General features: G+C 33.8%; 9 protein-coding genes across 13 annotated transcripts in view; 1 reads left to right on the top strand and 8 right to left on the bottom strand.

Moving 5' to 3' along the window:
- LOC146941917 (alcohol dehydrogenase-like 2) overlaps nucleotides 1-259 on the bottom strand; it is a 10815-nt gene extending 10556 nt beyond the window's left edge. The window contains exon 1 of the mRNA XM_085755780.1: nucleotides 19-259. Coding sequence (XP_085611906.1) covers nucleotides 19-76 — 58 coding nt within the window. The 5' untranslated portion in view covers nucleotides 77-259. The remainder of the gene's footprint in view (nucleotides 1-18) is intronic.
- Nucleotides 260-7716: 7457 nt separating this feature from the next.
- On the bottom strand, nucleotides 7717-9115 carry LOC146941916 (serine/threonine-protein phosphatase 7 long form homolog). Its single transcript, XM_085749998.1, has 3 exons — nucleotides 8714-9115; nucleotides 8041-8487; nucleotides 7717-8007 (listed from the first exon to the last, which is right to left on the bottom strand). The coding sequence occupies exons 1-3, from the start codon at nucleotides 9113-9115 to the stop codon at nucleotides 7717-7719; spliced, it is 1140 nt and encodes a 379-aa protein (XP_085606124.1).
- Nucleotides 9116-9124: 9 nt separating this feature from the next.
- Nucleotides 9125-10094, bottom strand: LOC146941915 (uncharacterized). Its single transcript, XM_085749997.1, has 2 exons — nucleotides 9750-10094; nucleotides 9125-9445 (listed from the first exon to the last, which is right to left on the bottom strand). The coding sequence occupies exons 1-2, from the start codon at nucleotides 10092-10094 to the stop codon at nucleotides 9125-9127; spliced, it is 666 nt and encodes a 221-aa protein (XP_085606123.1).
- A 7937-nt stretch (nucleotides 10095-18031) lies between these two features.
- On the top strand, nucleotides 18032-19598 carry LOC146941914 (VQ motif-containing protein). The gene has a single exon (XM_085755776.1). It carries the CDS (start codon nucleotides 18255-18257, stop codon nucleotides 19203-19205), a length of 951 nt encoding a protein of 316 aa, XP_085611902.1. The 5' UTR covers nucleotides 18032-18254; the 3' UTR covers nucleotides 19206-19598.
- Nucleotides 19599-26267: 6669 nt separating this feature from the next.
- LOC146941913 (14-3-3-like protein) lies at nucleotides 26268-28601 on the bottom strand. 2 transcript variants are annotated; one of them, XM_085755779.1, is made up of 5 exons: nucleotides 28011-28601; nucleotides 27566-27688; nucleotides 26659-26775; nucleotides 26511-26563; nucleotides 26268-26443 (listed from the first exon to the last, which is right to left on the bottom strand). In XM_085755779.1, exons 1-5 carry the CDS (start codon nucleotides 28494-28496, stop codon nucleotides 26311-26313), a joined length of 912 nt encoding a protein of 303 aa, XP_085611905.1. In that variant the 5' UTR covers nucleotides 28497-28601; the 3' UTR covers nucleotides 26268-26310. The 2 variants fall into 2 exon arrangements, with proteins under 2 accessions (XP_085611905.1, XP_085611904.1); XM_085755778.1 differs by having other exon boundaries at nucleotides 26268-26563.
- A 2926-nt stretch (nucleotides 28602-31527) lies between these two features.
- Nucleotides 31528-43505, bottom strand: LOC146941912 (putative glycosyltransferase). 4 transcript variants are annotated; one of them, XM_085755772.1, is made up of 16 exons: nucleotides 43260-43505; nucleotides 42545-42665; nucleotides 42397-42455; nucleotides 42132-42274; nucleotides 41305-41502; nucleotides 40977-41176; nucleotides 39721-39820; nucleotides 39009-39584; nucleotides 38792-38914; nucleotides 37716-37796; nucleotides 37313-37644; nucleotides 36933-37190; nucleotides 36496-36580; nucleotides 36185-36395; nucleotides 34400-34568; nucleotides 31528-32556 (listed from the first exon to the last, which is right to left on the bottom strand). In XM_085755772.1, exons 4-16 carry the CDS (start codon nucleotides 42168-42170, stop codon nucleotides 32418-32420), a joined length of 2511 nt encoding a protein of 836 aa, XP_085611898.1. In that variant the 5' UTR covers nucleotides 42171-42274; nucleotides 42397-42455; nucleotides 42545-42665; nucleotides 43260-43505; the 3' UTR covers nucleotides 31528-32417. The 4 variants fall into 4 exon arrangements, with proteins under 4 accessions (XP_085611898.1, XP_085611900.1, XP_085611897.1 ...); XM_085755774.1 differs by having other exon boundaries at nucleotides 42151-42274; XM_085755771.1 differs by having other exon boundaries at nucleotides 42552-42665.
- A 2260-nt stretch (nucleotides 43506-45765) lies between these two features.
- LOC146941911 (ribonucleoside-diphosphate reductase subunit beta) lies at nucleotides 45766-50005 on the bottom strand. Its single transcript, XM_085755775.1, has 5 exons — nucleotides 49677-50005; nucleotides 49224-49472; nucleotides 47894-47972; nucleotides 46376-46463; nucleotides 45766-46279 (listed from the first exon to the last, which is right to left on the bottom strand). Exons 1-5 carry the CDS (start codon nucleotides 49911-49913, stop codon nucleotides 46216-46218), a joined length of 717 nt encoding a protein of 238 aa, XP_085611901.1. The 5' UTR covers nucleotides 49914-50005; the 3' UTR covers nucleotides 45766-46215.
- A 5372-nt stretch (nucleotides 50006-55377) lies between these two features.
- Nucleotides 55378-56733, bottom strand: LOC146941910 (protein neprosin-like). Its single transcript, XM_085749996.1, has 4 exons — nucleotides 56726-56733; nucleotides 56407-56494; nucleotides 55726-55812; nucleotides 55378-55503 (listed from the first exon to the last, which is right to left on the bottom strand). Exons 1-4 carry the CDS (start codon nucleotides 56731-56733, stop codon nucleotides 55378-55380), a joined length of 309 nt encoding a protein of 102 aa, XP_085606122.1.
- A 786-nt stretch (nucleotides 56734-57519) lies between these two features.
- On the bottom strand, nucleotides 57520-61055 carry LOC146941909 (uncharacterized). Its single transcript, XM_085755769.1, has 3 exons — nucleotides 60762-61055; nucleotides 58255-58616; nucleotides 57520-58173 (listed from the first exon to the last, which is right to left on the bottom strand). Exons 2-3 carry the CDS (start codon nucleotides 58612-58614, stop codon nucleotides 57682-57684), a joined length of 852 nt encoding a protein of 283 aa, XP_085611895.1. The 5' UTR covers nucleotides 58615-58616; nucleotides 60762-61055; the 3' UTR covers nucleotides 57520-57681.
- Nucleotides 61056-70732: the final 9677 nt, after the last annotated feature.

The raw sequence follows: 70732 nt of genomic DNA, 5'->3' as shown, positions 1-70732 counted from the left end.
TATACAAAAGATTCATACCTTTGCATCTTATTGGCTTGCTAATATATTCCCTTGTAACGCTTCTGATGATCGGCATAGCCACAAATGATGAAGATTGAAGAAGACTCTCAATTTGGTGACTCTTCTTCCTTTCTTTTGTAGAGTTAATCTTAGACTGTGGCTTGCCAAATGACCTGTTAAAACGGGTTGATAGGATTCAAAAAAATATTTCACAACTAGTCCATTAAACACAGCTGTTTTGGTAAACCATTATGGACTTGGCACATTATTGGGCTATTGGATACTAATAATATTTTATCGTTTTCAGTTAATCATCGGTGACCAACTACCACTACCAGCCTTTTTAAGCATATTTTACTTACACCTTTACATTACATTTTTCTATTAGACAATTTTTTCATCTAAAAATGACTATTAAACTACTAATTTAAAATGTCAAAAATCTAACTGTTTTAGCTTTTGAATTATGTGATTCAAGCTACCAAACTGAACGGAGTTGTTCGCATGTATAAATACTGTGTTGAATTTTTAACGAACCAATTCTTGTATTATCAAAAAGATTTAAGTTCGCCTCAACTCGCTTAAACCTACATTGCCCTCGAGTCATCAAATGAATATTGTGCTTGTCACATAAATTCCAACATTTTGAGAATTGACAACAGTGCAAGAGACAGGATAATTTTGAAGAAAAAGACTTTGTAAAAAATTCATAACTGGGAAGTCTTTAAAATTAAAATCGGGGAAGAATACCCCCTTTCGAAAAGAAAAAAAGGGTTCAATTTGATACTTTTTTTTTATTATTGTGACTTGGTAATTGCTAACTCAGTTGTTAGTTAGAATCATCAGTTTTATTAAAAGGTTGTTTGATCATCAGTTAACAACCACATAATCTTTTTTTTTTTTTTTGGAAAGATCAAGACCACATAATCTAATATCATCATCACATGGTATGTGTTTATTTCAGAGGACGTTTGTATAATGTTATTTGTAGCGTGTGGTGTGGAACCATTTGGAAACATAAAATAGATAGTGGGTCTCACTATTAAGTGGGTCCCACCATCATTAATTACTTTTTAGTTTTTCGAGATTTTTTTGTGTTTATATCTCTCCAAATGGATGAAATGGAGAGAATACTAAATGGAGATGATCTTAACTCACAAATAATGTACAAGACACAAAATTAAAACCTAAATTAATGAATGATAAGGGATGCAAATACGACTAAGCCTTTTTTTAGAGGAAAATTATGACTAAGCCTTTATTTAATACAAGAGTGCCACCTTAATGGTTTGTCTTCATTTAATTTATCGAGTTTTATATTGATTACTATAAGGATTTTTTGTGTTACATGGCTAATCAAAAGAAAAGAAAATAAGCAAAAACCAACAAAAAAAACCAAGCAACTACTCTCTTGGGAAGTAAGTTCCAGCTACATCGCATCTAACAAGATCAAGAATGTCTTTCAGAGGAGGAGCATAAATAAAGTGATTTGTAATTGAAGATGCTCCAAATTTTGTTAAGAAATTTGCACATTTGTTTCCCTTTTTAAGGATGTGATAAACTGTAACATTTTGTAAGAAAACAACTTTTTTATGTCTTGAATCATCATAACGTGTATGTGATACTTTACATTGGGACCTTTAATGAGGTTAAAACAGTGTAAATAATCAAAGTGGCAAACTTATCTTCACTTTGAAGAGGTTTGTTCCTGGATTCGTTTTGATTGTGGAGATATCGTGTGCTTGTCGTGTATAAAGCTGACCAACACTTGCAAGTCTAGTGTTTGTGGTGCTGAGGCTGTTTGGTGGTGATGGTAGTGTCGTGGCATGGTGGTGGTGCACAGTGGGGGTGGTTATGTGGTGGTGGTGATGTGTGGCGATGGCGATGTGTAGGGGTGGTCGGTGGTGGTGACGGACGTGTGGTGTGGTGGGGGTAATGTGTGGTACCGATATGTTTGATCCGTTTCCAGCGGCTCCAGGTGTGATGACACCTCTTTCATTCACGATTAATCCTCCTTCAACGAACTCCCGGATCGTTTGTCGTCGTAAGGATCCTGGCTAGGGATGGCAATGGGTACCCAATGGGCAGGGTACTATGGTGCCCATCCCCATACCCGCGTTTGTAAAAAAATACCCGTACCCGAGCCCGTACCCTCGTGGGCAACAACTTTAGTGCCCTTCCCCATACCCTATTGGTACTTAAGTGCCCATACCCGCACCCATTACCCGCACTTTAATCGTGAAAAGACAATTAAATAACCACAATTGAAATAAAATTATGATCCAAAAAATTTCAAATCAACTAATAAAATAGTATGAATCTTAGTATTTAGCCAAATAAAAAAACATCCAAAATATCCCTAGAAAGAAAGAAAAAATAGATACTTTACATCAGTTATACGTTAAAAAGTTGCAGTTGCATGTTAAAGTCATGATAAATTGTTACTAAAGTTTTTATTAAGTTGCATTAAGCTGTTTTAGGGTTAGGCTTAAATAGTTAAATAAATTAATTAATTGTACACAAAAAATAAATAAATTAATTATTTTTTCTTATGATCGTCAAATGCATTAAGTTTTTATGAACTTTCAACTTATGATCGTCACAAATTGAACTATAATCAAATTGCTTTGGGCCGTTTACCAATGTCAGTAATTGATGCGGGTTGCGGGTTGGGTAGTACAGTGCCCATACCCGTGCCCATACCCATTCAAATTTGCGGGTAATTACCCATACCCAAGCCCGGACCCATGAAAGCGGGGTTTTACCCTACCCATAGCGGGTATTTTTTGCGGGTGCCCATAGGGTATAGGTCCAATTGCCATCCCTAATCCTAGCGGTCGTGGTTGTTCGCGCAGATGGCTGTTGTGTTTCAGATTTTACTTGTTTTGGTGGCAAACCCCGTGTCACCGTGTGTTCGTTATTTTTACCATTTCGATGATGTATTATGATGGTGTAGTGGTGTTGTGGTGATGGTGGCGATGCGTGGTGATGGTGGTGTTTTGGTTGAGGTGGTGATTTTGCGTGGGGATTGTGGGGTTGTCTTGGTGAGTCGTGGATGGGTGGTCGTGGTTTTGGTGGCGGAACAGTTTGTGGACGAGAGCTTTATAAGGGGGTGCCTGGTGTTGTTTAGGTGAGGAGGCGGGTGTTTGGTGGGGGTGATTTCTTTTGGAGGCTACCTTTGTTACTCGGGTCCTTGTTCGTCGTCACTAGCTCCTGTTTGTGCTTTTGGGGTTGTTAAGGTGTTTAGGGTGTTTGGAGGACGTTGATTTGAGCCTTTTCTTCTGATCTGTTTGTTGTTTGCACCACCGCATATCATGTTGTTTTGTCATACTTTTTGTGTGCTGGTTTCCGGTGGGCCGGTTAATTTTGCTTCGAGATCCGGAGTCGGTGTCTAGCTGCTATCTTGTTTGGCATGATTTGGTGTTTCTCTGGTGTACCGGGGGTTATGGGTGCCCTTCTGATTTGGTCCTGAAGTATGGTGGGCCGATCACTTTTGATTCGAGATCGGGAGTCAGTTATTTGGCTCAAGTTTGGTTTTGGGCTTTTTATGGTTTCTTTCGGTGGATCGGAGGTCGATAGGTGGTGGAAACTGAATGATCTTTCGGATAGGAGTTTTTCAGAGGTGGCTTAGTTTTGGTGTTCAGGATTGGGAGTTTAATCTTGAGGGGTTTTTTCTTTGAGGGTGAGTAGTGACGATGGGCAGTGTTGGATTTTGTTTTTACAGTGGTTGTTTTCCTGAAGGAGTCTATTTTAGGTGGTGTCGTGGTTTTTGGTGGGTGTTGTCCTCAGGGGTGTTTTCTAGGGTGTTTATTTTCGGGTGTTCCGCCTATATACGGCGCCTTTTGTTTGTATGCTCAATTTCACCGATCTCTGTTCGTCTTGAGCAGGGTGCTGGATGTTTAATAAAATTTGCTGTTTCAAAAAAAAAAAATAGCATCAATTTTTATGTCTTTGGCCAAAATAAGACCATGATAGATAACATATAATAAGTCAACAAACATAATGCCAGATGAACTTTGAATGAAACAAGAGAAGAACCTGATAAATAATATTGATTACCATAAGTTAATAGTTGGCTACCTACATTATTTTTGTTTACATTTAACTCTTTTTTTTTATTCAACTCATTGATTAATGTTTCTAAAACTCATTATTATTATTTTATTTTATTCAACTCGTTAATTAGTGTTTCTAAAATATGATCACGGCGAACAATATAAGTAATCATAGAGGGTGTGACTAACAATACGCAGGTCCAATAATTTTCACTAGAAAAAAAATTATATCGAATTTTAAGTGAGCTCAATTGTTCGGTTTCTTTTATTCTGAAAGATTGCTCCTTCTTTTAGCTCTCATATTTACTTACAAATTCTTAAAAACAACGTTCAATGGATTTTCATCCGAAGTTTTTAAAAACACAAAAAATAACGTTTACGAACCTAACGTGTGAACAATTGGGGGCAAAAAAACAAATTTCTTTATTCTGATTTTCCTTCGATCGCTTTCTATTTGTAGTTATGTAATATGTATCAAGGGCCATTTTATAAAAGTTTAACCATGTCTATATTGGTACTGTTTGAAAGTTTTACTCTATACCCCTTTAGCTGGTCCTCCCACGTCCATTCTTTTTTGAAAATTGTTGTTCACACATTAGAGAATGTTGGGACACACATGTAAAATATGATTTTGCCCCCTCGGCAGTTAACTACCGAGGATTTCAAAATCCGGCTGCAGTTAACTACCGAGGAATTCCTCGGCAGTTAACTACCGCGGATCTTCTGCTACAAGTTTGGCAGAAGCTCACTCATCTCCATTATTCATCTCATATTCCAATTTTTTCCTCAAATCTCTCTAAAAAAACCCAACCAAATCCAACCAAATTTATTCAACAAAATCACAAGTAAGTAATTATAATGCTATTAACTTAAATTTTAGTTGTTATAAATGTTTTTATTTTTTAGTTTTTGAGTAGATTTATTTTATTTTAGTTTTTGAGTAGATTTACATAGTATAATTCATTTTTAGAGTAAATGTTAGTTGATTAATTTAGTTAAAATGTTGGTATGATGTTTATGTTTTAGTTTAAAATTTATTGGTTATATTTTAATTTGGTGTTTTAAATTAATTTTTTTATTTTAGTTTTTAATTAGATTTACATGTTATAAATCATTTTTAGATTAGATGTTAGTTGATTAATTTTGTTAAAATGTTTGCATGATGATTATGTTATAATTTAAAAAATTTAGGGTTATTTTTTAATTTGGTGTTTTATATTTTTTATTTTATTTTAGTAAGACTATATGATTTCTTTTAAGAGTAAATATAATTTGAATAATTTTGCTATATTTTACGTTAATTTTTTTTTTAGACAATTACATTTTAGGGTTATTTTTATGATTTTTAGAGTCTATGTATAATTTGCACATTAAGTGTTTGATGAAATGTTTGAATGAGTTTTTCATTGATTATTTTAAATTTCTATGTGTGTAGATTTGAAACAATGGTCGGATGGATCGACGTTAATGCTACATTCAACGGCGGAGAACCTCAGAGGTTGAAGGTTCGGTGCCTTGATGTAACGTTAAGAGATCTCAAGGATCAACTGAATGAATTCAACCAAGGAGTCAACCCAAGAGACACAAGAAGGGTGCAAAATGTTCGGTATAAACGTCCAAAGCTCGACGAGGGGAGCGTATCATTCACTTGGGTGGAGTTAAAGAACGACGAAAATGTGACGAGTATGTTTTGGGAGCACACCAAGTTCCAGTGGATCGGTATGCGGGTAGGCATGGCAACAAAACCCATACCCGCGGTTACCCGCCCGAACCAAACCCCAATTTGACGGGTTTTCCCCATTTTGACTGGGTTTGGGTATGGGTATGGGTTTTCCCCGATTTCAAAACACGGGTATGGGACGGGTAACGGGTATATAGGTACCCACCCCGAACCCATACCCAAACCCATCCCAAATGTAAAAAATTACTTTATGATTATATGTCATGTTATTTTGTTTGATAATTGTCATTTTAATAAAAACTACCATTGATATTTAAAGGATCAACTAAATCAATCCGTCTAACAAATGTTAAAGTGAGCGTATTGTTGGATAATGTATTACAACGTTGCTATTGGGGATGAAAAAAACTTCTATTTTTTTATTAAAAAAATTATTCAATGCGGGGACGGGGATGGGGCGGGGATACCCGAACCCGTCGGGGACGGGGATGGGATTCAATTTCTCATCCCCGTTGGGTATGGGTAGGGTAACGGGTAAGTATATTCAAATCGGGTATGGGGACGGGGAAGGTAAAACCCGTCCCCACCCCGCCCCATTGCCATGCCTATATGCGGGTGACGTTGCTGAGATCAACTGAAGATATCATCAACAACTTAATTCCGCCAGAAGATCGTCATTAGTTAGGGTAAGGTGCATTCAAACTACAACACTTGTCTCACCTCTGAAATGGGGTAATTCAAACTTGCCAAACGGCGATGACTCAAGCATTTCGCTCAGCATTTATGTTTTTCCTTTGAAAAGATTAAATTTTTGTTTGGCTGGTTTAGATGAAGGTATTAAGTGTCGAGGAATGGACCTCATTTCGGTGGCACTGGAATACATTCATTTAAATCAAGCCAAACAAAAATTTATTCTTTTCAAAGGAAGACATGAATGTTGAGCGAAATGCTTGAGTCCTGTTGTTTGGCAAGTTTGAATTTATCCCATTTCAGAGGTAAGACAATTGTTGTAGTTGGAATGCACATTCCAACTACAACAATTGTCTTCCTTTGGATGGGGTCATTCAAACTAGTTAAATGGCAGGACACCGGCATTCGTCCGGGAGTGTTTTTGTTCCATTCTAAGTGTTAATTTCTTGTTGGCTTAGTTTAAATGATGGTATCGAAGTGTCAAGGTCTGGACCTCATTCCGTTGGCACTTAGATACTATCATTTTAAACCAAGACCAACAAGAATTTAACATTTGGAATGGAACAAAAGCACTTCTGGACAAATGCTGGAGTCCTGCTGTTTAGCTAGTTTGAATTAACCCCATTCAAAGGTAAGATAATTGTTGTAGTTGGAAGGTACATTTCCGAATGTAATGTAATGATAGTTTATGTAATGTAACGAAACCTCAATCGCAATATTTATTCGAATTCATGCTATCGCAATATTTATTGAAATTCACACTATCGCAATATTTATTCGAATTCACGCTATCGCAATATTTATTGGAATTCACTCTATCGCAATATTTCAAATAACATAAAATAATTTCTAAATAATTCCTAACATTTTCTAACACAATTCTATTCTAAACAAAATAAAACAAAACATTCCCTCAAAAAAAAAATAATAAAACAAAACCTCGGCACTTAACTACCGCCGGTTTCATTATTTCCTCGGCAGTTAACTGCCGAGTCGTCCTGAAGCCAGAAAATGGCAGAACCTGTTGAAGGCAGAACCTGTTACATGTGTTTTTGCACATTGTAAACACATTGTTTGAATGTCAAACCATAAAACCTAATCAAAGAAAATTAGCAACATAATTGAAATTGAAAATATAATACGGAAACGAACAATTGTCATAAAAAAATGTCATCGAAACAAAGTAACAACAAATGTACTGAAAGTACTAACAAAACGGCCAAATGTCATGAAAATAAACACCAAGTCCTAAAAAAATATCCTAAACATAAAATACTAGCAGTCCTAATCCTACTGCTGGTCCTGCTGATGCTGCTGCTGCCTCCTCCTCGGTCTCTGGGCTCTCCTCCTGGTAATGATCGGCGCGATCTGCTGCCTAACATCCTGCAAGGCCGCATACAACTGTTGAGGGGTCATGCTCATCACCTCCTGACCCAAAAACTCATCAGCATGGGCAACAACGCCGCTAACCATGTCATAGGTGTCAAGGGAGCTTCTCGCCTCGTACCGCTCCCACTGCTCTGCAACGATCTGCTCCTCGTTTGGAGGCCTCGGAACATCTCCCGGAAGAAGTGGCAAAATCTGAGGGTGAGACACAACCGTGTACCATCATACATAGCCTTCTGACATACGCCATGGTTGCTCTCCTGCATGCTCACCCCAATCGGCCGCCTTAAGCGTGTGAGGGCGGAAGTCGACGAAGGCCTGCACAATCTCAGCCGGTGACAGCTCTGCATCATCAGTCGGAGGTCTAGGGACGGACTGGACGTATCCGTACTGCCTCAAAACCCTCTCCAGCAGGTGACGGTACAACCTACGATCGTCGCACACGATCCAGCCAGAATACCAGAATACCTCCTCGAAAGCCTGGAACTCCCTGTGTCCTTCATACGGCCTCCAGCATACGTCATCAAACGTAATACGATCAAGTGTCAGCCGATACGTGGTCCCCTCTCCATGACCCTTCTGAAGAGTCCACCTCGCCGCAACCGGTAAATTTTCAATGTAGTCCGGGTTTGGATCAACAATATAAAACTTAGGAAAATGCGCCAAAAACCATGCCTGCACAAACCATACAAATCAAATTTATAAATAAATTAAAGTTAACTAAAAAAATAAAATTTAAAGTTAACAAAAAAAATATAACAAAATATAACAAAATAATAATAGTTAACAAAAAAAATTAAAGTTAACAAAAAAATATAACGAAATATAACAAAATAATAATAGTTAACAAAAAAATTAAAGTTAACAAAAAAAATTAAATTTAAATTAAATTTTTACTTACAGTGAGCAGTGTCACGCTTCCCCCAAGCTGCCTGTCTCCGGGCAAACAGGCATGAGCTAACTCATCGTACAGGTATGCAAGTGTCATCCCTCCCCACGAATAAGCACGCATCCCCGCGTAGCCGTCCGCCATAGTCGTCAAATAGATCAACTGGATGCATTTGTTGCTTCTATCCCCAAACAACAAGCATCCAACCAAGTATAGAAGGCAGCACTTCACACAATAAGTCCTAACCCTCTCCAACTCCTCCAGCTCCTCTGGATCCTGTGTATCCGCCAAAATGTTGGCTCTACCAAGGTGCGTCGTATAAAACTCCCTCAGCTTTGGATAACTAATGTATCCACCATACTCTGTACTGCAGATTTTCTCTGCCTCCTTCTTCGACGCACCTAAGTGATTCATCAGTAGTGCCTATCCCTCATGTCTCAGCATCTTCTTCCGGTGGCCCAACATCCGCCCTTCAATCGGGACATGCATAAGACATGTGACATCATCCAAAGTCACAGTCATCTCCCCCATGGGCATGTGAAAAGTGCTGGTCTCGGAATGCCACCTCTCGCATAGAGTCATCAGCAAAGCGTGAGGCACAGTGGCGTAGCCCAAGTAGACCAAATCATGTAAGCCACTCTCCCTAAGCGGATACCAAAACCATCTCTGATTGGCGTTTGGACGTCCGAGACTCAAAATCTTAGGGCCATGATTAATTGGTTTTACAAAACGCTTCTTGCGACACTGAAAAATTAGAAAAATAAACATAGTTTAAACAATGTAAACATTTAACTAATAAATATAAAACTTAACAAATGCTAAAATAAAAATAAAGAAAACATATAAAGAAAACATATAAAGAAAATCACATATAAAGAAAACATATAAATAAAACATATAAATAAAACAATTTAAATCAAGAAAACATATAAATAAAACATATAAAGAAAACATATAAAGAAAATCACATATAAAGAAAACATATAAATAAAACATATAAATAAAACATATAAATAAAACAATTTAAATCAAGAAAGAAAAACCTCACCTCCGGGGCAGTCGCTGCTGCAATGTCATCCTCGTCTGGCTCCCCTGGCATATGCGGCTGCTCTGGCATATACTGCTCGTCGTACCCACCATCAGTCACATCATGGTGATCCTGATAGTTCAGGTACTCCACCCCCTGGGTCGGGTCAACCACCTGCGACTCTTCAGGCTGTGTCTGAGAAGCCTCAGAAGGCTGAGAAGTCCCTGAACCATCCCCCCCCCTCCGACCTCTTCCCCTCTTTGGGATATGTGCGTTTCTCCTCTCCTTCTCCTTCCGGTAGCTTTGTGTCTGAGCACGCCTACCACCAATCATCTTAGATGGATCAATGGGGTCCTGATCGGCCATATCTACACAAATTTTTAATAAATTAACATCATTTTCCATAACATAATCAAACACATTAAACACACTAATCATAACTTAATCATTAACATTAACAACAATGAACATCATTTCCATAACCTAAAATCATTCATACAATCATCATTACAATAAAATCAATAACCTAAACTAATCATTTCTATACACTTACAATAAAATCATTCATACAATCATCATTATGTCCATCATTTCCATCATAACTTAATCATTTCTATACACTTAATCATTTACATCATAACCTAAATACACTAAAAAATCAATATACACTTAATCAAACTATAATTAACATCACTTCTATCATTTCCATAACCTAAACTAACTAAATAATCAATATAATTTTCATTGAGGCATTTGATCAAACACTTTGTGTGCAAAGTATAAAACATATTCAAATTGTGTTCATTTGCCACCATTCAAAGCCACATTATCATTTAAACAACATAGGCAACAACTACATTCATTTATCAATTCAAAAACCACACATGCAATCATCAAATTGTCAATTTTAAAATCAACCCTAACCACATGCAAACTACTCTAATTTTTTTAAAAAATAAACCTAAACAAACTAACATTAACATTGCAATGATTAAGGGTACTTACTTGTGATAATGTGGTGATGATTGGCTTGCAATTCGTGAAAATGTGTTTTTGGAGAGAATTTGTTAGTGTTTGAAGGAAAATGTGAAACTGGAAACTGCTTCTGTTCGATTTGTTTATGTTCAGAAAACCTCGGCAATTAACTACCGAGAAATTCCTCGGCAGTTAACTGCCGATGGGGCAAAAACGTATTTTACATGTGTGTCCCAGCCTTCTCAAATGTGTGAACAGCAATTTTCTTCTTTTTTTATACAAAGATAAATAAATCAGGTTTCACCTTCATTTTAACACAAACGGCCCTAGCTTGGAAAAAAGAAACTCTTTCCGCAAGTACGTGACGTCACATTGATCTCAAGACAAGTCACAAATAAATTTTATTTTTTGAAAAATAATGAACATATTTTTGAGTCATAGAAAACAACAAGACAATCAAAAGTAGCATACGAAACAAGGACATAATCAACAATAGTGTTGTATTACAAACTAATAAAAAGTAGTGGAACCATTAACGTTACAAATCAATTACTCCCTCCGTCCCGGAATAACTGACCCATTTTCTAAAAAAAAGTGTCCCAAAATAACTGACTCATTTCAATTTTCAATACAACTTTCATCATTCCCAATACAATATAACACTAAATAATACTACTTTTATCATTCCCAATACAATATATTCCACTTTCCCCTTTATTTATACATTTTTCTTAATATGTGTGAAAAACAAAATTGTGTCAATTAAATTGGGACGGAGGTAGTAACAATTAGTACTCTATATGACCAAAATAAACGGTGCATAAATTAAAGAGTACAATCGTCACTTAAAAAACAACGTTTGTGATGGTGTGAGGTTGACATGGAGAAACGACGACGTGAGATTGAGTCGAAGGAGGCGAGAAGCGGTGGTGTGTGAAGTGAACTCTAGGTTGAGGTTCCAAATAGAAAGTGAGTATTGTGAAAGTGAAAGAGTTGTGTGTGAGAGACCAATTATGAAAGAATATGTAAAATAATGTTAAAAGAAACCGAGTTTTGACCGCCGCATATGACAAAAAATGTTGGAAGTTTTTGTGACCTTTATACCAACTGTAACTTTTGCGGGTAAAATCTATGCATTCTTGTAGTGGATACTGAATACATGCATAAAAGAAAGAGGTTTAAATACTTTAAGCATTAATTTTTTTAAAAATAAAATTGCTTTCAATGTAAACAATTTAGAGCATAAAAAGTACCGCAAATAAGAAGGTACAAATGTGATCAACATCTAAAGCTTACAAACACTATAACTCACGCAAACAAACAAAAATCAAAGACCCCAAATCCTAAACACCCATGAGAATCATTAAACTTTTCACATGAGTTTTGAAACAACACCATGAAATAAGTTTTACATCCTCGGTATATAATATGACTCCATTGAACAATTTAAAGATTATTAAAAATCATTATATTTATCATTTTCAATAGACCAAATCAAGGTCAACCAAATAACACACAATCTTTTGTGAATAATACGCACAAAACAACCCACCAAACAAATGAACATGAAATCTATAACCAAGATAAAATGTCATACCACAATCACACTTGTCCAAACTAAGGACGCTAAAAAAATGTTGAAGGCAACTCCATCACTTCACATTCATTCACATCAATTGAGATTTTTCATTTAAAATACCAAGTTTAAACATAAAAATAATTAAGGTAGAAATTTATTTATGAAAAAAAAACTAAGGACATAAACCTAATTCATTAGAAGAAAATAAACAAGAAACAAAAAATAGAAAAATCAAAAACTTAACATATTACATAAGGATTCTTAAATATAGTCATTCTATATCAATGCATCTCTCCAAGAAACAACGATACATATCAAAAAATAAACAAATCATCATTTGTTGATAACCTTTTTTTTTTTTTTTAAATGTCGGTTAATGAATTTATGATAAGTTTAAATTCTATTTAAAAGAAAATTTTATTATATTATGTCTATACCTCTCAACCAAACTTTAGATAGACCGGATTCGTTGGGTCTCTTTTCTCTTAAAATCAAGGGGATTAAAGACAAAAACAACAAAATCCATTCCAAAAAAAACTATTGTTGCTTGCATTGCATATATGAGCTTACACGGAATATTTGGAATGTATATTTTTAATATATTATAATATCATTGTTAATTAAGTGAATGCCCATCCAATGATAGAGGCTCGTTACCACAAAATGGCCTTGAAGAACAAGAAATTAAGTTCTTTTTTATCCCAAACCTAGAAGAAAATGACAGTAAACTTCACGTCATTTATCAATGTGTTCAAACAACATTGTCGATACATTGATAGACCAAAATCAATATAAAAAGGAAGAAATAGAAAAAGCACAATCAGTGGCATATCTGAGATTACTACGCTCTTGCGACCTTTAACACGCATAAACAAATAATATATAAGTTGCTTTCTTAGTTCTCAGTCAAAAGACTTGGAAGGAGAGTTAATTCAAGAAAGAAACATCACCAATGACCTTTAACAAAAGATATATCTTATGGCCGTTTATTAATCATTTGCCTAGTAAATGTAATGCATCTAAGGTGGGATCACAGTCCCAGAAAGCAAGGGCACCCATGACCCAACACATAGGGAGGGCCAACTCAACAAGTTTGTCCACGACAAATTTCTCTTGAACTACATTTGAGTAAGCAAGGGCACCCATGACCCAACACATAGGGAGGGCCAACTCAACAAGTTTGTCCACGACAAATTTCTCTTGAACTACATTTGAGTAAAACTTTCTAGTTTGTTCATAATCAATACAAAGTCTATGATACATAAGGAAAGATAGATCTTGTGTCATGCATATAATTATTTCAATAATTGGATCAATAAGGTTCACCATCAAATTAAATAAAATATGATGTTGTTTATTAACCTACTTATGGATAATGCAAAAGCGATTTATTTGTGCACATTAGAAAATATACAAATGAAGTTTGATCCTCTAATATTTTAATTTTAATTTACAAAATTGTTTTATGATAACAAATTTTTATTTACTCTTACATATTTATTTTACAAAGTCTTACACATGCAACACAGTATATCCAAGTTTAAAAAGAGAAAAATAATATTATATTTTTATAAATATTAAAATAATTTGCGTTCTTGGTTTTTTTAATTATTATTGCAAATCACCTTAAAAAACGTGAATTTATAGTCAATAGACCATTTGATAAAAAAATGAATTTCATTTATAAACAAATGTGAAAATGTTCGATAATGCTAGATATAACGACATGTAGTTCGTGGCATGTTCCCGAGTGAGGTGGAAATTTAGTGTCCATTGGATTTTATAAGAATTTCACTCATTTCAAAAAACCAAACAAAATTAACAACAGATCTGTCGTGTTTGCCGGCCAGTGCAACTTTGATTGGCTAACAAATGATTCGCGAACACTTCGCTATACAATCTCTCGAGATGTATAGCACTACTCGAAGATGTTTAATGTCACACGTTAAATTAAAAAATGAACCTAAATGAAACCAAGCCCAAAGAGAGTATTTTTTTTAAGGACCAAAGAGAGCTTTGTTATTGATTTTGGTACAAGATTCTTATTCTTAACAAAATTAAAAGGAAACACATACAAATTCTGGTACAATTCTGAGATTCAGAAGTGTTCCCAGAAAGCGGCCAAATTAAATTTTAGACGGAAGATAAGCAACTACGACGAGTGAAAAAGTAAAAGAAAACTATTTTGAAGACGTAATAATGATTTGGCTAATGTTAACTTGTGCCCTCAAGACACAAGTTAAGAAGTAAAAGTAGAAATTTTTGTTGTAATTAATGCATTTGAATTTAACTTTTTGACTTTTAACTAATTAAATGCACAAAATTTAAGAAATAATTTCTACATTTGGGTTGCTTAACATGTGCCCCAAGGGCACATGTTAACATGACCCTAATGATTTTATCTACATAAAGTGCCTCCATATATTTAACATTTTCTTTGTGCATATATTGCTTTGATAGTGTCGATGCCCATTAACGGTTAGTGTATTATGGCCAACGGCCGTGCATTATGGATCACCTCTCTTAAACTTTGTTGACCAAAATTATAACATCGGGTATAAGAGTATTCACGATGTAGGAGTACATGGTTTTTGAATACTTAAATGACATATTACTGATTTATAATTCTTTAATAATAGTATTTAATAAGCATTCAATACTTCCAATCAAACATCTCATGCACATAGATTTCTTAACTGAAACCTATTGACCAACTATTAATAATTTTATATTATTAAACAGACAAATCTAAAAATAAATAAAAAAAAGGATTATTTACACTTTGTTTGGTTGTGAAGAGAAATTAAGAAGAGAGAAAGAGGTGAGAAAGATTATAAGAAGAGAGAGATAAAAGAGAAATAGGGTAGATTTGAGGGGTGGTTTGGTACAAGAGAAAGAAAAGAGAAATAGAAGAGAAAGAGATAGAAAAGTAGAAAGAAAAAATTAATATTATTTTGCAAATGACAATAATATCCATACATGATACATACAAGTTAATTGTGAGATTTATTTATTTTTTTTTTAATAATACATCACAAATTTAAACAATACGTTACTGTAGTTCTAAAAATTAAAGATAAGAAAAAAATATTTCAAATTTAAATAGTAACATTGATATAATTTTACGACAATTTGCTCAAAAAAAAAAAAAAATTTACGACAAAAATTTTATATGAAGAAAACAAATTAAAATCAAACTAAAACATACATACTAGAACCTTCCCACCTCTTCACCAAAGAAAAAAACTTATTCATCAAAAAAATCAAAACCTTCTCTACCATATAATTATCCAATTTACGGATGGAACATATAGCAATATGGGCTTCCTCTTTGAAACGATGGCAGAGGCAGCAAAGCAGGAACCATGTTTTTCCTATATTCTCACCGGAGCCACAAGCCTCAACAGAAGTCGGATACGGCATAGAGGGACATGAAGCTGAAGCTGAAGCAGCAACACCCAATAACAAAAGTGATTTTACAATGGTTTGGTGTGTTAGAGACAAGGGTATTTTCGGAACACAAAAAAATGGGGCCACTTTTGAGACTTTCTTCGCATATGAGGAGAGATTAGAAAAAGTAGCTTTTTGGTCTTTCTTCTCTCACTCTCTTGTATTTCTCGCCTGAACCAAACAGAAGAGATTCTGTATCTCTCGCCTATTTCTCTCGCCTGCATTTCTCTCTCTGCAATTTCACCTCAACCAAACACACCGTTAGAGATGTAAAACATGCGGTAAAGGCTCATCAGTTTTTGCGGCTTTTTATTTGACATTCATTTCCTTTTTTTTTTTGCTAAACTACCGAGAAAGGATAATTGTGGAGGTAATTGTGAAGAGAATGTAGTCAAAAGGATGGAAAAAAGAAAACATTCATAGAATCACTGACTAATACAGTACAGAATAACGGACTTTTGACCAGGTTTTGGAAATAGTGAACCCTTTAATTACATGCTTAAAATGCTAAATGCCCACAACCACAAATAAACCTACGGTGAATACGGCTCCTTAAGAACAATTTCAGATACCCTTAATTTATGGAGTACTCCCATTTTTGGTCAAAATAATTTTCTCATATGAATTGTACGTAATATAGATAGTACTACTATATACATAAAAAATAAAAATGAAAAATGTTTTTTTATATGTAAAACGTCGAAAGATTATAAATTAATTTTTTTAGCAAGGATTTTAAATGAATTTATCCGAATATTTTAAAATGGAGTGACTATTGTTATATGACCAGTATTTGTAAGAGGAAGTATGGACCACATGATTTAGGTTACAGTACATATAATGGAGATAGAAATCCAGAGCCAAACAAACATTTTATTTTTCTGGTTTTTTTGTTCTAAAGTGCTAAAACATCTTTTTGGTTTTACTATTTTTGGGCGTGTCATCATCCACCTTGTACAGAAATGATTTAAGATTCTGTGCTTACGGCCAATTTGGTACTAACATCCAAAGAACCCGTAACAGGTTTGACCAGCCATGAATGAGGATGACTAAATTTGAAATCTGCCACGTCAATTGTTTCCTTTACCCTTCAATTTCAACTCTTTTTTTTTTTTTTTTCCAGCAATTTTTACAAGGTTGCTGCTAACTTAGGACGGTTAAAGATTTACTCCCTCCGATCACTAATATAAACAAAAATCAATTTTTTAGCTTCATTTATTAAATGATGTATTTGGTCAATAATATAAGACTAAATACATCATTTAATGAAAGAACCTAAAAATTCAATTTTTACTTATAATAATGACCGAAGGGAGTGATTGATAAAAAATTTATCTAAAAAATACAAGTTTTTACTATTATCTCATACCATTTTTTTTAATGCAAACTTACTTATTTTGGTATTTTAAATGAAATTGTCTATAACACTCCTCGTAAATTTAACATGCTAATTTTGTATATGTCCACAAGAAAACATGTCGATTTTGTGTGTAGGTCTTCCGAAAATATTATTTTAATTTTCTTTATACTAATGTGTTTAATTTCAATTTTTCATCTTTCTTTAAACATAAATTTGTATTGTGTTAACATGAGGTGTGTTAACCCATTTGTGTTAGTTTCGTAGTGTTGTCTTTGAACCTTAGAGCGTGCTCTCAAGTTTGATTTTCTAATGTGCTAATTTCAATGAATGAGTTTTGCTTATTAAAAAGGAGTCGTGTCTGAAAAATTTAATATTAAAGAAAATGTATAATTAAGAAAATTTATTAAAAATATATTCATTTTAATTTTTTTAGTCAACATTTTCAAATATTTTTCTATTTACAAATGTATCACTTAATGTGAAAAGGAAATAATATAGATTTACATTCTGTGTGCAAATGTGATGTGCGAAAAATCAAATCTAATTAATAATATTTTAGATCTATTTTTTGTGGTCAAAATATAAATCTAATTTACAAATTAGCACATAAGACCGAATTAAATTTTATAATATATAAAAAAGATTACTATATTTAAGCGAAGAAAAAAGAAAAATAAAAAAATAGGAATGCAATAGCTTTCCTTCTTTTGCGATTCTTGTCTGTTCTCTTCTTTTTATCCTAAACTAGACTCTAGAAAACAATATAAAAAGAAGTGAAAGAGATGCATGAAACAAAAGATATTACTCCAATATCTTATTATTTAATTTTTTTTATAATTATGTAGTACTAATTTTTATCATCATCATCAACATCACTATTTCACCACCTCACTCAACAGTACTCTCTTTTTTTCTCATTATTTATTTCAATTTTGTTTGTTTATGGTGTATTGAGTCTTGACCATTCCTCACTCTATATTTAAACCATCCTTGAAAATATAAGCACACTAAATATTCTAGTATTCAACATAATCTTCTCTTTCTGACCCTACTCGGTGCTGAGATAAGAGAAAGAAAACCCATATCCACACACAACAACAACATAGCTCTCTTCAAAAACAACATAAGTGAAATCAAAAATCAAAATTGTGTGTAGTGTGTGATGGATAATAAAAGCTGTGAACAATCCTCAGCTTCAGCTTCTGCTTCAGATTCTACTACTTCTGATAGAGATCAATATTTGAGACACCTTAACAAGCTTTCACACAAGATCTCAAAACCAATTATCAACAACAAAAAACAACCCACTTATGAACCTATTCAACCACCACTGCCACAAACTCAAACTCAAACAACACAAAACCTTAATAATCCACTACAACACCAACCACCAGTGTACAACATAAACAAAAACGATTTTCGTGACGTTGTTCAAAAACTAACAGGCTCACCTGCACATGACCGTATCATAACACCACCACCTATTCAACAACCTAAACCTCAAAGTTCACGTCTTCAACGTATCCGTCCACCACCGTTACCTCATATCACTAACCGTCCACCGCCGTTACTTAACCACCGTCCCAATCTTCTTCAACCGCAAAACTTCAACTTTAACTTTAACGCTGTTAACTTTAATCATAATAACAACAACTTTCCTGGTTTAGGTAGACCTCAAGCACCGTTATCTCCGTTACCACCGTTTCCCACCGTTCACGCCGCCGCTGAATCTCCGATTTCAGCTTACATGCGCGATCTGCAGAATTTCTGCTCCACCATCGATTCCAAGGGTTTCTCTGGTTTTTCTCCTTTGCCTCTTCCTACTGTTTTACCACCTCAACCAGAACAGCAACCACAGCAAGAGAATCAACCGCCACCGCAGCAGGAAGTTGTGCCGCCGCCACCACCACCGGCGACGGGGTCTCAATCGACTTCTTCATTTCAGATGCCGTCTTCTCCAGGTCCATTTGGGTGTTTGAATTCACAGCTAGCATCTTATCCTTTGTTGTCACCAGGTTTATTGTTTTCCCCCAATTCAGGGAATTTAGGGTTTCCTCAACTTCCTCTTTCTCCAACTGTGCCTGTACCAAGTCCAAGATGGAGACAAATTTGACTTGAAATGTGGTAAGAATCGAATGAATCGTGGTTTTTTGGCTCTGATTTTGGGATGTAAATGGTAGTGGCGGTGGTGGAATGGGAATTTATTCAATTTGTGGTGGTTGGACTCAAAAACTAGCTAGTCCATTTCACTGCTTAGTAGTACTAGTTTATTTTATTTTATTTTATTTTATTTATTGTGTAAATGGGGTATCAAAGACAGAAGAAAGGAACAATTTTGCAATTGTTTTTTTTACTCTTTTTGGATATTTTGGGGGGATCACAAAAAACAGAAATTAGAAGTTATTATTATACAGATATAGTTGGATTATCATGCTGTTTTCAGTTTACAAAAACTATATTGTTATTCACAGTTTATTTTATTAATTAAACATGTTTTTTTTCTTCAGTTGTGTGGTTGGATCCTATGTTGTTTGCAGATAAAGTTTGTTTAATTTTAGCATTTCAAGTTAGTTTGATTTATGGTTATGGTCCCTTGTGTTCCTTTTTGAAGGACCGTGGCTATCTGTTGTTTGACATTTCCCTTGGGATAAAGAGGAAATTGTTGACTGGTCTTGCAATTATACATGTGCTAGGTAGGTAGTGTGTGCTATTCAAAGATGGTTTTTGTTTTATAAAGTTAGGTATTCACAGTGTTTGATATTAGTCTTTCATTTGGTTCCAGAACAAGATGATCATTTTACCTTCAACAATGTACCATTTTGTTTTTACAGCCTTTAACTTTATGACAAACATCTGTAACTCAATGCATATGTAATGTAGGCATTCAGATTTAGTGTCTCGCTAGGTTTCATAGGTCTTTTATAAATTATTCTGCTATTTATTCTGGTTATGACTCTCAATTTTCGCTCCTTGTTTGCATTCTTTATGCTTCATATGTTGAGGTTATTGATTGTACGTGTGGTAAGCTATAATCCCAAGACAAAGTGTAGGATTTAAATTGGTTTCATGAATCTCTTATGTAGACACTGTTCTATTCACGTCCCTTGTAGACGTTCTCAAGTAATTGTTGTGTATTGCTTTCTGGTTGTGAGTATGTTTATATGATTACTGCGACATTATCACAACATCTGCTAGTTTTCTGCTGTGATTGTGGTAAACTACTGATTCCTTTGGTTTAGGGTAGTGTTTCTCTCATTTGTGTTCAGATTTGTGAAGTTGAACTATGCATTTTGATGCGAGCTCAAACACAGTATATCACTAATTCCTACTTACTCACTTTTTATTTATGTAAACTAATAATGCCTCACTTTTTATCTATTGAGTTCTTCTTAGTTCTGACACAAGAACTTTTGATTGCTTAGTTTTAGATGTGTTTGTCTGGAATGGATCATCTCATTGAAATTTCCACCTATTGAAAACTAGGTACTTAGTTAATAGTTGCAGGGCGCGGCATGGGTTAAGTGTTTATTGCAACACTTCCCTTCCGCGATATTGAAAACTAGATGAACATCTTCATCTGCCCTTAAAAAATCTAAAACATTAGAAGGATTTTGGGTTTTTTTTGCAACGAGCCACAGTCATCTGTGTTTGCGGCGAGCTTCCTGTGTCCCATTTTCCGCGAGCCAGCCGCACACCACCGTCTAGCTCTCACACCACCAGATTCTTGTTTCCTCCTTGCCTCTTATTCTGGTTTCCTTCGTTATTGTTTCGTACTTTTTCTGCCTCCTCTCAGTTCCTCCTCAACTTTTTCCTCCTCTCTATTTCCTTGTTTTTATTTTTCTTTCTCTTTTTTGTTTTTCCACCTTTTTGTTTTGTTAATGTCTGCTTTTGTATTTTGTAGTTTTGTTTTTCCACCTGTTCGTTACTTTTAAGTTTTATGGACTTGATCTTCTTTGCTTCCTTGATTTTTGTTGGTATGTGTTTTTGATCAAGAAGACTTGTGACTTTTGCTAATTATGAATTTTTATGAGTTGAGTTATTTGTTTATTTTAAATTAAATGTGTTTATAGTATAATTTATGTAATTTCTCTAATCCTCGATTGACTATCTAGATTGAAAACGAGAGAAATTGAGGGTTTACTTTGAAACAAAGGAATACAATATATTTAGCATATGTTTAGTTTCACATTTTGGCCGTCAAACGTTCATTCCAAAACCAAGCTTCCTTAACAACCTGTTTCGTCGGACGGATTTCATGGACGCATCATTGAAGCTAACATATTCTTGATATTGGAGATTTAGAAGGGAGAAAAAAAGAGAGAAGATGAGAAGAATAAATTGGGAGGATTCATTTTTGTGTTTGTTTTTGTTTAGATCAACCATCAAAGTTGATGACAACATTAGATAGAAATACCAAATAATCATATAATCAGTTTGGAAGTTAATAAGCCGATTTTAATTATTGTTTATGTTACAATGAATAAAGATCGATCCAATTTGGAACTTCATAATTTCTTTATACTCCAAAATGTGATTTTCCTTAGAACTATTAAGCTGGTGATTGTAGGAAATATTTTTCTTTGTAGGAAATATTTAAAAGATAGTAGATCGCTTCTCGCCATGTTGAAGATACTAGGTTAGACTAAGTTAACGGGAATTTATTAAATTTGAATATGGATGCCTCTGTTAGATACCACGTAAAGGTAACATGTCGGTACTAACAGTCTAATAATGTTGCTTTTTAATGAACACTACCAAAAGATAATCACTTCATTTTTAAAGACTTTGACTATCTATCATCTGTACTATAGAGCACCAAAGGTTTTATTCAAAGAAGGATTACAAAAATGCTGGAAAAACTAGTTGAGGTACATAATAAGCACCTGAATTACAAAATTAAGTTATGTTTGAGCAGACATTTTTTAGATAGCCCTAAATTGGATCTATTGTATACTCGAAGTACCTAAAAAAACATTTCATCAATCAAAAAATACATATGACTTCTAGGATAGGATACGAAATGCCTTTTTTATAGACTCCGCCGAAGTATGCATTCCATGCCTCAATCAGAATTGGGACTAAAATTGCAACAGTATGTGGAACGGGACAAAAATACCGGATGTTGAAATGGGTGGATTAAAATCCTATTTAAGATAAAATAGGGATTAAAAGTGAATTGGTCCTATTTACTATGTCACATGGCCTAATCAATTTTAATTTTTTTTTTTTTTGAGAGATAGAGAGAAATTTTATAATAAAAAAAAAAAAAAGTGTTGAGTAAGATCGATTCCAAGATTTTATGACTGACTTCCTTTTTATATTTAATTTACAGGTATCTCTTCTCGCCATGTTTAGATGATAACAGGTTAGACATAGTTGTCAGGAATATATTAAATTTGAATGCCTCTGTTAGAGACCCCAGACCATGTAAAAGGTAGCATATCAGCATTCAGCACTAACATTGCCTTTTAAGGAACACTACCAATAGAAAATCAATTCGTTTTTATGTCTTTGACTATAACTGAACTAAAGAGCATCCAATGTTTTATTCATTGAAGGAAAGGATGAAAAACTGTAGGCAAAACTAGTTAAGATATTTAACCACCTGAATTGCAACATTAGGTTTTCTGTTTGAGCAAACACTTTACACACGCAACATAAAACCAAGATTTATTCCATATAAAAAGTGTTTTGGATTGGACCAAGGCTCAATCCATCAAGAGATCAGGTCTTTCTAAGTCATTAGGTCATAGGTGGACAATTATATAGACTTGCCCAAGAGACACACTAGAGGACCGAGTCAGTTCGTCCGATCGAGTTAGACCCGTCTGATTGAGAACAAAAATCATGATCAGTCTACAGTTGTCCACTAAGACAACTGTAGAAGCTATAATTTCCGGTCTTAACACACTTATCATCGTACGATGAAGTCCTACTTATTGTTGAGGCCCAAACCCAATTACACAACTCTTAGATTATATAAGCTTTGCTCTATCACCTTTCAAGGTGATGCTTCGTTCCAACCCTAGCCACCACCTCAAGCACATGAACCAAACACCGCCGTTAAAGATGCCTTCTTCAACTGGTCTGGCGTATGAAGTTCTTGAACTGAACGTAAAATTGAAGTGATTGAGAAATTAAATAAAAATGTGAAAATAGAGTGAATCACTTGAGTAATGTTGTGTTGTTTCTCATTTGTTGTGACACAAGAGCCAAGAGGTTTGTACTGTTATATAGTTTAGCGCATGTGTGAAATCGCACAGAGTTTGTTGAATTCACAGTTGCATCTTGATTTTGTTGAAACTTCAAATTGTAGTTTTTGTTCAATGTGATTCCATTAAAACTCATTCTTGTAGATGAAATCTCTAAGACTGAACCACGTGTATCTTCTGTCAGATTCTCTTTCTCTTCATTTCTTTAATTTTCTGCACTTATTTTTGTACAAACCAAACAAGTGAAACAACATCAAGATCTTCTTTCTGCTCACACATTCTAATACCAATAAAATTTTACAGATTCAGGAGAAGCCTATACTTATAATCTTGCTACAAAATATAGCCCGTAGCATTAATTTTTCACTTTCAGCCTCTTGTTCAATTTTTTTTTTTCACTTTCAGCCTAGCTTTGGAGCACATGAGTGCGCATCCCCTCGGCAATCCTTTCTAGGAGATCAGCAAGATCTGCATGCGATGATGCTATAGCTAGTCCATAATAATAAAAAAAACAATTTACTTATAGGAACTTAATTTTTATTCAACTGATGTAAATTAGATCATCAAAATATAGGAATCTAGAAATGCCATCGTTTGTAGATTACTAGCTCTCGCCGGGTATAAATGGACAAGTATTTTTCCCTGGATTTTGTTGAGAACTATACAAGTTACAGAGTATTTTCTTTGATCAAACTCAAAGAGTTTAATGATAATTTCGTACGTTTTTCCTTTGTAAATTCTTTTGCTTGCACTAATCGATCAAAAATATGTCCAACGAGCATTGAATGATATTTTTTATTTATAAATAATTTCAACCAAACAATATATGGTTCCAATTTCACCCAATATCAAATGAAAAAACTACTTAAAGCAATTGCCATTACAGTAACCGTAGACAAATATTTGAAAATCGTTCATGCTTTGAAATTGGCATGATAAGTGTTGATGCAACATAAATATAAATAGTGGCATGATCAATGTTGAGAAAACAAATAATTAACGAGAGAGAGAGAGAACAAATATATATAAATTCAACCAATAAGTTTAGGCCACCATGAGACACTTATACACCTAAGTTTTTTTTTAGTTGGCCACCTTACGGGTGACATGGGGATGCATGCTTTAGTCTCAAGAATTTGTCGAACCCATACACGATGGATTGGAATTGAGCAACTTGGATGAATAGTTATGGTGATTTTAAGACTTTTTATAACAAAGATGAAAGAAAAATGATAGTTAAAATAAAAGAGAGTAAGAAAGCAGAGATAGAGAATTTACAAAATAGTTTATGATTGTACACTTCGGTAGTTAAAATGTTCTCCAACATTAAAATGATTTCTTTAACATCATTGCCTTGGAGATTTTGGAGGGTTAAAGCGTGGTTGGTCAACATGTGAAGGATTAAAATAAAAAACACGTGTTTTTGTCAATGACTATTTTGATTAGCGAGTGCACAAACAATACTCCCTCCGTCCCATAATACTTGACACAGTTGACCTTATTACGCATGTCAATGCATAATTTTGAGCTTAAATATCTTGAATAATATTCCCTCCGGTCACATTTATAAGCAAAAATGCACTTTTTAGGTTCATTGAATACATAATGTATTTGGTCAATATATATAGACCAAATACGTTATATATTCAATGAACCTAAAAAATGCATTTTTGCTTATAAATATGACCGGAGGGTATATATTATAAAAAATTATGGAAATTTGATATTTTTAAAATACCCATCGAGACAAATATAATGACATCTTATATGATGTATTATTTATCTTTTGTATATTAGTAGAAAAATATGGTCAAAGTAAGTTAGGTCAACATTACACATTTTCAAATGGGTCATGTATTACGGGAAGAATGGAGTACCTATTTTGTAATTTCACTACATTGAGAGATTGTTCTGAAAACTAGTTGCATTAAAAACAAAACAAAAACCTATTTGCCCTATATTTTTTTTTGCTCCTACAAAGTAACATAATCCTAATCCACATAAGACACATGACGTGAATCGAGGGATAACTCACGAAAATGAACTACCAATAGAAAAGGTAGGTATAACATGAATCACGCTAAAAAGAGACGTGATGCAAGTCTTGGGTTTATCCATATTTATTCTATATTATGTTAGTCAACTGCAATTGGGATTTAGAAACCTGTTATACCACAACATAGAATTGTTTGGGATTTAGTGACTAGGCTTGCAAGCTGTAATAATTGAGAAGTGAAGAATCCAAAATTTAAACTCCAACCCTACATTTTAATGTCCATTGAGCCACCAAATGAGCTGCATCTCAAGGACAATCGCCTCTAATATTGAAAGATGAAAGACTCATTATGACGAACGCTCTGAATTTAGTATTTATCCTACCCTTCACAAACAACAGTTAGTTAATAAGGCAAAACAGTTTTTTTATTTTTTTATTTAAAACAGCCATAAAGTTACTCAGAAAAATAAAAACATAACCATAACACGACAGTCAGTCTTTTAAAAAAAATAAAATATTTGAATGGATTAATGTTAGCGATTTATTCCTTCGATGTTATTTACCTAGCCAGCTAAACTACGCGACAATTGATTAAAAAGACATCGATCCGCAAAAAAAAAAAATAAAAGTAAAGATACAATCACAAGGAAACCATTCCTCTGGAAAAAAGAAAAAGAAAGCACTGCAAATAAATCAGATCACGTGTTCAAAAATACTCAGATTTCGTGATATCAAAATGAAAGAGAATGAATTAAAGCTTAAAATTTTCTTTGAAAACAGAGTTGAAGAACCAACAATTAAAAAACCTAAAAACAACGTGAATTCCTCACATACAAAAACTACCACGAGTTCCCTCAAATATAACAAGTGATAATGACTGACGCCCTACCACGAGTTCATGACCCATAAAAAAAAAACTAATATCCGCTCACCAAATTCGGCGAGATCAAGTTTACTAGAAAGAAGAGAATCTTAAATTTCCAATTCCATATAATAAAACTTCAGTGTCCTCAAGAAAATAGGCAATAATTTGTAAAACACTTAAAAATGGAAGGACAAACTAAAACAGCCCAGGACATCCAGAACTCATAACAGACATGAATTCCTAAAATCTCAGCACCCAAAGAGATTGGCAACAAGCACCTTCTTCCTTCATTCATTAACATATAGAGGAGAAGTTTGATCCTAATTGGCAGTAAAATTTGTTTACTGCTGTTCATCGGGTTTAGGAGCTGCTTCTTTAATTTCATCGGCACCATCATCCTGAAACCAAACAAACCAAGATCAATACATTGATTAAACGAGAAGAAAACAAAAATATATGGGATACAAGAGATATAGCAAACACAAATCAATACCTGCATGTCAGAGGTCCATAGGGTGAGATTATCACGAAGAAGTTGCATGATCAAAGTGCTATCCTTGTATGATTCCTCGCCAAGGGTATCCAGTTCAGCAATTGCTTCATCAAAAGCCTAGTGATTACCAAACAAAAAAATATTCATGAGTATTTAACTTAATATACCATTAGAACAGAAAAAACTCATACTGAAGTTATGCTCTTGCTACTAGGACTATAGAACATTTCAAAATGAAATTTAAAGGAATAAATTCCATGGGGACTACACGAGTAGTACCTAATGTTATTTGGGCACCACCAGTCCCTACAGGCTAGAGCAAGGTGTCGAATATTGATTAGTCGTGAGCAATTTAATTTAATTGTTCATAAAACATTATTTCCTGAGCTAACCACCAATAAACAATACTTGACAACTCATTTTAGGTGTAGGTCAAGTAGGCAATAATAAGGATACCAAAAAAGGAGGTCTGATCCATAAGTGGTTAGTAGAATCCAAAACGCAACATCATTGTTGCTTCAACATAAACGAAATGAAACATTGAGTATGCACGAAGTTTTTCTAATTAATTAACAGCAAAATAATAGATTCCACCGCTGGGGGGCCAATTTCTACACAAATATCCAAAACTCTGATCAAATAGTGTAAGGGCATCAGAATTTATCTAGTTTTACACTGTTTAAGCTAGCTTATGTAAACAGCTTATGCCATGTTCATAAAATGTTTTCAGCTTATTTCCATTACTTCTACAGGAAAACAGTTTGGCTCTATTTTATCTTGAGCGTTGAGATGAGAAAAGCACTTATGCTATAAGCTACAAAATAAGATGTATATCCAAAAAGGCCTTAAAATAACTACAAAATAACACAGTAAATGATAAGCAGTCTCTAAAATTCTATGTTCTAACCTGTTTAGCAAGATTGCAGGCACGATCAGGAGAGTTAAGAATCTCATAGTAAAACACAGAGAAATTCAGAGCAAGACCCAGCCTAATTGGATGAGTTGGTGGCAATTCAGCGTTTGCAATGTCCTGTAAAACAAAGGAACACATTCTTCCATCACAAACCTTTCAATTACAGATCCACAAATACTCCATATATTTCATATACAAAGTACGATATTCATATTAACCAAAGATTGTGAAAAATATTGCAAATGTCTACAAGAAACATAAATAATCGTTCAATATAACAGAATAAAACAAAGAATCATATAAAAATTAATTAAAATTAATTACTATAATCATGTAGAATTGATAAACTTTGTTGAAAATGAAAATTACAAATTAGAGAAAAAACCTAACAGATTTGAATCACAAAATCGAAAACAACAAAAAGGAAAAAACGGTTAACCTGAGCAGATTTGTAAGCGGCGAGAGTGCTCTCAGCAGCCTCCTTACGCTCGGCGCCAGTCTTGAACTCAGCAAGATACCTATGGTAATCTCCCTTCATCTTAAGGTAGAAAACCTTGGAATCACCGGAAGCAGCGGAAGGAATGAGACGGGAATCAAGAAGCTTGAGAATACCGTCACAGATGTTAGAAAGCTCCGATTCGATCTTAGATCGGTAGTCACGGATGACGGAAACGTGATCCTCGTTGCCGCGGCTCTCCTCTTTCTGTTCGATCGAGGAAATGATACGCCACGAAGCACGTCGTGCTCCGATAACGTTCTTGTAGGCTACAGAGAGAAGGTTCCTCTCTTCGACGGTGAGTTCTTCGTTATCGGCGTTGGCGGAGACTTTTTCCATGAACTCCACCATTTCTTCGTAGCGTTCGGCTTGTTCGGCGAGCTTTGCCATGTAAACGTTCTCTTCCCGAGGTGAATGAGCGGCCGCCATTGTTGAATTCTAGAGAGAGAAAGTGAGATCTGGTTTTAGGGATTTTTTTTTTAGAGAGAGAAAGCGAATGAGTTTGTGAGAGAAATAGAAAATGATGAGGAAGACGGAAACCACGAAAGGGAAAGGGTGGTTTTTGATGCAGCTGTTGCCGATAATTGCGTTGGTGGGGTCGTTTTGGAGATTCAATATGAACCGTTGGATGTGAGTTTTTTATTTTTAATTTGAATTATTAATATTTGGAAATTGGAAATTTGTGATAATTAAAAATTAAAAATAGTAAAAGTGACAGCTGTATAACACGGGGTTTTGATCCTCTTGTGTACTATGTGTGGCGGAAATTGTGGTGTCTCTCTGTCATTTGTGAACCGGGAATAGGGTTCGTTTTTGTTGGTTTGAAAAGTTTCAACTTTGGGTATGAACCATTTGAACCAAAAAAGTTACTCCCTCCGTCCCAAAATATAAGTAAAAATTAGTCAACAAAAGCTAATGTACTCCCTCCGGTCCTAAATATAAGCAAATTTGACTTTTTAGATTCATTCAATTAATGATGTATGTGCTCCATAATATGAACCACATACATCATTAATTGAATGAACCTAAAAAGTTAAATTTGCTTATATTTAGAACCGGAGGGAGTATTTGGTTAAAAAAATTATATCAAATACATTAATTTTCATTGACCAATTTTTGCTTATATTTTGAGACAGAGGGAGTACCGATTTCTTTTCTTTTTGTGGAAAAAGGTTATCAAATCAAATGAATAATGATGATGAATTTGGAAAGTAAAGTGAATGGGTTAAGTTGGTTGAATGGGCCCCTTTGAATATTGGATTCGACTATCCATTGCTTGGGCCCTTAATAGTGCTTTTTCAGTACTTTTCTTGTCTTCTTTTTCTTTGTTGGTCCAAGTTAATTTCTTGTCTTCTTTTTCTTTGTTGGTCCAAGTTAATTAAGAACAATTAAATGGGTGGCAGGGTAGGTCATACTAGGCACTAGGCAGGCACTAGTAGATTCTGAAAAAAAAAAAAAAACTGACAAACCTGTTACTGCAATTGGTAACAGCATTTCAAAACTATGAAACCACAAATTTACTTCTTGTCTTCCAAGACCCGAATTCAATCAACGTGTTCCCTCCGTTTCAAAATGAGCGTCCCTTGAGGCTTTGGCACACAGATTAATAAATGGAATGAAATAATCATCGATGTAACGCTTTTATTAAACTGCCCTTACTTTATGAGAAAAAGACAAAATTAAAGTTACATTGAAAATTATGTGAGAGAAAAGCTGGAGTATTTATTGAGGGTAAAATTGGAAGAAAAAAAATTAAAGTTGTATTGGAAATGTAAAGTGACATTCATTTTGAAACAATTTTTTTACTAAAGTGACACTCATTTTGAAACGGAGGGAGTAGTAAATAGTAGAATTTTCAAAACAGGTCATAAAAAGAGTTTCTTTTTTCATCCTCCACATTTGCTTCAAATAATGAAATATGGTGATTTTTTACACATTTCATATTATATAATCCAAAAAACTAATTTAATGGGGATAAGACCATCCTCAATGAAGGAGTCTTGAACTTTTAAGATTTGATACCTATTATATACTTTCATCGGGGAGAAAAGTTATTGGAGCCTCGCCGCTTAAAAAACGGAAAGCATCATTCGTTACAAGGCTGTTGTTGAAACGTAAACAAATCAACCCAAACTTTCCTATAGTGTAAACTATTGTATAAGTTTTCCGAACAGTCGATATAAACCAGAAAACATATGATATGATTTATGAACAATATTCAAACTGAAAAACATACAATTTGTTCAAAACCCTCACAATGTGGAGGGACTACTCATCACTCCCTTTCTCTCTACTTCATTTATCTTCGAAGCTCTACTCTCCATTTCCCTACAAACTCAAACAAAACCTAGAAGTGCAAATGTCCAACTCTTATAAACTTACTATGGGTCTCACAAGTTATACTGTATCATCGTACCTAATCATCTGAATCCTTGTGTTGACCTCTACAACACCTCGTTTTCCCAACATAAAAATTTCTTAAATAAATCAGAGTATTTCTTCGTGAACATAATGTCACATTTCATAAAAATCATAAATGGAATAAATAATAATTTAACCTTCAAGATATTTCAACATAAATATTCAAACTCGCAGCGGATTTAGTTCAACGCCTAAAAATAGTTTTTGGCACCAAGGCCTCATCATAAGAGTCTCAAAAATAGTCTAAACATCATAATTAGTTCAATTCGATAACTTCATCATAATCCTCATATCAGGCTCGGGCAGAATGCAGAATTTCTCAATTTTTCATCTAATCTCATGGTTCTAACCTCAAAACTGATTCTAATTATCACTCTATGGATTATCTAAGGTCTGTACACAGTTTCTACATCAATTCAACAAGTTTTCATCATCTAACCATCAAATCCTCACTTTAAAACCCTAATTCTCAATTCTCATAATCTAATCCTACCACATGTTAATTGTAATTTCAGAATCACATGATTAATATTACTGAAAGCTAGTCTCACCCTTACCTTATAACAAATAAAATCGGCACTCTCCAGGTCTTCTCCTCTTCTCTGACTTTTTCTCCCTTTTTCACCAAAAACGTACGTTCTGTTTCTTTCTACCTAACTCTCTTATTTATATCTCTTTTATTCTTTTCTATTTCCTCTTAAACCACTAAACTCTCCAAATTTATAAAACAGCCCCACTTCTCTATAATTATTTTATTTTCGAATCTTATTTTATTTAATAATAAAATAAGTCACACCATCATTATAACTTCACAAAAAAAATCATATAACTCACATAAATCTCAAAAGTCACATAAATCACATATAAATCATATATTCTCTCATAAATCACATAATTCATATAAATATATGCTAAAACTCATTAAAATAATTAAATAATTACGACGGGCGTTACAACCTCCAATTGGGAATCAAAGATATAAAACCATCAATCGAAGCAAAAAATCTAAAATTATCCAAGCAAAGGAAATATGGTTGTAGGTTACAAAAAAACACCTCTTGTTGTGCAATGTCATTGAGATAGTGTCACAAATCACAATAGTTATAATCTTCATGAAGTTTCATGAAGTCTACGCAGTTCATTCAAACAAAATTTGCATAACATTTTTGCTGTGTTAGTTGAAAACACACCTCTTCAAAAAAAAAAAAAAAACAACTAGGGTTTGAGTAGCAGCTCCTGGATTTGAGTGCTTCCTATTTTAAAAGGAAGAACACTCCTTCCTTATACACAATTGTATACTTGAAATTCTTCTGTGAACTTTAATTTTAAAAGGAAGAACAACACTCCTTCTACTCTTGAAATTTTGTGAACATTAGTGTTATGTGTTATTTCTAACGTACTTCAACCTAATACAAAGTCATGGCTAGCTGTAAATGTCCAAGCTTGGATTTCTAACATACTTCTAATGTACTTTAACATACAAAGCCATGTCTTTGTAATGTTTGTTTGTTTTTTCGTCTCATAGTACAACATTTTCTAATCCAATAATAGGCTCCGAGAAAATAAGGAATGCATATCCAAGGCCGTCTCAACCAATATAGGTAACCTATCGTGACATATTTATATATTATATATAATATAATTTTGAATTACACAATTTTTTTTTTGCGATTTACGGTTAATTTAAGCCAAGGAAAAAAATGTTATATCTTCACAACTGCATCAACTGCAAGCAGATACACTTTATTGCAAAACTAAAGAGAATATAATTATTAAAAAAATAATAATGTTAAACTTCTGTCTTTTCTAGATAAATATTCTCTTTTTCTTCTGCTATCAGATAAATTAAACATGTATGTATAAAAATGTATTATCACTTGGGCTCGATCGTGCATTCAGGCTCCGGAAATATTTAAATGCAGCAAATGGTCAAAGAAAGCCTTTGTAATTGTTCAACTCTCCCCACACTGTCATCTCAACTTCTTCCCATGACTCTGATGATCTCAGTTCGTCCCATATGCTAAAAATAGCTCCCAAGACATTATCGTCATGCAAAATACAATAACACCTACAATGAAAAACAATAAAGAAATCAAAATGTGTTACATCAATAACTGCATAATCCGTGAAAGCCTGAAAGTCAGGGGAACAAGGCAAAACATTTTTGTTTGTATGGGCACAAAAGATTGTCTCGTCTAACTATAATGTATAACTCACATCAAACACTATTTAGGCAATATTGGATATTTAATGACGGGTGAAATGGAATTGAATAAAAGGATATGGTTTTAAGGTATGAGTAAAATAGCATGGAATAGAGGTATTCAATTAAATTCTACTTCATCCTATCAAAAACCCAAAAATTAACAATTAATGTCATTACATTAATCCGAACATTAACAAATAACCAAATTGGCCAAAAGAAAAGTCAGTAAACCTCGACCATACAAAGATCAGTTTCTTTTCAATTTCATAATCAAGGCAACCAAATAATTTCATATATATATATATATATATATATATATATATATATATATATATATATATATATATATATATATATATATATAGATTAAAGTCTTTGTTGCTTGAGCATAATCAAATGTGATAATCATTTGTAAACAAGAATTAGAATCCATTTCTTAGAATTTGAGCTTTCTGCCTAAACTCAATCCCAAAAGCTAGTTCAATAGATGAGTATTGCTCAACCTTATAAGGTGTACTCTGGTCATACCTCTAGCTGATTTGAACACGCACATACTGCCTACTCTAGAGGATTAGACATATGGACAAAGTCCAATAACAATACCTTATCTTGCTTAGAAGTTAGAACTGGACATCTAGAGTGCCAAGAGCGGAGACAAATATGGTTGGCCCAATAACAGATCTAGAATAAACTCGAATATCATATTAGAATTTAATCTTTAAGGCTTAACCAACACCAAAAGTTAGCTCTAGGGGTGAAGATTGCTCAAGTGCTACATGGACTAATTTGACCATATCTCTAGCAGATGCGGATCCTCGACAACATTGACCAGCATCAATAGAAACTTAGTTTCAATTATAAATCAATAATTTTATGAGTTAACAATCACAAAACAAGGTGGGACTCTAATTTAAGTAGAGAAGATAATAACATGACTGATTTCCTAGTGTGCATCAATCTTCTCAACTACTAATACCTAGTTGGGAGAGCAATAAGCATGACTATTTCCCTGGCATATGATAGAACACTAATTAAGTAGAAGATAATAACATTAAGAGAAATGCGAGCAACACACATTCAACACACACTTTTCAACATACCCTCTTTGATTGGTTAAAATTTACATCGGACCTACAAAATTTATATGGGACCCACATGATTTGGTGGGACTCATGTGAATTTTAACTAATCAAAGAGAGTGTGTTGGAAAGTAATGTGTGTTGTTAGCATTCTTCTAACATTAAACAACACCAAGGTACACATTATTAAAGCAATATCTTGCTGTCCCAGTGTTCTGCCACTCCTTAAGAGATTATGTCTGTTCACAAAACTGCTAAATACCTCATATAACTGTCCCTGAAAGGTACCCCACTAATAAATACGACGGCGGCGGCGGCGGCGACGACGACGACGACGACGACAACGACAACAACAACAACAACAACAACAAAACAATAATAATAATAATAATAATAATTCATAGCACAGTTATTTAAACAAATCAACTGCCACATAACAGTTTCTAAAATTAATAAAACTAAGACCAAAGTTTCCTAGAATGGACTTTCCAGACAATAGATCTAAGTGGGTTTTGGTCTGCAGCCTTATCAGGGTTATAGGTATATTACTTCATATATAAATTACATCCATAAATTCAAATTGAAATACTTGGTTAATGAAGAGAATTATATTGACAGTCACTTACATAGCAACATATGAAAGTCGACCAAACTTTAGACCACCCTCTGTTGACTCGTACTTTGATATGTTGCCAGAAAAAGGAAGTTTGTAACTTTCTAAAAATTGCTTAAGAAGATATGAATCGCCTCTAAACACATCCAAATAAATTGGTATCAAGTCAAAAATAGGATCACCTGCAAAATAAATGAAAAAAAAGTCAGCAAATATGAAAACATTAGATTCCTTTCACGGCAATAATATGTTTCAAAAATATCTTTGAGTGGAGTCTAAAAGGTGCTCTAGACCAAATGGAGTCACTTATGAATTATTGTGCAGTTAGTTATAAATAGATTTGAGAGATAAACAGATGGAAGTAAAGCAAAAGGACTAAAAGCTCAGGAGGCAGACAAATCAGTCCTCCGTTCGAAAAAGGTTAAAACAAATGAATATAAAAACACCATAGATATAGATATAGAGAGAGAATGTTTTCTTAATGGGTCTTGGTCAATGTGACACAGATGAAACGTAAATCTTGAGGCTGAATCCAGAGTTCCTCAACTCTCCACAGTCCAATATGTCCAATCTCAACACCATTCCCCACTAGTTCCCGTTTCACCAATTTATAACATCTTATAACTAATAACTGAATTTGTACCCTGTTAGCTAGCTATTATTTACAATACCCTTTTTATTTCTCCTCACATACACTCTCTTAATGAGTGGTCTACTATCAAATATCATTGGCAAACTTGGGAATACTGAACCAGTAGTTTTTGAAGTCAATTAGTGGCTACTCATCAAACACTCTTTAAACATCATAGCCAAACAAAGGGTTAATGATGATTCCTAAACCAGAAACATTTTTCCCAAAACAATAATGAACCAGTAGTTTTTGAAGTCAATTAGTGGTTACATTTTTCCCAAAATATTTCTCTGATTTCTGTCTTTTCATGAACTATTACCAGTTGAGAACTGGAGCATAAAAGAGAGAATTCACAGAGAGAAAACAGTGATTTATTGATAGATCTTGATCAATGTGACACAGACACGCAAAAGCACAGTCTTAAGGAATTTGAGAGCTACTCAATTCTCCGTTATTTCCGATTGTAACACCTGTCCCCACAAATTCCCTTTTATCCTATTTATAAAATTTTCTTATAACAAACTAAATTTGTATTCTATCCTATTTATGGCATTTTCTTATAACTAACTAAATTTGTATTCTTGAGGTAGTTATTACTTACAATACCCTTTTTATTTCTACTCACATACACTTTTTTTTTTTTGAAGAAGCTAAATTAGCCCACCCAAATTGACATTGGGGAGAATCGAACCTGGGACACACTCCCAGATCCCAAGCCAATACCACCAGCCCAACCCAAGTGGGTTCTCACATACACTTTCTTAATGAGTGGTCTGCAGTCAATATGCATCTCAAGGCCAACAATGACTTCATAACAAAAATTAAGCAAGTGAATTGTTAAGAATGAAACTGCAATATTACAATTACATGCAGAACATCATTTGGCTGAAAATCATAAAAATGGTGGAGGAAGAAAGGAAGTGACGATCATAGGAAAATTAAACCCTACATGTAGGGGTCAATAACACAAGCCTTGCTCTTCTTTAAAGAAAACACAGCTCAACTCTACAGATTAATAAAATAATCTTGCAGATACTGAAAGGCCCCTTGATAAATTATGATACCACATCATGACAACATTCCAATGTAAGCCATTTCTAATAAAGACGGGTATGACTGAAGTTGGATGTAAATTTATGGAACAGGTAGAAAAGAAAAGGTACTGACCCATAGAAAGATCACTGAAATCAAGGAGGTAACTAGGACACCAGGATTTCACTCCAACGTGGTCACTCAATAAACCATTGTCCCCCTCGGCAGCATCTTCTGTATTCCCACTGGAGGTAGAGCAAATTGATGATGGTTCCATGTAAATATTATCATCCATAATGTCAGTGTGTATCCAAGAGCAGGGTTTAGAAGTGCCACTTGAGAAATTCTGAAGTCAAATAGAAGTTGACAAAAAACAAACTTAATGTAGCATATCCAATGAAAAAAAAAAAATTATGTTGGGATGAAATAGTGAATTTAGAACAAACCTCATTTATATTTAGCAGCTTAGATAAATCAGATGGTAGATATTCATCGATTTTCTCAATCAGTTTGCTAGGAATTGGATCTCCCCTGCAAAGTTTTAGTACGAAGCATCAGAGGCCCGCCATACAAATAAAAATGTGAAGCTAGCATGCAACAGAAGCACCAAGGCAAACCCAAAAATGGAATACATTTATCATGCATGGATAAAATATAATCTTAAGTGAGCCAAAGTCAAAAGAGAGTTTATAAACAATTGGAAAACACAGCTACCAAAAGTAGCACTTCCTTTAATCAGGAAAAGCCATAAAACTTTGAAACTTTAAACTTAAAATGCTCAGAAGATCATTAGATTTTAAATTGTATGCATGATAACCCCTCTCTCATTCTTGAACTATCCTGTTTATCAAGAAATTGGAGAGCTCAATAAAACTAAGTATACCACTTGGTCAAACGGCTTGAGACGTCCTTCCTCTTCTTTGTTAAGATTCTGGTGAAGAGTCCCCATTCTGCTGCATTGTTTGATTTACAATTAACATTTGCAGTGCAACCATTCACCTCAGACCAGTTTAATTCACGTTCAATATCAGATATAAATGAATTATTTAAAGGTGGATGTGGTAAAAGATGAAGGTGGCGCATTTGCTCCCCCAGGAAGGAGGCCAAGTATGTTGTATCTTCCCACGATAGTCTGTCTCTTCTGCAAAATAATGAAAACAAACTCTACAATATTAAGAGAGTTGTGTGGCCTGCAGAAGTAGGAAATTTGAATTGCTATGCTGCATGATGAAATTATTTATAAACCACAAGGACAACACTTACAAGTCTGCAAACATATTCCCCTCACATCGCTTAATTATCAAATATGGCCATATACTTGAGTTACCGGCTAAACTAACTGATCCGTCCGCCGGAATCCCAGTATTCCTATACTCAAACAATTGCTTGCCCCATACCCCAAACGGGAAACCATCCACGTTGCATTTCTCTGTGATGATATTGCTCTTCAAAATGACACTGGGAACTCCTTTTCCATCCCAACTTAAATTGGTATAGGATTCGTCTTCAAGATAAACAACCCCACTGGCCATAACACTAGGAATATGTTTCCTGAGAGGGGAGTTGGCTTCAAGCAGCAGACTGTAAAACTCTAACTGTAAGAGATACAATATGAAAGTTAGATATGTACAGAAGATGGAATGAAAATAGAATATGAATCAAGTACCTCTGTGCCTAAACCATAAAGCGATGCTTCCAGTCCTTCTTCGACAAAAATCTTAACAACATAGTTCCCCACTAGATAAACCTATTTACAGAATGGAAAATGTTCATAGTTAGAGACTTTATAGAAGTACTCTACAAGATAATGAATGACTATACCAAAAACCGGTCTCATGTCAGAATTCAAAAGCAGAATCATAAGAAACATGGCTAAGTAATTAGATAGCATATCATGCCAAGTTATGGTAAGCACCAACGAGATAATTTCAGAATGAATCCGACTGTTTGAAGAGAAATTTTAAAAACACGCCATCATGTTTTACTAATTGCTGCAACCGACTCCTTTGTATGATTAATATTACAAAGGCATAAAGATAGTATGCAGGTCAGTTCCACCAAAGCATAGTTTTAAAACTCGGCTCGAACCGGCCGGTTGAACCGGTCCGACCGTGAACCGGTGATTAGACCGAGTCGAGCCACCTTATGAATCGGTCATGTAATTAGACCAGTGTGAACCGGTGAGACTCGCTGAAAACCGGTCATAACCGGTAACTCGGTCGGTTTTCGAGTCAATCCGGTATAACATTAAATGCACGGTTTTGTAGAAAAATCATGAATTTTAAAAAGTTGGAGCCTATAGGGATCGAACCATGTGCACCAAACTTCGGTGACCAAAGTGCCTTCCTACAAAGGTAACCTGTTCTAGTCTCGATGCAAATATGAAAGGTATCTTGAAATGAAAACTAGTTTTTAGATCCTAAGACTGTTGTAATTAGTCTCCAAATACAGGTCCAAAATATTGATAAAGTACAGTAAGGGAGGACATGTTGAGGATGAGAATTTGTTTCTTACAAGGGAAAGACTTTAAGCAAAACATCGCGACTTTGATTCAACCAGAAAATCCTTCTAATTTTCTAAATGATCCACTGAATTATATTCTAATTTTGAAGCGGTCATCAATATTGTTTGGGACACCTATGACCAATTATTTTTTATGAAGCATTTGAAATTTCGATGTACTGCAAGCTTCTCAAAAAATGCAAACAGTAAAAATTATTAATTACATAAATAAAAACTCACAGGATTGCTACCCGAACCAACAGGAAGCCTTTCGTCATCTGTGGGAGGGGGCAAGTTGTTGAAGGCACAAATTTTTGACAGGCATTCTAACCACTTGCCGGCATTTAGTGCAATGCATGCTCCCTGGACATGTATAAACAGAAAAAAGTCATAAAATCAGATAATATACTTACTTTGTGAGCACAAAAAGAATGCATTACTTTAGAAACAAAATTACCTTCCATATTAGATCTCTCATATCTGGTTTTTGAATCCAAAGCTTGGACAACCATTCTCTTAGTTCCCGTTGACCAATGCTGTTGCCCGAGCTCCACTCAAAATTGTAGTGGTCTCTATCCTTATCCAAAAACATGGATAAGAAATTTATATCATAAGAAAATCCACCTTTCCATAAATTATAGCTTCTGGATGCACCACTTATTTCTCTTTCTAAACATAGATCGTCTACATCTTTCAGAGTTTTGGATCTTTTCTCTTTCCTTGACAAATCAGAGTAACTTAAGTTTTCTTCATTACATGACATGTTCTGTATGACATTTTCATAAACATCTTCTTCAAGAGCAAGCAAACCCACACGGCAGACTCCTTTATGACGATAACCAGGTGCCATATCCAAACATACAAATTCGAAGTTATTAGAATTCACAAAATTCTGCGTGACTGCAATAGTTGTTTCCAAATTTAAAATACAGTGCCACCATCCACTCGGAACATAAATTGTCTCTCCAGGTAGTTGTGTACATTCAATTGGCTTGTCTTCGTCAGCAAGAAGAGGATAAAAATCTAACCACCACTGTAAGCAAACATAAATGTAATTAATAATAAAAAATTCAACAGATAGACACAATGTAGTTGACATCCTAATGGCAATAATTACTTAAACCCAAAAAAAGGATATGTAGATCGCTCAAATTGCAAGATTCTAGAACCTGCAGTGATGATGGAGTCTCAATACTGACATCACCATCTTCTTCATTAACATGCACCGTCACACCTAAAGGCACTTTTCCAGGAGGATATAATGCCCACCTAGCAAATATTAAGCAAGACATACCTCTTGAGCATTAATTATTTGGAAAATAATCAAGCACCAACACAGAAAATCCATGCACCAAATTACATAAAATTTAAGTTATTAGTTGTAGAATCATTAAAGAACAAGAACTCTAATTTAAGTTAAATATTTAAATACGCTTCTGGCCATTGTAGTTTTAAGAATGCGTTAATTTTGGTCCATGCAGTTTCACTTTCTTAAATCAAGTGCACTCATTTTTCCAATTAAGCAAACCTGGTCCTATCCTAGTGTTAATGTTTCAATAAATTGCTAATAGAATGTGTTGATTTGGACAATAATTTTTAACATGACAAGAGTGAAGGATAACCTCCCGGCCTATTCACGGGTGGTACATTATTTTCTGTTCAACTGTAGCCACTACTCCGTACTACTACTGCATAATTAAGCATACTTGTTTGTATCTAGTTGAGTTTGATAATACTTGGCGACTTCTTATTCTTTGTGCATTTTTATTTCCAACTCCTATCTACTCCCATCTAAGACGCAGAAGCCTGAAAATAGTTAAATGTCTACAGAGGATTCAAGAGTCATTGTTTTAGGAATCTTTTTAACATTTGTCAATAAATTTTTTTACGAAACTAGTCCTAACAAGATATTAGCACTCTCAGTCTAAAAGTGGCTAATCTTACTTTGCAAAAACTATTCCAATCTTACAAATTCCAGAGAAAACTTTGCTTTGAATCATTAAAAGCATAAAATGGTGAGCTAGTTTACGTTGCATTAGCAGTCAAAATCAAAAGTGAAACTCGTAAACAGAACAACATATTTGCATGGACGAGCCAATTGACTTGCAGCCTAAACGCACCCAGCTTCCCAATGGGGAAAAAAAAACTGATGCCCAGTTAGATCCCTAGTGAGTCTCAATGCTCAAATTTTATCCACCTCTCCCTATCCCCTTCATTAAATTTTGGGAGCCTAATTTTAACTAGAAAAAGAAAAGAGCAGCAATAAGCTAGAAGAACCGAGTAGCCAACTAATTATGTTTAAGGCTTAAACTAAAAACAAGGAAGCACGTAGTTTCCTCAGATACCATGTAAACAGTCATGGTCCAAGCTACATGATTCAAAACCATAATGCAAATAAAAAATTCATGTTGAGCATCTTTTTTACCTTTTACGGCCAGAAAGAAGAGTATTCCATGCACTTGTAAGAGCTGGATCAACATGCCAAGAGGCACCAGATCTCTGTGGTCCAATTATAAGCCACCTATAGGATGGTCGTTTATCTGTATCTAAGATATCGAAGAGGTCTTCTTGAAAAAGATGAGGCACGCAGTAATCCTTCAATAAGCTAGGGGCACGTTCGCCAAACTGTTGGTTAAATTAAAAGTTAAATGAACTTCCAAAATCTCAAATTTGAAAACAAGAAAAACTGAAAGGAGTAGTGTGGGGAGACAGGGAAGAGCATTATTGAAACGGGAATATCTCAACGCAAGCACCTTTTCGTCGAAAATATATAATGGGTCTTCATCGTGTTGAACTTCCATGTATGAGACATAATCCTTGAACTTCATGGAGATCTTTTTGGAACTCCTTTGAGAAATTTTAAATGCAACATCTCCATAGTTTTGTAACAGCTGATCAGTTGTCCATTTCTGCCTGGCAGGCCATGTATTCGCCAGTCCATTTAGCATGACCTGAGGGTGTGATTCATCAAAATTACATTTCAACAAAAAGAAAACCACCAATGTTTGATGGTTCAAAATTGATAAATTCCAAGATATCTAAAATGCAAAATCAACTATAACCCAACTACACAAAGGACGGTTGTAGTTATAAAAATAATTAATTCTCGTCTCTCATTTTCCATCTTTACAAGAAAAAGCTGGGGAAAAAAACACTACAGCTACCCAAATGCTTCAGAGCAAAATATGTACACAACTACATATATATAATGAGAAAAAATAAATAACAATGATTCCTCTTTTTCAAAAGAGAAATACTATCAACACATGCTTTTGAACACAATCTTCATTATCGTCCACGTTTTAAAGTCAACACACTGGCCTCGTAAACTGGTCATTTTTTAAGTGTATTATTTATTTTTAAAAAAGAGATATATTTTGTATCACAAAAAAATGTGTATTGCCACAGCATTCATTTCTTTCACAAAAATTCCAGCAAAATAAACAATGGAAAATAGAGCTCAGGATATTTTCTTTTCGCCAGGAAGACAGCTCAAAATTAATGGTTGACACTGAAACAGAACCAACACGAGGGGAAAAATTTATGCGGGTTTACTACTAAATTCTTTAAATCTCTGTACCGGTTTCTTCATGTCATACTTGTCGTTGAAGTCCTTCATTGAGATGTCATTTATTCTTTCCACATTGCCACCCTCTGTATAAAATGTATCCAGTGTGGTATGACACCGGTATAATCTCCGATACAAAAACAAAGAGTTGAATCCTGCAGGAAGGTTAGCATCAGTTGTATATTCAAAAACCATATGACTTTTTAACTCCATACAGCAAAAAGTTTCCTGAAAAAATATAGGACAGATCAGATTCTTAGGATATCAGAATTGTTACCATCAAAATGTAAAGGCTGCTGTCTATGGCACTCTTTGTACTTCTCTGGAAGATTCAAACTGCATTCAAAATATCCGATTCCAAATATGTTAGCATTAAATATAAAAATGAATAAAACAGGCAATTGTACATTGAGAGAGTGAGCGACATCGTACTTATGCAGAGCAGTTTTCTTCCAAGAGCCTTTGTATTGAAGAAAACCAGATGCTCCTCCTTTTAGGCATAGAGTCATCCATAGTGGTTCTTCATTGGATAGTATATACATCACACTGTCAATAAATAAATGAAGAAAAAAATTAACCGTCATTTATAACAGCTAAAGTGCTCAAGAGCTATGTGGCGGTTAATAAAATTATAATATCTAAAGCAAAGTTTCTAAGAGCCTGTTTAGATTGACTTATTTGAGCTTACCTAACGCATAAGCACTTGTAAGACTGTTTAGAAAAACTTATGAAAACAGCTTATGACATGTTCATAAGCTGCTGTTTTCAGGTTATTCTCATAAGTTATCCAAGATAGCTTATAAAAACAAACTATAGCTTATACGAAAATAATTTAACCTTGTGTTATCTTTTGTAATAGAAATAGTTTATACATAGGCTCTTATCGTGATAAGTGTTAATGCTATAAATAAGTTGCAAATAAAGCTATTTATCCTAACAGGATCGTAATCAATCATTAATGACGCTCGTATAAGAAATTCAAAATTCAAACGGAATCATTTATACTATTGCCATAAACAGGTTCCGTTGATTAATGTGATGAATCAAAACAAACGCCAAAGTGTACTTGAATGAAACAGTGCAACCAGATTCCTTATCAAATCGATATGGAAAAATGAAAGCAAACGATGAAGGAATTACCTGCTAACGCAAGCGACGCGAGCAGCATCTTGAGGAGTGAGACGTTCGAGAATTGAGCAGAGGATTTCATCGGGAAGAACTCGAAGATCGCCAAGAGCGTCTATTCTGCGATCTATCTGAATGTGAGTGTGAGCTTGTTGAGAATCCATCAAATCTAAAATGGAACTTCGATTTTGCTTCTGATTTCAATTAGTCGTCTCTTTGATATTGCGCAGAATGAATGAATATATTCATTCATAGCCTCTTAACCGCGTTTTTTTTCTTTTTTCTTTCTTCTTAAGCGCTTTCTGTCGGTGTGAGAAGTTTCCGTTATTCCTACGCCACCTCCATCACATAGGCAAAAGTGATTCGATTCCTCTTGCACCAAATTGATTTTTAAATATTTTATTGTAGTCTCGCAAATTGATTTTAGAAAATATATTTTTAGTTCCTACAAAATTATAAGCTTTGAAGTTTAATCTCTATAAAATTTTAATGGTAATTTAAGTTCTTTGTAATACTGTAATTTGTATGAATAGTCTCAATTTTAAAAACTTTTTATAAAAAATAGATACTTTTAGTCTTCTAAAATAATCCCTTTAAAATGTAAATAAAGATTAAAAGTGAATTAAATAATTTTAAGAAATAAACTTAAAAGGTCATAATTTTGTAGCAACTAAAAACATATTTAACCCTTCATTTTAATACTTGGTTCTTCTACAAACATAAAAACTAATTATTATTTTTAGGAGAATAAAATAATTATTTTTTTAGGGCAAAAAAAAATTAATTATTATTTGAAGTTCTGATTTAAAGGTTTATCACAAAATAGGAATGTATTTTGTGATGCTCCCTATTATTGAATAAATCTCTAAATATAATTTTCATCTAAAATTTATTGTTTGTATCAAAAAATTCTAAATTTATTGTTAAATTCATTTTCACATATCTGTATTGAAATATAAATTATTTTATATTCATTTTTTTACAAGAAGAGGGCAGTGTTCAAGAAGAAGAAAAAAAACTGCAAAGCTAACCGAACACCTAGACATTTAAACGTCGAAGATGTCATCAACGGTGAGATTTAGAAGATCAATAGAAGCAGGGGCGGTTCTAAGGCCCGACGAGCCCGGGCACTCGCCCGGGCTCCGGCCCAAATTTTTTGTAATTTCTTATGTAAATCCCCTTGAATTTCTTATATAAACCCCTATAAATTGGGCAATTTCTTTAAATTTTTTATTATTTGCTTGCAATTTCTTATGTAAACCCCTATAAATGTATTGCAAATTTTTTTTCGCCCAGGCTTTATAAAAATCCTGGCTCCGCCACTGAATAGAAGTTGGTGGTAAACACATGAATTATTCTTATTTTTATATAGATGTCTAATCATATTAAGTGTAATTTTATATTGATTTTTTTTGTGGTGTCCGGGGTTCGAACCCCGAAACTTGTATATATTACATATTGTCTTTACCAACTGAGCTAAGCCGAGGACAAAAAAAAAATATTAAGTGTCATTTTATTTTTAAAAATACGACATTAAGTTTTTTCTCCAATATTTTTTCAAGTAAATAGGGTATTTTTTTTGGTTTATAGTAAATAGGGTATTTCTTAAGCCATTATAATTCACAATGCATTTATAAAAATAATAATTAACTCTCCAATATTTAATGAGAATAATTCAATAAAATCATTTCACTCTTTAAATCATCATTTATTAATGTTTTTCAGTCCTTATGTAAAACAACCTTAAACACTCAAATTGAAATGGAGGGAACCTTAGACACTCAAATTGAAATGTAAACTTAGCTCATTTTTAAACACTAACGGTGTATTCCCCTAAAAAAATACTAACGGTGTATTATTTATTCTATTTTCCTGGACCTGGATTGATCAAGATCACTGATTAATCACTACAGTGTGTGGGTATTGGAGTTGTTGGGATCACTATCATGGCCGCAGATTTAGGTTGAGGAACAAAATTAACCCTCATTAATATGAAGATATTTTGGTCAGTGTATTTAAAATTTTAAGAAATCAACTTTACGTGCAAAGGCCAGGTTTGGGGAAGGTTAACATTATCAGAATGTAGACAAGGATTATCTTGTTCATTTTTTATTGAACAACAATTTCAGCGTTGATTCTCCAGGTGTTCAGCGAAACTGGTGGTGCTCGTGTTCTAGCTAAGGCTTCCAACTCTTATACTCCTCACACTACATTTCATCTTATTTCTAGTTGTATTTTTTGTGTATGCAGGGGAGGGGAAGAGCCCCGATAGAAAATAAAATACAAGACTTGTATTTGTAACATTATATATGATGCAACGGCATGATTTTATTGGCGTAAAACAAAAAAGGGTTATGATGCGAGAAATAATTCAATCGGTAGTTCAAGTCATTCTTGCTAACCAGAAGGGTAGGACTCCAGAGTTGACGATAATACCACGTGCAGTTGAGGATATCTTTAAACCTAACTAGTTTCATGTATTCATCCCTTTACAGAAATCATTAAAATGTTTCCTTAATCATAACAGGAAATCTTTGGACCAGCTCAGATTAATGATTTTCGAAGGTGTAATAGTTGTGGGTTTAATTCATACACATCGACAGTGTAAACGGGTTATACACTGTCAATTAATCATAATCATCAAATTATTAAAAACTTACTTTAATCCTAACTACTACTAAAGTCACACAATACATTGGTTATGATGTGCTAAAAGTATAAAACTTTCTACACTGAATGTGTCTCATAATCAAACTCAATAGCTATATGATCATAAAAGTAATTCACTACACTACTTTCTAGATTAAAAAAAAAAAAAAATCGCTCTAATGAGAATCATTACCCTCTAATGTGAGCATTTAGTAGAGACAACATCGCTTCATTGAACAGGACCCATGAGAAGATGAATCAACACAAGGGTACCTCTGGAGTGGGGCCGAATCAGGAAATAGTTGATGTTTCCAACATCGCCTTACTGGTTTGTGATAGGAAGCTTCGAGAATATTGGGGAAAACAGCTTCTCCAACTCAAGTAAACTGAAACCGAATCAATGTAAAGAAAATGAAGTATGTTAACTGATGAACTTCTAGTTCCTAAGGTGCAATATACAAATAATCTGTTGATTCACTTACATCTGATATTTTTGATAGGCTTCATTTTTTTTGGCCAAGAACAAATCACTATCTTTGGGAACTCTTGGAAGATTGATTACAGGAGTACCTGCAAATTTTACAGGGGAAAAAAACATAAATATCATTATGAAGTACTGGTAACAGCATTAACCTAAACCTATAATTACAAAGTACTAGTGACAACATTAACGTAACACCCATGGAGCCAGTGTGACTCAAAACACAATTTCCTAAACGGCTTACATTTATAGAATAAGAGATATGTTACTCAAAACACGGTGGAACAATCGAAACTGAAATCAAAATTAAGAAACGAGTAGATTAAAATAACAGAAATTTTCTGAACTTTTTGAATAGTTTATTGCTTCTTTCATTAAGTAGGAAATATAAGTAAATACATGTAATAACTTTTTTATATAGTTTACCATAATAGAAATAACAATTGTTAATGCTTTTGGCCACGCAAATATTCATGGAAATGTGAAATTGGCAATACATGATATTCCCATGTTTGGTACAAGTTTAGAAGAAAAAAATTGAGCATTTTTTATTTCAAAGGAATTGACATAGGTGTGTTCCTTTACATGGTATGTAAATGGTAGCAAGTAGAAATATCCTGCGACTCGTTAACTTCAACATACACTTCTTTCAATCACATTATTTCTCTCTTTTGAATTTGAAATAACATTCCCCAAAATTATTAAATGCTAACCAAGCATGTTTCCTAAGCATTTCACTCGGGAATAACATCAGTAATCATAATACCGATGGGAATGTCAGAAACTTAGGAATATGCTATTTACTTCACCAGTCCAGAAAATAGAGACGATCAACTTTTGTTCAATTTCTTTGGAGATAGACTAAATGTAAGAGTAGCATAGAAGAATAAATTTTGAAACTTAAATTGCACAGAAGTGATTTACTATATAAACATGTGTAAATAACTACTTGCATAGAATAGCGCAAAATTGCAGGCAGTATAGCTGTCCAAATAACTTGAGAAAAAAATCAGTACACATAAGCAAGGGGAAAATATGTCATATGATAGAGATGTTAACAACAATTACTCATAAAAAAAGTATAACTAAATCTTAGATAAATAACCCATCCAGATTTTACCCCAGACAAGGAACAAACCAAAAACCAAAGAACAGTATCCCACACAGACATAAACAGAAAGCTAGAAATGCCACAGGAGAGTAACAAAACATAGAAATTGTACATGTCGATACAGAGTAGCTCAGACCACGAGTTATTAGAAAGAAAGTTAAATTGATAATACGTGCACAAAATTAGATTGATTACACATGGTAATTTACAAATCTATTATTCTAAAAGAAGTTCTAATAATATAATCCCTTTATATTCCCTTCCATTTCCTATAAAATAGTTTCAAATAATGTGCTCCCGCATACCAGCTAATTCAAAGAAATGTGTAACCTTGGAGAAGTGAAACTGAAAAACATTCTTCTATACACTACCGTGTAAAATTTAGAAGGTAAGATGAATAAAGCATACTTGGAAGTGGGGCTGGGCGTTTCATTGGCACATCTTTCTGAACTTTTAATGACAACTCTTTGCCAGGCTGCTCTAAACCCTGTCCAGGTAAAGGTGTAACAATAATGTTAATATATACAATGCAATGTAAAGCAGACAAATATCTTGGATAATCTATAATATAAAACTGTCCTTGATGTTGCATGGGTGTGTGTTTGCTTTAAACTTAGATCATGTTTTGATGAACAACTTAATAAGCACTTATAGGCTATAGCACAAGCATTTATCATGTAAGCGTATATGTAGAAGCTATTTCTATAACAAAAAATAAATTAAAGTCAAATAGTTTTTATATAAAGTATAAGTTGTTGTAAGCCGACCCCACTTAGTGGGACAAGGCTTTGTTGTTGTTGTATAAGCTGTTGTAAGATGTTTTCATAAGCTATCTTGGAGAGCTTATGAAAATAAGTTGAAATCAGCTTATTGTTGATATAAGTTGTTTCCATACGTTCTCCCAAATAGTCTCACAAATGCTTATGTCAATAGCATAGTAGTCAATCTCGGATAGCGGTGCGTAGAGGCCGACCCCAAAAGTGGGATAGCGGGATAGCGTATAGCGGTATGACAAATAGCGATCACCGATATTTGATTATTTTTAAAACAAATTACATAAATAATACTATAAAGTATAAACAAAGATATATATTTCTCAACGAAAAAAAACTTATATTTAATATAAAATTAAATATAACACTCAAATCTCTTGAGTCATTCATAAATCAAAACACACAAAAAAACAAGACAGAGGAACAAATAAAAAAAATCATAAAACAAGAGAAACCATAAGATAGAAGATAGAAGAGTGTGTTTCGCAGCATAGGTGAGAAGAGAGAAAAAGTTTAAAAATGTTAGGGTTTACGAAATCCTCAAAATGCCCTAAAAAGGTTTTAAAAATAGGGTCAATTTAGAAATTTCTTACGAAAATCAAATAGCGGCTGAAGCGGCCACTATCCGCTCCGCACCGCTATGCGGCTTTAGCAGCTGAAATGGCCGCTATTTGATTCCGTGCAGCAACGACGATTACCGTAGCGGTTCGTCGCCGCTATTGACTACTATGGTCAGTAGCATAAATAAGTCGATCCAAACAGATTCCTAAGAGAGAACGAGAAATAATCACAGCATCCTGCTAAATACCAGGGGAGATACAAGTTGAGGGCACACTCGATTATAAATATGGTTTTGATGTATATATGGATATGTTTACAATGGCATGCAAGATCATTAATCATTATTCATCACTATCGATTGAACTTAATAATAATCAGAAGAAAGGCGAAAAATAACTCGATACCTTCCCCTTCTGTCTTCTTTTCAATATTTTGAAATGGCATTTTTTGACATAGTGCATCAAATGATAACGAGTATGCCTGGAGCATAACTGTTCTTGGATATCAGGGTTCTGTTCTAACCACTCAGCAATTTCCTTAGACTTAACTACCTCATCCTTATTTAACGTTTCTAACCAAGCATAAACTGGAAGCCATTGATCAGTTCGTTGAAACCGCGCATGAGGAACATCGACATTATTTGCTTCCTTTTCCTGCATAAGAGTGAAGGGAATGATTATCTATGACGCACAGAGACAGACACCGTAAAAACTTTAAAAAGTTAATTAATCGAATTTAATCGCATGTTATAAAGTTAGTTATGATTAATTGAAAGAAATGTCTTTCACAGAATCAGAGGTCGGTGCTAAGGAGACAAGTATGAATAATTAGAATTGGAAATAGAATGAAATAGTGACCTGATTGGGGAGTCTCATGCAATTTTGAATGGAGATGAGTCTATGGCAAAGATCGGGGCGAGGCATGGATTGTATACCCTCTGGGAGAGATGAGAGGTTAGAGTCGATCCAAGCTTCAACCTCCGCCATGGTTACTTCCTTGGGTTCGGGGAAGGAGCACAGCCATGCTTGAGCCATCGTTGCCCATTCTTGTTCTTGCTCTTGTGCTGCTGCATTTGCGTCACCGGAGTTCGACATGATTGCTTCGTGTGTCGCACACCGAGGGTGGAGGGTTTAGTTTGTGTTCCGAGTAAAAGGGGTAATAAGTAAAAAGCAAAGGGTTTTGCTGCAATTGATTTTTATTAAGAGTAAATAAATATGCGAATACCTTTTTTTTTTAAAAAACAGTAAAACTTGATTTGTCAATATGATGTGGTTGTTGATTATGTGGCAATGCCACGTGGTCTGACATGTTATGCCACTGTGTGAGTAGGTGTGAAAATGAATTGTATCTTGAGGATGACGTTGAGTCACCTTTATATAAGAGGAGAGGATGTTAACAGCTTCAGCAAAATGCAGCGCCTCAACAGCAAGTCATTGGAAGCCACATGGACTATGCGGATGAGATGGGGGCGCGTTCCAGTGCGGTGATCCACATTAGAACTAGTGTGTCCCTCAAGATGTTATGCTTTGTTTCGTGGACTTTATCCACGTGGCTTGGTGTGATTGGGCGTCTAGCCGGTCCAGGACATAATCCATGAGTGCCTTTTCATATGTGTATTATGTAGGTAAAGTTGAAAAGCCATAATTATGATATGATAAATCTTGATGTATTTTGAACATTTAGTTGCAACTGGATTCAAAACTATTGGACTTGACTTAAGTATATGAACTTGCATGTAGCTTTCTTAATGAGTTCAAATAAGGATGAGATCACAGAGACTAAAATATTTTACGTAGCTTACTAAACTACTATTTACTTTAGGCTACTATTTGCATATTGTTGAATCATGCTACTAGGAGTGTTTGCGGGTGCAGATGATGGAAAACCTAAGAAAGTAATGCTTCCTGTTGGTGAAGTAGATAAAATAGTCACAAGGAAGGGGGGTTTGAATTGTGACCATTTAAAAATTAACATGTAACTTAAAAAGTGATTCTCAAGTGGAAACTTGGAATGGTTAAATTAATAGCAGACTTCAGAACGTTCTGATGTCTGAGCAAAAACAGTTTAACAGAGTAAATGTGTTTGTGTGTGTTTGTGTTTGCAGTAAGTAAAGAGTATAGGGAATAAAGAAGGAACACACAAAGAGTTATAGTAGTTCACCCAATGTGGGCTAGTTTACTCCTCACAATCTTGTGAGATTTTCCACTATGATGCTTGAGATAACCTCTCAAATCCTGCACCTTACAATCTGTGTTCACATGAACACTTACAATTATGTATTCTCTAAGCCTCAGCAGGCTTGCACCTTGTTGCTAAGTTAACCACTTGGACTTTTACAACTCTTGCTCAAACTATCACTTTAGTACCCCTAAAGCTAGATGAGACTTTGTTACAAATTGTATGAAGTTTGAATGTTTGTGAATCAAACAGAAGAAGAGAAGAAAGAAGAAGTTATCTATGGATGAGATAACAGAGAAAGAGAATTGATTTACACTACAAAGAAGGTAAAAAGAGCCTTCAGTGATGATCAATTGAAATGCAAGAGCTTCAAACAAATTTAAGTTGTTTTATTGTATGCTTTGCAATGGTGCAAGCAATGCTGAGCCTTTGATCTCTATTTATAGAGTTTTTGGGCTCATATAGCCGTTGTAAGGTGACCAATGGTGTTATGCCACGTGTCATGGGCCCCACAAGCTTTTACTTGAAAATCTGGGTGAACATTTTGACCATCAGAATGTTGTTGCGTTCCCAGGATGAACATCAGAATGTTGCTGTGTTCTTCATCATAATGTTGATATTCATGATGTTCTTCATCTGGGTTCATCCATGATGAATGTTTGATGAGTTTCTGGGCTTGTCCAGTACGTGACATGAAATTTGTTGGGCTTTATCCACCAAAAGGTAGCTTCTCCATATGCATCAAAAGTTGCTGGAAAAGGTGAGATAAAGTTGAACCAAATTTGTCTTGGACTTTGTGCAGGAGAGATAGTGGATCTGCATATTCAGGCCCATGCTTCAAGGAAATCTGCTTGATTCAGTTCAGAGGACATGTTATCTCTGATGCAAGATCTCCTTTTGCTTTGCTTGCTAACTTTTCACCAACTACACTGTTCATGGTTGGAAGCATGTGCAGGAATGAACATTCTAACCATCAGAATGTTTCATTTGCTTTTACTTTAGGATGATTTGTAAGACTATTTTTGATGTAACCAATCCTAATAGTAGAGACATAACTGAAATACAGTAAAGTAACCTCTAGGATAATATCCTGTTTGGAATATTCCTAGAACTTCAAGTGTTCACAGTCTTGAATGAACCTTGAAGACCTTTTTGACACTTTTGCTTGTCCAAGCCTTTATTGCTGATACATCTATGCAATTGTATTTTTCTATTTATTTATGTCACTTGTGCCTTGCATGTTCTTTGATAATGTTCTTGAGCTTCTGAGTTTGAGCTTCTGAACTTGAGCTTCTGAACTTTAGCTGCTGAACTTCAGCTTCAACTTCTGAACTCTCATCAGAACGTTCTGATCAACTCTCTAATCAACATTCTGAACTAACTTTCTGAACTTCAGAATTAGTTCATGAATTAAATGTCCTTTGATTTCTTGTATCTTGGTATGATTTAAACCTTGTTCCTGTCTTAGTAAAACACTCAAGAATACAAGTTAAATACCAAGGAATTAATCAAAGTCCATTTAGTCCTTAATCATTAAAGTTTATTATCTTTAAAATTAATTAGGGATTTTGCCTCAACAGTTGGATCATGGTACTAAACTATAACATGCGACACACAATTTTCCTTTCATTTTTAATTCCTCTAAGTACATTCAATCAAATCTATACCATTCATCTCCAATTTGTTGTTACTCATAAGGGTAAAATCCTTTTATCAACAAAATGTTTTAACAATTTTTTAAGAAAAATGATATCAGTACGACTAGTTTTTTGGTACAACTTATAAACAATTTCTTTTTTCATACTCACATTATGTTTTTATTCTTTCCCTTTATTTTTTGTCTCTATTGTTTTTGACCAATAAAAAAAGAAAACACAAAGATTATCTCAAAAATTATCACAACATAATTGTACTAATATCATTACGTTTTTTTTTAAGAAACGAGGTGGTACAAAAAAGAAGCAACAACAAGAACAACTTCCCCTCACGTCATCTAACAAGAATGAAAATGTTTTAAAATAAAGTGTTGTGATATAAAGATAGATATTTTATAGAGAAAAAATATATTAAATGGAATATAAAAATTTGGTGTGGCCAGATATCATTGTCCAACAAGTAAGCCTATTTTTATTTTATTTTGTGTGTTTTGAACAAGTAAGCTTCTATAGAGAAACATAATCCACAACCATTGGATCAAAGTTGAAGTAAGGCCTCAAAAAAGCCAACAGATTTGCCACAATGAAGAGAAAGTTAAAATTAAGGACAAACAAATAATCTTTTCTTACCGTCATGTTAGCCTCTATTTTTATTTGATGTTATTCGACAAATAAAAGGAGGTTTGAAGCTACAAAATCCTCCAAGTCTATGACCGAAGTTGCTGAGTTCGACAGATGCTGAGAAGTTATTTCGACAGAAGACAAGTTTTCAATAGAAAGGTGGAAACTGACAAGCAATTAATTCAGCAAAGAAGGTGGTTCCAAGTGTCCAGACACGTGGAAGGCATGCAGTTTTCGACGAGGACATGCAGTTTTTAGCATTTTAGGTTCTGCAGTTATTTTCTATATGTATATGTAGTGGTTTTTCATATCTATATGTATATGTAATCTGATTTGTTGAACCACCTTTACATTAATGCAGTGCAATTTACCTTTTCTTTAAGTTTTTGCGTTTTAAACTTTTAGGTATTTTTATTTGCATTTCCTTTGTTTACCTCGGTCGAAAGACAATTATTTTCATATATAACTTCATATTGTTCATAAAACAACCTATAAATATGATGAACATTCATATATTTTATGAAAAAAGATTGTCCAACATGTCATAGAATTGATGGTTTGATCCTACTTGTAATAATCAAAACTAGTCTTGTTGTTTACCAAAAACCCATGTAAACATGTCCATGCCGAGAAACTATGTGACCTATCATCACCATATAAATTGGAATATACCTATATGATAAGTTTGGGGAGCCCCTAATATGGACCCTAAAAATAAGGGTCCACCGGTGAACCCGTAAAAATTACCTACTACTGCCGGTTGCTTCTATTTTGTCAATATTTTTAATTTTTTCTTTTGAGAGCCTCAAATTAATATGTCTGCAAAGTATCCTATATTCTTCACAACTTCACGACTTCACCTATCTCACTAGAACCTCAGTAGATGGATACCAAGAGAGCGGTATAATCACTTGAGATGTTGATGGATACCACAATAGATGAATTCCCTGAAGCAATGACACTGCAATTCTATTAGCCGGCATCGAGATCAATGATTTTGGGTTGCCATACTTTTTTAATTCTCCTTTCGTAAATATTTGAACAATAGTGGTATTAAAATTAAGGAAACAAAATTGTTTGGCTTTTTGTTTCTGTGATGCAGCAAGAGATTACGGCTTTTTGTTTCTGTGATGCAGCAAGAGATTACACAAAACGGAAATAGAGAAAGAAAGAAAGAAAAAAAAGGCCTGACAAGGATAATTTTTCTGAAACGATCTTGAGCGACTGAAAAATAAAATGGTGATGATGAGAGTCCAAATCCAATTTAATCTCAATAGATCTGGATATAAAATGGTTATTTCCCAGCTGATGATACACCATTGCCTAACTGTACTTTAACCTAACGCAAATTGAACAACCACCGCAAAAGCATGATTAGTAAGTTAGAAAGATGTAAACTGAAGATCTTCAGCCTTGGAGATAACAAAGACAATTAGTTGTTGTTTATGTTGTTCTTGTGGATGATGATGCGTCAGGAAAGAACAAGGATAAGATTGATATTAATATTTACACGGTAAACGTTGAAAATTGTACACTAAATTGTGGATGTGGGCAACCAATTGTAGTAGGTCATTTGTATAGGTCCATCGGTGGACCCTTGCTTTAGGGGTGCATAATAGGGACTCTCGATAAGTTTGTAGTGTTTCATGTGTGTGTAAAAATTGATTCAGACTTCCCTAAAAAAAATTGATTAAAACTATTCAGGCATATTAATGAAATTTTATGGGGAATATATTTGACAACTCACATGCCATCCAACAATAATTCTATTATTAGGTTGTAAACTCTTGAGCATAAATATAAGATGAACTTGTTTGATCCTTGTAAACTCTTGGATTGTAGATACTAGTAGTTCCACTAACTCCGTCATAAGATTCACCTAGGTTGCTCGTGAGAGAAACTTCTGCACTCTACAAAATTAACATTTCACGTGACTAATTAAAAATCAAAACATCGAATGACGTTTATAAAAATAATTAAATTAAACTAAGCACATTTGAACTTAAGTTGTTTACAAGAAAACTCACATGAGTACCGGGATTCTCTTTAGTTAAGAAATGATTATTAATCAATAAAGATTTAGCATGAATAAGGTTATCTTTAGCTATCCTTTGATTTGAATAGGAACTGTTCCAGTTGGACACATGACTTCCTCGAGCCTAAATTTGGGTTTGGTTGATGAAATTTTCATGCTTCTTTTTTCTATTTTCAAGTTAAAACTTGGTCTTCTCTACAACAAACGAGAAAAAAGGTCAACATTGAAATTGAGCATATAATTAAACAAATTTCACTTCTAGAAAATTAACCAAATAGTGTATAGATATTAAACGAAGAAAAAGTTGTCAAATTGAAAACTTAGTCTTCTCTACAAATGAAAGGAAAAAAATCACATTCAAATGGTATGTATAATTAAACAAAAAAAAAAAATTAACCAAAATGAAATTTGTGTCACCTCTAACTTATGATTCTTTAACAAAGGATGGTCGAAAGTCGATTGCTTGTTAATATCAACACAATCAACTATGTATCCAAACTTTGTCTATAGAAACCACAACAATCAAACACATAAATCATAATCACATTATACACTTAGGGCCAGTTTGATGGTCAGGATAGGATAGAGGCAGGATATGATATAAAGCTCGATAGAGATAGGATATGATAAGAACATGATAAACATTAATCCTATCATGTGTTTGATGCGCACATGATAACAAACATGATATCATTATAATTAAATGAAAAAATCGCTCTCATAATTAATTAAATATTATAAAAATGGAATGTTATTAATTATAATAGAAAATACATGCTATCATTATTTTAAAAATGGCAGAATATCAGGATAATAAATAAGGAATGATCTTCTAATCCCATCAGGATAATTTCTAACCCAGCCTATACTCAAGATAGAAATTACAAAGGAAAGTTAGGATAGGATAGGAAAATGGTTTATTTTATCCTATCCATTTAGTGCATCAAACATGAGATTTAACCAGGAGATAATTATTGTATCATATGCTGTCTCCCTATCCTAACCATCAAACACACCCTTAGATCAAACTAAACCGCAAATAAAAATATGCTAAGGTTTTATCCGGTATATATGTGTGTGTGAATAATACTCAAATGCTTTTATAGGAGACTTGTTAATAAGCTTTAATTGTCTCTCCAACTCCAAATCTTCTTTGAGTGTACTATGCCTACCATCAACTCTATTGCTTGTACCAGTCAGAGAACACAGTATCGAACAAAATGACTTGGGATCCTTCACAGTTTAGTATTTAGGTTATTTGACACAAACACGCGCGCGCGCACGCACGCACATGCATGTGTGAACACACATATATAATAAATTTGAGCGAATAAAAAAAGACACAAGAAAATAGAATTAATTCAAAAAATAAATATATACCACTAAAATATAAAAACTTAAAATACATAACACCCACCACACCATGATTTCCGGCAGATTTTATTGGCTAACATTAATTTCGGGACAATTTCTTGATAAAATCTAAGGGTGATTATTATGTCATATGTCATTCTTGAATCTTTCTGGATAAAATCTTTCTTGATATGTAGCATTGCTCAAAAAATATATCCTTAAAAAATACTCGACTCAATTTAATGCACAATTTTCGTCCCAATGAATCTTCTGTCTCCCTCCAAAGTCAGTGTTGAATCCGTAGCTCCAAATCTGGATATCTCAACGCATTTGTTTTGTTTCATTTCAATTATCCGGCTTCGATTCAAATGCATTGAAATTCAACCTCAAATAAATCTCAATCATGATGTTGAATATTGAAACAAAAAATACTAAGGGTGCGTTTGATTTGCAAAATGATGGATACTGGACAGAACAGTACAGGACAAGTGTCTAAGTTACAGGACAACTTTTTGTACTCTCCTGTGTTTGATAAATTGTGCACAGAACAAGCAGTTGTGTACTGTACCTTGTTTGATATGTTAATGTACTGGACAAAATAATACAAAATTGACTATAATACCCTTTATGATGTGAAATGTTTGATTTGCACTATGTAAAGTTTATAAAACAAAATTTTTAAAATTTTTCAACTATTTTATTTATTATTATATTATAATAATATTATTAACACACTTGAAAATTATTAAAGCAATATAAATTTATTAATATACCAAGAAAAACTACTTCGTAGGGGTGGATATATACCAAGAAAAACTACTTCGTATATTCCTAAAATTTGAAATAAGTAAAACCAAATCATAACAAATGCATAAAATTAATATCCAAAATATAGGCTAAATAAACATGTTCCAAGTCTAATGTTGATAAGCTTCAAAATAAGTCTTAACTAAAACATAAATTATAAATGTGACTTATCTAACATGCCTTCATATATCATCATCAAATTCGAACACCTTGTCACATTCTCATAATCTTCCTCACGAAAGACATTCTTTGGGAACCTTCAAACTCCCAAAAGAATTTTTCATACTGTTGGTTCTGAGAAAATTTGATTGCCAAGTCAATTTCCTCTTCAGCTGTTAATCCTAATTTCTTAATCTCTTCAACCAAGTCAGATTTTGAAGGATCCGGCTTCGAAGGATCTGGAAATTTGCCTATAGCTTTAGCAAAATCAGCTGACACAACTTCCATTTTACTGTTAAAACTCTCCAGAAAATTAGTGGCTAATTGAGCAAGTCGAGGTCTTTTAGAAGATGGTCCTGCAGAAATAGGTGAATTATCCTGTTGGTGCACTAACTCATCGTTATCAATAACTTGGTTCTCAGTTGTTTCATTTCCATTTCCATCATCAGCTCCAAGGCCATTTGCACGATCTTTGCCAAAAATACCTTGCAATCTCTCAAACTCTTTAAACTCTTTACCGACATGGTTGCCAACTTTGGGATGTTTCTACAAAAGAAAAATAAAATCATCAAATGAATAAAAAATCAAATAACAAAATACAACCTATACACGCTACAAGTTAAATACCTCCAAATATTGAGCTAAGACTTGACTGCTGTCACATTTAACACACTTTTTTGTGTCATCCCATCCAAACCCACTAGTGTTCATCATGTCAACAACTTCATTAAGCTTTGTTGACCACCTTTTCATCTTGTTAACAATTTGCTTGGTATTGATAAGTATTCCAGGAATTTTATTTTTCATTCTCTTGCAAACTTCCTCATGAGTTCCAGTCTTGAATGTTCCATTCTCTCCTTTGTTTCCAGCCACCACCATCTCTTCTAATATAGTGAGTAAAGTTTCTTCTTCAATTGCATTCCAATTACGCCGGGCTCTAATGTTACTCATGGATTGTTCACTATTAATCCCACCCTCATTTTCCATTTCTAAATAGTAAAAAAAAATCAAAAGGTTGTGACATTCACATATTAATAAGTTCAATAAGGATTATGACAATCACATATTAATAAGTTCACACTTCATTCATATCATGAAGAAAACAAAAACTAAAATGAACGTGACAATCACATTTTAGTAAGTTCACACTTCATACATACCACAAAGAAAATAAAATCTAAAAAAAGATCCATATCCATAAAATACTTTATCTTTATTGCCTATGTCTATTCCTAAATTCTGTAAACATTTGTTGTGCATGTGCATCCCTCCCTTGAGTCCATTGGCTGCTAGGTTCAATAGTTTCCACTACATCAATGGGTTCCTCACCCACGGGTAACTCATCTTCTGCTAATGGAGCAAATTCTTCTGGATCAGATGCCATGTGCATGCGGATGAAGTTATGCAATAAACCACAAGCAAGGATCATTCGACATTGTGTCCTAATGGGATAAAATGATGGACTTCTTAATATAGCCCAACGTTTCTTCAATAGTCCAAAACATCTCTCAATTACATTCCTTGCCCGAGCATGCCTATAATTAAATAACTCTTCACGATCTTGAGGTGAACGTCGACCGACACCCCACTCTTGCAAGTGATATCGTTTACCTCTATACGGGGCAAGAAAGCCTTCCCCATTAGTATATCCACCATCAACAAGATAATATGAACCTAAAAATATTAGAAACTATTAATTGTTTGTAATCACGTTCGCATATTCTAAAAGAAAATATGAACGTGTCTTACCAATTGGAACTACCAATCCATTTGGCCTTTCTATTGCATTTCGTAATACCCTAGAGTCTGAAGCTGATCCTTCCCACCCTGCTAGTATATATATAAACCTCATATCTCTTGTACAAACACCTAAAACATTTGTTGCAAGACCACCTTTCCTCGTACGGTATCTAGGCCTGTCAGACGCACTTGGTGTAACTGCTATATAAGTTCCATCTAAAGCCCCTAAGCATCCCTAGAAAGTGTAATACATGATTCAAAGATAATTAGATCACTTAACTAGAATAATATCAGGTAGCTAGGTGCACAATTTTGGTTATGTTATTGAGAAATGTATTACCTTAAACCACTTCCATCTTTCATCAGTGCAATCTTGAGGTACTGGTTCAGGTTTGGCAAGTAAATCATTACGTAACCTCAAAACTGCAGCCAACACTCTATGACAGTACCTGCTTATCGTTTGTCCTGACCTAGATAATCTAACTTGAATACTTCTATTTTTTGTGTGATGAGCGAGTACATTTAAAAATACTGCAACTTGCTCTTCAACCGTCACTTGTCTAAGTTTCACTAATCCTCCTCGCACCCTTAAAACCTCACAAAGATGTGCAAATGTATTTCTACACATTCTTAGTTCCCATATGCAATGAGAATCACTTGCACTAATGATAGAGTCCAAAACATCCCTCCTTGACTCATATCTAGTTAAAGCTCTTTCATTCAAAGATCTTCTCTCATATTCATCCCTCAAAATGAAATTCAAGAAAAAAAAACTAGCAGCATATATTGCCAAAATATGGATATACATCCTCCATAAAAGAAGATAATGAAAAACGTGTTCATCATCCATTACAACTACATAAAGAAACAATTAAAAAATTAAATATAAGAAAAAATACTATATAAAATAAATGAATCAAAAAATACATTTTTAATTTATTTTTTACACATACATAAAATAGGAATAAAACAAAAATCAAAGAAAAGAATGTATGAAAGATGAACATGTCTAGTGTGAATAAAAATAAAAAATAATTAAAAAAGGTGGCTTTTGATCTTTAACAAATACTCCCTCCGGTCCTATTTATTAGAGAAAATTGAGTCAACAAAAGTTGATGTATTTAAACTAAATTTTTAACCAGATACATCAACTTTTGTTGACCTAAATTTCTCTTATAAATAGGACCGGAGGGAGTACTTGATTCTCTATTGAAGGAACACACAATACACATAAGACAAAAGTGAATGAAAAAGTACATAAGCAGAGTAAACAAACATTTGGCAAAAAAATATTATTAAACAAAGAAAGCAGTAGCATGTGTAAAAGAGAAGTAGCAGGGTATGAGTATGACGTGAGAGAAGTGAGATGAAGAAAAAAGCATCGAAATTGTTACCTGACAAACAGAGAAGCAGCCGCACTCAATTTAGCAGGAAGGACGTGAACAGTGTTGTGAAGAAGTGAGACAGCGAGAAAACCTAAGATCCAAAGGATAAAAACGTCTTTTTGGGTTAGTAATCCGCTGGACAAAAAGTTGTCCCCAACTAAAGTGGTGGACAAAAAAGCGGCTACTTGTCCTGTACTTGCCTATTTATTTTGTGCTGTCCTTTTTTGTTTTAATAAATCAAACGCGGTACAAATATTTTTGTCCTGTCCAGTCCCTTAATTTTTAACAAATCAAACGCACCCTAAGCACGAGTAACATAAAAAAATATTGAACTCTAATAATTATCCATATATTGGAGATTTGTTCACTGCATAACATGAAGTAAAAGAATTCTTCTAAATGAAAAACATGAAGTAAAATTTCTAGTGTATATGTGTTTGCTCATAAGTCATTTCTCTAGCCACTTGAAAATAGGATGGTTATACTAGGATCATGGACAGTGATATTCTCTGATGAAGACCACCACCAGAACCAATAAAGGATGAGTTGTACCTCCCACTCATATAGTGTGCCACCACATTTAAGGTTTTGATTTATGTTGTGTACTCGTTTAATAACAAAATATAAGCAAAATTTAGTCAAAAAAAAAAACTGATGTATTTGCAACAAATTTTTTACCAAACTATATCGATTTTGTTTTACTCACTTTTGCTTATATTTTGTTACAGACACGTTTATCTTGTCTTGTGCGCACGTGAATTGTTTAATGGTGGCATGTCCTTGTTTTATTTGATGCTTGTTTAACGGTGGTCTACTGGTATGTGTTTGAGATTTGTTTAATGGTGATTCATGTAATCTTATTCGTGTTTTCAGGTAAAGTTGTTATGAGTTTGTGGTTAAGTTGTTAGAAAAAGTTCTTCAACCTTTTTCTTTTAACCACACTATTTTTTTCAGAGGAAACCACACCATGTTTTGTTTACACTGGAACAGGCGCAAAGATGGATTAAAAAAATTTAATCAATGAGAGCATGGTAATTTATATAATTAATTACACAACAAATATATAAAAACAAGTGATAAAACGTCTTCTAAAAAAAGTCATAAAACAACAAATATATAAATGGTTTTTGTTGAAATTTGAAAATATTTTAATTCCTTGAAACAAGGTCGTTGCTTTTTTCAAAGTATATATATGGAGTACATCTTATTAGTTTGTTTAGGCTTTTATTAAGGCATTTGTGGGGGAATAACAATATTTGAAATGGAGGCATAACTTTAAAATATCATATTATTGGTTGACACGTGATTAAAGTTGTGGGGTCAGCTGCCTCCACTATCAATAGAGTGGATCCGTCCCTGAATAAATGGTCTCTTTTAAATTTTATTTTCGTTGTCTCTTTTGATTCCATGTTTTTTTTCTTGGTCCCTTTCAATTTCATACTCCTTCGGGTCACTATTATAAGCAAATTTTGACTTTTTAGGTTCATTCAATAAATGATGTATGTGGTCTATATTGTAGACCACATACATCATTTATTGAATGAATCTAAAAAGTAGAAATTTGCTTATAATAGTGACCGGATGGAGTAAGTAATAAGTTTTAGTTCATGCTAACTAAGTTCCGGTGCACTTATTAAGGAGAAAAAACAGTAAATTTTGCATTGAAAAATCACATTTTTTCCAATTTTAAATATTTGATTCACAAGTTTTGGGCGCTGGTTTACATTTTTCATAAGTTTATCCTCCTTTTTTTGGCAGATGATCAAGTATATTACATTCTTATGTCACACCCGAGGAAGAATTGGAAGATCCGGTGACGTGGTCCCCAAATACGTTGATGGTAAAGTATATAGTGCACCTCAAATCAATTTTGACCTTTTTTTTTTTTTTTTTTTGAGAGAAAATCAATTTTGACCTTGTAAATTCATTTTAACCTTTGTGCAAATTGTTCAAGAATTTTGGTTGATTTAAAGGGAATTTATATAGGATGCTTCTAACTAATAGAGATTTTGACCATGTTTTAAGACCATTTCAAAGTGCTAGCTAGTGACATTAATCATATGTGTGGAGTTATTAAAACAAGTGTCTCAAATGTATGCAACATGCTAACATGCATCATTACTTTAATTATCTAATGTTAGGTCATGAAGATGTTGAGTTTCTACATGATATTCATGTTTAACTGAGTTGATGATATTGAGCAATGAGCATGTAGATAATATTGATGATAAAGACAATCATAAGGTTTAGGATGTTGAGCTAGGAGAGTTTTAGCATGGGCAAATTGTTAAATTTCCCCATCTTAGATCAATTTTGTTTTACTTGTCATAGCTGTACTCTCTATTCTTTTATATTCCAATTTGTGCCCCTGTCTCAAAATTATAATTTGAACCCAATTAATTTGTGTATTTCTTTATCAGAGGGAGATACAATATTTTTTAACACTCCCGCTAACCTTTTCCAGCCCCATTCTCAATAAAAAAAAATTAATATGAAAACATAGACCAAATAACGTGACTAACATTTTCATACTTCAGATTTTATTTCCTTAATCCCCTCAAAAAAAAAATCCTTAATCCCCTCAAAAAAGAAATTATTTCAATTATTTATTCTTCAGATTTTAGTGAAAAACGTTCTTTTAAAAATAAATATTATCACTTGGTATATTTATTTTTTGCATGAATATGATTTGGTTCATAAAAAAGAATAAATATACATCGTCAAAATTCATATTATTAGTGAAATAGTTATTAAGGTCATCATTTTAATACTAAATTTACCTTGTTTTTGAAATAAAAATAAAATCAAGAAGTTCATGGCAAATTCTACCACATGCAAAAGGAAATGAACAAGTTCAACTATATTCCTCAAAAACACAAGTAATTAAAAAATTAATTCTAAAATATATCATGCTTACGTCAAACAAAAACTCAAATAAATGATATCAATATAAAAATGTATAATAAACAAAGTGAACGGAGAGTTATTAGTTTGAGTTAACCGTTAAAGAAGCTAGAGATTAGACAAATGAGTAAATATTAATTTAAATACAACTAACATTTATCGAGTTTTTCTAAATAATAAAAGAAAAATGAAATATTGATTTTGATAAAAAAAAAAAAAAAACTAATTTGGTAACGGAAAGTAAAACAAAACTGTTTTCTACATGTTCCAAATTTATAAATCTATCAAACCTAGGTGATTTGTACAATTTCTATGATTTGTACAATTTCTATAATGGTACACTAGTTTTCTAAAATTAAAATCCATCCAAGTTCAAGGTAAACATTTAAGAGCAATCTTATCCATTGATCTTTATTAATATTAAAATCAATGGTCCTTATTAAATTGACCTAAGATGGGGAAATATACCAATTTCCCCATGCTAATTAAACGTCGCCTGTTGAGCTAGCTATATATCTCGTGTGACTATGGAGAGAGCATGCCTCCAGCGACAAGCTTTCTCTTTCCAAATAAAATGTTGATGATAAAGTTAGTGAGGAAGTGCATTGTAATATTAACAAGGAATCAAGGATACATCATGAAATTAAAAGGTAAAAGAAAGAGTAATATATTGAATGAGTCGAGTGGTGAAGATAGTGTACAAGCTTTCTTTAGGCCAATGGGTATATATGCATGCTTATTACTCCGAGTATTTGAAGACTTTTGAATCTACGATGATAATAGGAATACAACCTATATTTCTTGTGTTGAACTCGTTTTTTTATTTGACGTATGTTAAACTAGAACGTGGGATGGAATTTGAGTGTATCTCTGAAGAGGTAATGATATGGAACTCAAATTCGTGAATGGTAATTACTTAGATAGTGAACCTTCAATAGAAGTTGATCTAGTAAATTATTTTGACATTGTCGCATTATTCTATAATTTGGGTAACTTGGATAGTGTACCTTCAACAGAAGTTGATCTAGTAAATTATTGTATGAATTCAGCTCATGGTAATTTTGGATATAGTTGAAGACCACTTCAAGATGATAGTGGAATTATCACTATGCGTGAGGTAGCTATGAAAGCAAGCCAGTGACTCAAATGAATGTAACATGCATATATACTTTGAGGATCCACTGTTAGATCTTGAAAATTAACGATGGGTTTGTAGGTGATATTCATGTTGAAGACACTCATGGCGTGATGTTGAGGTTGATAATCGTTAACTTGAGGATCTTGAGCTTATAAATATATATCAATATTGATGTTGTAGAAAAACACAATTGATGTCTTAGATGACAATGAAAGTGGAAATAAGATGACAATGAAAGTGGAAATTAAAGGATTTCACCACAAGCTTATGTTATGATTCAAATAGCACATTAGAAAATACACGTGGCAAAATGTAATTGGTTGTGGTAAGTGGACATGTGGCTAGTGATTGTGCATAAATAGGGAAAGAATGATCATAAAGAGGTATGAAAGAAAAATGATGAAAGTCTCTCATCTCTCTCCCTTTGGTACTCTCTAGTAGAGTAATTTCTTCTATCTTTTCCTTTATCCTTTATGTACTAAGAACATCAATTTTAATTGAGTTCTAATCTATCAATTTTACTCTTCATTCAATAATCAATTCACAATTATCAATTTTATTACACTCTCAATTTTGAGATCATTACATTGGTGCTTTCATTGATCACCATGGCGGAAGATGATATATCTATGAACGAGTTGGAGGCAGCCATCCAAGGCCTCAATGCAACATTGAAGAGGTTCATGGAAGCTGAAGAAGTACGCCACAATGAGTATTTGCGTTCACGCTCAGCCGAGGTCTCGCGTATGGATCGCATTGAAGAACAGTTGGTTGTACTTCAAATGGGTTCCGCTTCTAATGGTGGTTTGAACTCATTTACCGAATCTCCGACAAATCAACCGTTTCAGAGGGGTACAACAATGACCGACTTGTTGCAAGAGGAGATTGATGCTTCAGAATCCTCAACGCAGATTGATGCATCAGAACTGATAAGTGAGTCTCTCCCAATGTCAGACGAAATTCATCCCTCTCTGAAATCAATTGAGAAACACTCTGACACAGACGAATCTATTTGTGCGGAAAGTTTAGTGGTTGATGCAGTGACTCCAACGAGTGATTTCCACATCAAAATTGCAACATGTTTGAAAGAAAGTATCACCTCTAATGATCAAATTGAGCTCCCTTCGGTCCTTGAGAAGAGTTCCATAGTCGTTGCCGTAAGGTTGTTCGCGGAGCCAAACCAAGCGACGATGATATCTATGCTCAATGATGAATTGATGGAGCTACTATCATCACCAGATGCGCTTACGGAAGGTCAGTGTTGTTCTCATGGTTGTCTATTGCCGCCGCCACCGAAACCGTCGGATCGTAGTTTTCGACAAATGAAGGTGGATTTTCACATGACGCTGGATCGCTCCATGTCTCCACCACCTCCAGAGCCTCCAGACATCAATCACATAGTGGTTAGTACCTGAGTTCTTTCTTACTGTGCGGCAATAGAAGTTTGTCCACCATCTGTTTGGGAAAATGTTTGTGTGAATGGTATTGAAATTAGCATTGGGCTGTCAAACTTTCTTGTTCATCTAAACTTCAAAAAAGTAATTGTTGAAGGCAAAAACAATGATATTTATGCATTGGACGGTCACACATTTCTGCTGCACTCCGATTGGAATATCATCCAACCTCCGCTGTCGTTCACATCGTCGCAATTTGTTCTGCCAGTTCGACATCACAAGGGAAATGAATCTGAACAGGTAATCCTTTTTCTTTATCTTGGTGTTGGTTCGTATGGACCTAATGCTATAGAAAATGGATATACAACGAATGTCCTTGAAAAGAATGAGGTTTATGGCTATGGTGTAATGTTGTTCAATGTCTTGATTAGTAAGCATATTGATGCCAAATGGAAATAAGCACATTCACACATGCTAGGTTTATACAAGGTGATTCCAATGGTAAATACAAATTGAGGGCATGGGCCAACCTTGTTGTTCTAGCTAGTTACATGAATAGAAAGAAGCCATGCGACAGGAAAGTAGTTAAAATTTTTGAGAAAGTGCATACTGTTATGAGGATATATAGTTTGGATGCTAAATTTTGGTGGCTTTGTTCCCAAACATCTATAGTTCATCAAGAGAAGCTATATGGATGCATAACTAATACAATAGATGCACAACCTCTTTTGCTTTTTCAAGGCATGATCTTGTTCACTTCATTTCTTTTCCAAGCAAATGGAGTTGTTGTATATAAGATACCCCAGTGGTATGTCATTGTGCCTTAGGATTGGATGATTTTATCATGGTGAGTTTGTCACACAAGCAAAAGTTGATTAATGACTGTGTTAGTCAGTCATGTGAAATTGCCATTGGGACTGTTTTTTCTAGTCACTGCCTAAAGATTCTTGTAGGTACTGCTCTTTTAGATTTAAGAGGTGCAATAAGACATCAACTTGTGACTCAAAGCCAGATGTTGAGGTGTATTGGTGTTGTTTCATATAAAGCTCCAAAGCTTGAACATGACCAACGACTAAAGGAAGTTAAGGACATGTCTACTGCTGCAGAAATGCTCATAATGCAAAAAAGAGTGGCTACTCAAGAAGGGGTTCACATTCTTGAAATCTTTAAGAGTTTTGCTCTAGCGGATGAGGTAATTGGTGTTGATCTAAGTAACTCATTCCCTAAAATCTTAGCAAGGGTGCCTATCCTTTTCAACTTTGTTTATGGTATTGCATCATATGGCCTTAGACCTGATTATATGATCAACACAAGTGATTTTATCCATTCGCATTATGTGAAATTTTCTTGCTTCTCCAGAGCCAAACTAAGTGACAAGCATATGAGATTTTGAATAGCAAGTGTGAATTAGGTACAAGGAGCTACTCTTGGGGGTTTGCTACATTTTGGAAAGTTGTTACTGATTGGAGCATAGTACTGAAGCAATGGAGTCATGGGGGACAATTTCATATAGGAACAGGGTCCTTGCAATTCAAACAATGGGATCCGGGTGGATGCATTTGTTCATTAGGAAGGTCTACATGTTTTGGAAGCCTCGTCGAAGGTTGCTCCTATCACCCAACAACCTTGAGGACAAGGTGGATTTTAATGGGGGGAGTAATGTTATGATTCAAAATAGCACATTAGAAAATACACGTGGCAAAATGTAATTGGTTGTGGTAAGTGAACATGTGGCTAGTGATTGTGCATAAATAGGGAAAGAATGATCATTAAGAGGTATGAAAGAAAAATGATGAAAGTCTCTCATCTCTCTCCCTTTGGTACTCTCTAGTAGAGTAATTTCTTCTATCTTTTCCTTTATCCTTTATGTACTAAGAACATCAATTTTAATTGAGTTCTAATCTATCAATTTTACTCTTCATTCAATAATCAATTCACAATTATCAATTTTATTACACACTCAATTTTGAGATCATTACAGCTTCCCCCTTCCAAATAAATTAAAAGTATTGATTGATGATAAATATAGCGAGGGAGTGCATGGTAAGATTAACAAGGTAGATCAACCATGGTCCATGAAAGAATAAAAAATGAGTTTAATTAGTTTATAAAGAGGAGGGACCAATTTGAATATTTCTAGATGAGTATGTGTGAATTGTGAATAATATAGAGACTATTTTGGGTCGTTAATCGAAACATAGTGACCATCATATTATTGACCATTTTTCATGAGTCTGATAAATTAAGATAAAAAATATATATATAAGGACAAATTTAGCCTGAAAATTTGACATATTATTGTCATTTTACACATTGGCAACAACGGAAAGTTTCGTAACATGACGCAGTACGGAAGCAAGGGTTAACGAGCGTTAAACCTAGATTGAAAAGAAACAAGTTCGCAAGCGACAAACTTGTGAAAATAGGGTTCCGGAATCCATAAATTGGGAAAACTTCTTTAAAATATTATTGAATGAATAAAAGTTGTCTCTTAGCCTACGCATATTAAACTTAAATACGAAAATAACAAACCTTAATGGACCAAAAATAACAAACTAAAAACAAAATAGAAAGCTCTAGAAAATTAAGCTGAAATAATAAAATACTAATGAAATTCCTAAAGAAACCCTCCTACATCATAACATTACATTTTATTTTTTTTACAAAAGCTTTGTAACATTACGTATTATCAAAAAGGAGAGATTTGTCAAAAACAAATATAAAAAAAATAATCGAAAGGAGAGATTAATGTGTCCCCGTTTGTGAAGTGAAACGGAGTACTTTACATTGAACGCCTTAGATTGGTTAATTACAAGTAATAATTCTACCAAAACTTATAAATAGATGAAGTGAAACGACAATGCTTCATCGTGTTTTGTACGGAAAAAAATAGGACAAATTGATGTCTCAAATAATTCGAAGATCTTGATCCTCAAAATTTTAGAAAGATAATGATTTGACATAGAAAAAAACACTAAAAAAAAAGTTTGTTAAAAATGAAGGATCTGAGATTTGGGAGAGAGAAAAAGAGAGTGAATCCTTTAGAAAAATAATAAATAACATAAAAGTGATTTGTTAGATTTCATTTCAAATAAAATAATATAGTGTCTATGTAATTTCATTTAAGTTGATAAGAATTTTGCATGATATATGAATGGCCTGGTGTTTAAACATCAGACATCTACTTATTCATCTTAAAACAGAGAATTCTTAACTAATAATCTACTTGACAAAATTATTTTATTGTATTTTTAAAAAATAGTTGGACGAATTGGATTTATTCATTTATCAAAGATTTAATGAATTTAAATTTAAAATATGATAGATTTGACAAATGATGATGGATAAATGGACTCAATTGTCACGACCTTTTTTTTTTAAGTATTGTCACCACTAGTCTTATCACATCATTAATGATAAAAAAATATCTTAACAAAAAAAACAGTTATGTTATATTGACAACCAAAGTTGTCATCACACCGTATGTATATACGGTAGATTCCATTTTTCCAACTTTTCATGTGTCTTGGAATGCGGGCTATAGAAACAAAGAGTGTACATGGCCCACAAAAATGGTATAAGTTGTTCGTAGGTTGTCATATTTTGGATGTCATTGTATCATTTCTCCAAAAAAATCATAAATAATGGCGGGGACAAAAAAAATCAATGGTTGTAATTGAGGGACCAAAATTCAATTTTAGAAATATGAGATTTTTTTTTTTACAAAAATAAATGATATTTATTCATTCAGAGTACATCGATACAATGAAAATTCGCTAAAAACAAAAACAATGAATTTGTGAACAAACTTACAACATCCATGTTAATACCATAAAACGGCAAAGTACTAAAGCCTACACATATGACTATATTTAAGTCTACGAAATACCCATGTCCCAGGATCTCCAATGTTGACGACTCCAAAATCATTGATTTGATCTGCACTAGATCGAAGCTGATGTGACAATCTACCGAACAAATACCTGAACAAAACAAGAAAGACAAACAACGTCGCACAAAGACGACGAACAAAACAACGTCGCACTAAGACGACGAAAATCACAAAAGAAAAAACGAAATAGATGTGAAAATCACTTATTTCAATCAAAGAGAATTAGAAAAAACGAGTTAGAAGGGTGATTTTGGGTCAAAAACTGACCTTAAATCACCCCTCTTTGGTGGATGAAGGAGAAGAAACTAGGGTTTGATAACAGCTCACAAGAGAGAAGGGGAAGAGAGGATTTCTTAGAAATAGGAGAATTAAAATTTATTTTTAGTCAAAAAAAATACGGAAGCCAAAGTTAATTTATTTTTGGTCAAAATATGGAAACCAAATTCAATTTTAGAAATAGGAGAATTAAAATTTATTTTTGGTCACCACTATTCACTTTCCCTTAAAAAAAATGTCTTTAACTATTCCTTAAAAAAAAGTCTTTAACTATTTATCGCAAAGTTAATTAATTTAAATTTACCAAATATCTCTATTGTTTTATCAATAGTATATATATAAAGTAAGGTTTTTATGTCACGTGTGACCTCCACAT

The sequence above is a fragment of the Medicago sativa genome, chromosome 3 (genome assembly GCF_051527215.1).
Source record: "Medicago sativa cultivar Bolivia chromosome 3, Bolivia_mono, whole genome shotgun sequence".
NCBI lineage: Eukaryota > Viridiplantae > Streptophyta > Magnoliopsida > Fabales > Fabaceae > Medicago > Medicago sativa.
This window is presented reverse-complemented; position numbering and strand designations above follow the sequence as displayed.

Bases quoted from the DNA above. Each gene is read 5' to 3' on its own strand.
- LOC146941916 (XM_085749998.1), bottom strand. From the start codon at position 9,115: ATGAATCACTTAGGTGCGTCGAAGAAGGAGGCAGAGAAAATCTGCAGT. The intron at 8,488-8,713 runs GTAAGTAAAAAT...TGGTTTGTGCAG, and splicing joins GAAGCGTGACACTGCTCACT to GCATGGTTTTTGGCGCATTT. The intron at 8,008-8,040 runs GTATGATGGTAC...TCTCACCCTCAG, and splicing joins GGCGTATGTCAGAAGGCTAT to ATTTTGCCACTTCTTCCGGG.
- LOC146941915 (XM_085749997.1), bottom strand. From the start codon at position 10,094: ATGGCCGATCAGGACCCCATTGATCCATCTAAGATGATTGGTGGTAGG. The intron at 9,446-9,749 runs GTGAGGTTTTTC...CTAATTTTTCAG, and splicing joins CAGCAGCGACTGCCCCGGAG to TGTCGCAAGAAGCGTTTTGT.
- LOC146941914 (XM_085755776.1), top strand. From the start codon at position 18,255: ATGGATAATAAAAGCTGTGAACAATCCTCAGCTTCAGCTTCTGCTTCA.
- LOC146941913 (XM_085755779.1), bottom strand. From the start codon at position 28,496: ATGGCGGCCGCTCATTCACCTCGGGAAGAGAACGTTTACATGGCAAAG. The intron at 26,776-27,565 runs GTTAGAACATAG...GGTAATCACTAG, and splicing joins CCTGCAATCTTGCTAAACAG to GCTTTTGATGAAGCAATTGC. The intron at 26,444-26,510 runs GTAAACAAATTT...TGAAGGAAGAAG, and splicing joins CCTAAACCCGATGAACAGCA to GTGCTTGTTGCCAATCTCTT.
- LOC146941912 (XM_085755771.1), bottom strand. From the start codon at position 43,408: ATGGATTCTCAACAAGCTCACACTCACATTCAGATAGATCGCAGAATA. The intron at 42,275-42,396 runs GTAACAATTCTG...ACCTTCCTGCAG, and splicing joins GCAGCCTTTACATTTTGATG to GATTCAACTCTTTGTTTTTG. The intron at 38,915-39,008 runs GTAATTTTGTTT...ATACATGTCCAG, and splicing joins TGAGAGATCTAATATGGAAG to GGAGCATGCATTGCACTAAA.
- LOC146941911 (XM_085755775.1), bottom strand. From the start codon at position 49,913: ATGTCGAACTCCGGTGACGCAAATGCAGCAGCACAAGAGCAAGAACAA. The intron at 46,464-47,893 runs GTATGCTTTATT...TAAAATTTGCAG, and splicing joins ACGCCCAGCCCCACTTCCAA to GTACTCCTGTAATCAATCTT. The intron at 46,280-46,375 runs GTAAGTGAATCA...ATTCGGTTTCAG, and splicing joins GCCTATCAAAAATATCAGAT to TTTACTTGAGTTGGAGAAGC.
- LOC146941910 (XM_085749996.1), bottom strand. The intron at 55,813-56,406 runs GCATTTGAGTAT...TGGTTTCTATAG, and splicing joins TTAACAAGTCTCCTATAAAA to ACAAAGTTTGGATACATAGT. The intron at 55,504-55,725 runs GTGACACAAATT...CGTTTGTTGTAG, and splicing joins TAAAGAATCATAAGTTAGAG to AGAAGACCAAGTTTTAACTT.
- LOC146941909 (XM_085755769.1), bottom strand. From the start codon at position 58,614: ATGGAAAATGAGGGTGGGATTAATAGTGAACAATCCATGAGTAACATT. The intron at 58,174-58,254 runs GTATTTAACTTG...TTTCTTTTGTAG, and splicing joins TCTTAGCTCAATATTTGGAG to AAACATCCCAAAGTTGGCAA.